This window comes from Simochromis diagramma, unplaced genomic scaffold (assembly GCF_900408965.1).
Source record: "Simochromis diagramma unplaced genomic scaffold, fSimDia1.1 OVJJ01000596.1, whole genome shotgun sequence".
Lineage (NCBI taxonomy): Eukaryota > Metazoa > Chordata > Actinopteri > Cichliformes > Cichlidae > Simochromis > Simochromis diagramma.
Genome location: NW_024387245.1, coordinates 20177141 through 20235538, shown reverse-complemented (window position 1 = coordinate 20235538; position 58398 = coordinate 20177141). Strand labels below are relative to the sequence as shown.

The window sequence follows — 58398 nt, the reverse complement described above, 5'->3', positions numbered from 1 at the left end:
GATGTTTATTCAGCTGTGTAAAAATGATAACTTTAATCTCAGCCAAACCGATTTACTCAGGAACAAAAAAAAAAAAAAAAAAAAAAAAAAAAAAAAAGCCAAACAATAACATTTTTAAGTTATCTAAGTGACTTATATATATTTAACCTGAGTAGTGAAAGACTGTGGTGAGTTTGAAAACGATTTGCCGGGAGTCCGGTGTTCTCACGGGCTCTAGTGAGCCCTGCCCCCGGCTAACTATCGAGCTGGTGGGTAACAGACGTCTCCGAAAACGTCGGAGCGCTTTTGAAAATATGTGGTGTCTTGATAAACTGAGCAGATATTTGAAGTTTACACAGCTACATTCTCGCCTGAAAATATGTTAAACGTTTATTTTGTGACCCAGAAAGAATAATAAGAGTAATATTAAAACGAACTAGCTGCCACCATTGTTGTAAACTAAGCAGGGCCGCATTATGAATTCTGGGACACAGCTTCTTCTTCTTCGGGGTTTAACGGCAGCTGGCATCCTTGTACATGCAGTGCTGCCATCTTCGGTTTCAGTCCGTTATTACACTCTTAAATCCTACTACTTATTCCTGCGTCTTTTGGGATCTTACAAAGCTTCAAACGACACATTGACTATTAAATTAGTTGTTGACGATTTTGATAGTCGACTAATCGTGGCAGCCCTAGTGCCAAGTGAAGGGTGGATTTGACAGAGAAGCAAAGGACAACTGCTGCCCAACTACAGTAGGTCATTGGATAATATCTGTGGTCAAATGCCTTTCTGAGTCAAATAGCAGCAGATATTCACAAAATGCATTTAATATTTTATTCAGCATGACTTGAAACTTGCATCAAAAACGGGGTTCGCTGAGGTCAGAGTAAAGGAAGCCGAGGGCCATTTTCCAGCAGACTTCCAGTGTTTTTGAGCGAGTTGCCACCTGCTGGCCATTAAAAAAGATGCACTTTTAAGGCACTTTCACGTTGGCATTGTTTTTCAAACTAAAGTCAGAGTACTCACTGTCAGCTTTAAAGTAGTTTACATTCACAGCAAGTTAATGCAGTGGTTTCACTCATTTTATACATACCACTCAATTATAGGTTAAAGCAGCAAACTGTATAAACATGTTAAAGTCAAAACATTTTGTATATGTCATGTTAAAACTTTTGCAGTCAATGAACAAACCACAGTTTACATTTAGCACTAGTTAAAAATAAGTCAATTGGTGTAAAAATTATTTTTTCAAAAGCAAACTATGGTATTATATAACAGAGAATATGGCATGAGGCTTAAATTAAAACTCAAATCTTGCTCCAAATCTTCCTTGTCAGGTCAGTGTTCAGAGCAAAATAAAAAAAACAAAAAAAAAAAAAAAAAAAACTGACATCATTTCTTAGCTAAATTGTGCTTTCACTGCCTCTTTTCTTATTCTGTCCATTATAAACTCTAAATAAGCAGAAGGAAAGCACTGCGGCAAGGAGCATGACAAAAAGAAAGATGAGGGATCCCCACACTCCTGGGGTCAGGGCCTTTCTCAGCTCCAGTTGCTCTGCTGGCAACAAATTGCTTAAACTCAGCATGTAGCCCAGAGCCCAACCCACCATGGTGTCAGCAACCTGCAGGGTCAGCAACATAATGATGTGAATATATTTGGATCAACTCCCATCCATTTGCAATGGAGCATTGACATGTTTTGTTTTTAACTGTAAAGAGATAATAATCACCTTCTTCTGGAAAGAAATGTGTGGGAATGTTGTGTCATTGAAGCCATATCCTCTCAACATGAGAGTATTGAGAAACACTGAGGCAGCACAGTAATAATGCAAACGGGACTTTTGCTCTGGAGCGAGAAGCATCATCTGGAAAAATACAATAAATATTTTCACATGCTGCCAGAAACAGATGTTCTGGATAAGTAAAGCATGAATAGAAAAGGTGTTTACTTGGGTGAAACTCATGCTGCACACTTTTTTGGTCACATCCTGTAGTTCCGAAGGAGAGCTAGCAGTTATGCCAGTGACTTGTTGAAGGAATGAGTGAACATAGAAGAAAGCAGAGAAAGCCTGAAAACAGAAAAGGGAAAAGAAAAAAAAAAGCATGTAAAAAGTGATACAGCACAACAATCAAATAAAAGTTAGCCATGTTGAAAGGCAACCGTGTAAAGTTAACCATATTCAGCAACATCAAGCAACTGCAGAGTTGATTGACCTCTGACACAGTAGGAAACGCATTAGAGGGTTACCCAGGCAACCGGAGCCTGGAATTAATACTAGTGGCCAACCATCAGGGTCATCCTGTGTGGATGGAACTTCAAGATATGTTTTGATTTATATGCACTTACCACTTAACATCAGTACAGTTAAATGGTAGCTCACCCTGGATAGAATATAAATGCTTTCCACTCAAGATCGCGTTGGTGCGACATGCCTTCTCTTGAATATAATAGAACTATGGGGTATCTAAAAGGCAAAAGCCAAACACAAATGATGCCTTTGAAAAACTCAGCAGCAATGTCGCTTTCCAAAGATCAAAACCCCTTCAAAATGTGTAAGATTTGTGAGGAGGTCACTACCATGATTGTTCACAAAATAATAAAAGATTGTTTAGCAGCTCTAGGTTTGAAGCAAAAAAAAAAAAAAAAAAAGGACCAACATAAATATAAATTTTTTTGTTTTGAAACAAGACTTGACGGCTCACTGGTAGAAGCTGGTCTGCTGGAGATAGTCCGCTATAGTTTCCTTGGTTTTTGCAGCGTTTCAGTCCAGGTGATAGCGATAACACCAATCTGAGATTACAGACCACCTCTATGTAGGCGGTTTCACCATTCTGATATTAGTCCTGCTATGGTGGCATGATCAGTAAATTTGACAACACACCTCTGTGATGTGCCAGTGTTCAGGATAAGAGCAATCTCCCACCCTGATATTCTGGGATCTGTTACTCACGAAACCTACAGCAGCATTCTTACACTGGAGTTTTCCAGATTTAGTTGTGGAGAGCTATGATGACTGCATCCTCTGTTGACATGTTTGCTTGATATGCAAATTGTTGTAGGTTGATCAGCGGGGAGGCCCGTCTTAATGTGAGAGAGGATGAGACTCAAAACATCTGGTGATGTTCGAGGTTAGAATGACTTGGCATGTAGGGCAGGTGGACACCTGCCCTACATGCCAAGCATGTTTCTACACCTGAGAAAAGGTGTCACTGTTCAGGAGGAAAGCAAATGTTAATATTCAACTACCCTTGATAAACAGACCTGTGCTTATGACAGCATGGACAGGAACAATCTTGAATGTATAGTGTGGTCTGCAATGATGTTACTTTCATAAACAGTATAGCAGTTTTAAAACATTAAAGTTTTGTGAAAAGAAATCTGGGATTGTGGCGGCACCTTTGACATACAGGCTGAGCTTTAAGTTTAAGAAAGCATTTGTTCTGCTTCTCTTACCATGAAACCTCCGGTGACATTTGGTTGGAAGACTTTGTCAAATGAGCACTGGGAGAAGGGACAGCTGTTGAAGGAGAAGACTTCAGACACGTTACCCAGACAGTATTCATAGTGTCCGCTGCCATGTACTGTCACAGAAGCATGAGGGTCGTAGGAGCTGGGTTTGTACTTTACTGTACATGGAGAGTCGAGTATACTGCTGAGCTTCACCGTCCTGCTGTGGTCTGCAGGATAGCAGGGGTGAGTGACAGACTGAGGGTAACCCTGAGACTGAAGAAGAGAAAACATTTTGAGTACAATGATCTTATATACATTATACTGGTGGTTTTATTGGAGAAGTTGACCTTAAAAATACATCAGTATAGTTAGATAGGTTCCTCTCTACATAGCTGCGTGTTTCTACCTTAACTTGCAGCTGACATTTACTGAATGGAGTTCCTAGTAACTCATTTTAATGTGTGCCAGTTTTAAAGCCAGATACCTACACTTACGTTATTCTATTATAGGAGTGAACATTTCTGTGTTACAAAGCTAAAGTCTAATACTACGCATCATTTTAGGCTGAAGCCAGGGAGAACCTGAAGTGGCGATTTCAGAAAAGGAGTTTCAGAAATCACTGGGCCCGTCCCCTTCTTCATCATTTCTGTGTGTATTTGGCAGTCTGTGTTCGCGTTATGACCCAAGTGTTTTTTGTTTTGTTTTGTTTTTTTTTAACTGTGGTTAGAAGAATAACTAAGTGACATTCTCTAAATCTCAGCATTTTGCTGATTGGCTCCGCTGCAGCATTCCTGGTGCTGCTTAGAAAGTCTGGTTCTGGCAGCAGCAACATCTCAGCTCTATTCTTTGCTCCCTGTAGTCATTCTGTGTTGTTGTGGCAAGATCTAAGATTTGGTTAGGCCTAGTGACTGGTTAGGTTTGGGATGAATCTTGTTTTGGATAAATTGATTAGTTCATGTATAAAAGTAATTGATGTAAAATCCTGAAAAACAGTCATTTTGTGGGCAGGATTTTTCTTTTGAGCTTTTCTTGTGATTTCAGTGTCACGTTACACTACCTTCATTATATGAGCCAGCAGTGTCATGAGGAACTGGTCCTTCCCATAGCACAGGAAGCTGTGTGTGTACAGAGTATACTCATGACCATAAAGGCGCAGCTTCATCAGATCGTCTTTGTTCTCGATTTTTTCCTGAGTAGCAAATGTTATCTGCGTGGACGCGCCACCCAGATCAAGAGCTCCCACTGTCGGTCTGCTGGGGCTGAACCAGTGCCCCTCAAAGCCATACTGCAAAGGAACAGTCACAAAAACCTGGCTTCATCCAATGTTTGCATCTCTGTTTTGGAAAAGTATTTACAAATTAAACTAATTAATTAACCTTACTGAATATATAAAGCCATTTTCAGAAAACTTGCAATACAAACGCTCTCATAATGTTATCAATTTGCTGGTGAAGTTTCACAGTGACAGCAATAAATGACTTCTAGTCTCCTCATAAATAATATTGCAGATTCCTACTGATTAAAACCATTTTAAAAGCTTCTGATTTTCACATTTACACACTTGGATACCTTAATAAAGTTCTCTGAGAGATAGTTAACTGTGACCCATCCATATGCCCCCTCTTCTTTGCCACTCAGTATGGCTGCTCCCCGGTAGTCGAAAGGGTAGGACTGGATTTTTTGTCCCACTTCCTTCAGAATCTGAGTGGACAGCTCTGGACTAGATAAACTGAACAAGGAAAACAAACAAAACAAATATAATCAAGATTTTTAGTGATAAGACTTTCACCAAATCATTAAGAAGAATGATGATCATGATGATAATTATGAACACTTCATTATATAAAAAAAAAAACAAACAAACAAAAAAACACTCCAGTAAAGTGTTGTGTGTATACCTTCTACTGTAAGCTTCAGGCATAAGTTTTAAAACTGCAAATCAGGGGTGTCAAACATAAGGCCAGGGGAGCAGTAACGCCCACCAAAGATTTACATTTACTTAATTGCTTCATAACAGAAAAGGCAAAGAAGAAATTAAATAATAAGGTTACTAGAAGTACTATAGAACGTTATGATTTTTTTATTTATTCATTTTTAATCTGTTCATTACCTCTGCATGAGACAAATATGCAGACAGGAACTAAAGGACAGATTAAAGTCAAAACTAACATTTAAATTATATGAAATCTTTTCCAGATATTTTCCAAGCTATAAGTCATCCTTATGAGTAAATTTGAATTAGATTATTATTATTATTATTATTATTATTATTATTATTATTATTATTATTATTATTATTATTAAAAATAGAGTTTAGAATAAGCTGAAGTCAAGATTGTGTGTCACATTAAAGTTTAGCGTCAGTGCTACATGAAAAACATTTCAGTAAACATTCATGCTGATACTCGTCAGTAAAACCCACAAACAAAACAGCTCAAACTATAAAATGAGGTGGTGTATTTGTGTATGGAAATGCATTTGTGACAAAACAGCTTTTAAAACACATTTGCAAGAATCAAATGATTTACGCACACATGCAAGTTAGACTGAGTGACTGTCCAGCTGTTTTCCGCTGCATATTTGATTGAGTTATGGTACACATACAAGGACAGGATGCCTTCTTCCAGACAAGATGTTTAAATCCATACTTGATAGCTGCCTAAACCCAATGAGGCAGTTTTGCTGGCTAAACTGAAAATAAAAAGATGGATTCCTGTCTGCAGGCAACGTTAAGCCACCAAACCAAATATTTGAATACATTTAAACTCTTCTCGATAATGCTTTGCATTTTCAACACTCATACCTTCAATTTTATCTACATGTCTGAATGCCCCGTCACCATCCCCACTCAATGCTCTTAACTTTATAGGCTTTGGTTTGACTCCATTGCTGCATGCCCTCCACCAGGCACAATAGAACTGGTACAAATGTAAAACATATCCTGCTCAAGATACTAGAGATCAACACATAAAACAACTTTGCACCGTCCAATCAATTCTCTGTGAACTTCAGTGTGTGGATATTGAGGGGATCTACAGGTTTTGAGAGACCCTCAGATGTGTTTGTCTTTCCAATAAGAAATGCAGAGGGAGGAGAGGCTTAAGTGCTTGCAGGTGGCTACAAACACTTTTAAGGTAATTTCCTTATTTTAAAATAACATAACACAGCCAAATTATCCTGAAACATGTGACTTCAGCCCTATGAAATTTGCAATCACTGCTTATTCCTCGTGTTTATATTTTTTCATCCTCAGACCATTCAATGCAACAAGGGTTGCCGCTAAAATGGTCTTAAATGAAGGATTACATTTAAGCAGCTCTTTTACAGAAAACACGTTATGATGGTAGGAAATTTGCAAGAGAGAAACTGAATCTAGGGGAGACCATTTTTGGTGGATACCTCTCATTTTCTGAAGCAGGACCTCTTAGTCTATTATCCAGGAGTCAAACAGGGCTATTCACTGCATGCCAACACAACTGACAACAATTACACATTGTAGGTGGCAATATCATGAAGCTGGTTAGGTTTGTCCAGTGGAGTCATTACAACAAACAGTGCAACAGCTACTCTGAGAACTCTTAAACAACATTTAGCTTTTTTCACTTTTCTCTGATTTCTTCTGCACTGTAGAAACTTGCTATATTTGGCACAGAAATAATTATATTCCCAACACATCATTCATCTCCATGAGATTCATCTTATTTAATGAATGTGTAAGCCGGTTAAAAAGGCCAGTATGGATTGCCATTTTAGCATTATTACAAGATTTACTTGGAACAGGATAAAAATTAAGGTGATGCATAACTAAAAACACATGGAAACAAAACAGACACGACTTACTGCAGAAGCCTCATGCCAGCTGTGGCTCCCAGGTACACAGGTGTGAGCTGGTGCTTGTCTTTTGGGATGCTCTTCACTGCGTGATCCAGACATGCTTCTAAGCTTTGCCCTGCTGCTCCCGGTTGACCTGCATAACTTGCAATTCCTTCACCTGAGCGAATGATGAACATGTCGAACAAACAAAATCTGTTTGATAACATAATCAACTTGGTGTAATATTCACAAAAAAATCAGTGTTAGCAATTGTGACCCATATCCTTGTGGTGTTGCAATACAAAAGAATCCAACTACTATCCCAGCTTCCCAGCCAGCTGTATGAAAATCTACTGAATTGTGTGTTGTGAAATTTTAAAATATTAACGTTATCTAAAGTCACAGAATAAGTAATATTAAAGCAAGTTATCTGCATTAACTCAGAAAAAAAATGATTTGGGAAAAACACTTTATATTTAAATAAGAACACATATTTCCTCCTCGAGATATCCATCTACAAATCCTTTCTTAGGATCATTTTATTATGAAACATGTCAGCATAAACACCGTGCTCATGAATGACAAGGGGAAAAAAGTTGTTTGTTTAACACAGGAATAAAAGCCTTTTACAGGGCAGGAGTGGCAAACCATAAAGCTCAACTCTGACTCGATCCTGACTCATGACTGTTGCTAGGCAAACATTTGCTTTGACATCAGTGCAGTGATGCAATAAAATAACTCATTCAGAAAAAACTCCATGCAGACTTTCCCACAACCAACTCATCATTAAGATTTCCACTATTTCTCAATTATCAACCAAGTATATAAATTACTATGTGGTGTAATGAGAGTACTCTTCCATTAGATGAAAGGTAAACTGCATGTATATTGTTATGAAATAATGTGATGAACTACACCTAATAGGTTTAACTTAAGAGTAGTTCATTTATAATGAATGTATAAAGTTACATTGAAAGTGGTTAGTCTTCTTTGTTAGCACAATCAAGGCTACTTCTCATTAGATCACTCAATACCATGAATGTATCTTAGGCAGACTATTTCCTGCTGTGTGGGAAAGAACAGCTGCGGACAAAAAAAACAAAACAATATCCTGACCTCCTTCTCCCAAGGTTTGTGTGTAAAAATTGCAATTAAAAAGAAAGAAAGAAAGAAAGAAAGAAGGGGAACCCCCCCCCCCCAAAATGCCTTCAATTTCATTGATGTTTTAATTACCATTCAAACTTTGAGCATCTATTGTCCATATGCTATACAACTTTTGCACATACGTACATATACATAACTTTTCCATTTGTCTAAACGAACTGCACCAGCTTCAAATGAACGTATGTGTCAAACAAGTCTGCACAATTTCCTGCAAATATTTGTTGCTGTAAGCACCCTTTGTTTTTCAAGCAAAACTCTACCAATGTTTTTGGTGTGGGAAGTGCTACTTATGATACCTACCCTCAGCATGACATTTGCTATGCTGGGTGACCACGGCTGTGCCATTTTGCTTATTTGCTGGCCACTTGTATATGTATAAAGATGTGTGTGAGGATCCAGCATCCAGGACAATCCCATACTACAGAGAAGGGAAATTCAGGAGAAAAAGCAGTGAAAATACATTTTTTTCCCACCCTTTACAAAGATTTTTGTGGCAACCGCTTTGAAACAGACCTCAACTTAATATAGCAGAGTAGCAAAAATGACTTTAAGGATCGTGGCGATGTGACCTTCACCATCTGGCTAGAAATGAGGTCAACTGGCAATCATCAAAAGAGCCTTATGGATTTTATATTGTACAAGATCACATGTTTGATTTGAAAACAGTGATTCAATTGAAGTTCTACTATAATCCAGCAGTATAAGATCTTTATAAAATAGGACTTTGATGTCCTAACATGTTTTCGTCTTCTTTTAGCTGCTTCCTTTAGGGGGTTGCCACATCTGCCTCCATCTCACCCCATCTGTAGCACCCTCCCCGGTCACACTAACTCTCTGCATGTCCTTCATCCATGAACTGCCTCTGATTTCTGCGTCTGTTTTCCTACCTGGCAGCTCCTTTAGGTATCCTCTCTCTCTCTCTCTCCCCCCTGCACATGTATAGAATATCTCAGTATGCATAATACATTTTTATTTTATTTTAAATCAGTTTGTGTTTGTCTGTGGAGTCCTCTTAATGGAGTTGTGCAATGCAAATACTACATCAATCCACACTGCTTAAATAATACAAAGTTTTGGCCCTATGAGAAAAAAAATGAACAAATTCGAGGCTAATGAAAATCATTATTTTAAATGAGTCATTTCATCCAAAAATCAACATGGACCATCTGCTTGACCCTCTCCGAACAACAAACCAAAGTTTGGACACAGAATAATTTCTGTAAAAGTTTAGCTTCAGCTCTTAAATACTTTTATATATTAACTTAAAAGGCATCCTGTTGCCCCACTTTCAGGTTGTTTTATTTCACACCGAAATTTGAGGTAATGGTTGAAAATTAATGTCACACATACTATGAAAGATAAACCTGAATTTTAACTGGTTTTTAAATGAATCAGGAGCTACAATTTGAGCTACACACTTCAACACAAAAACAAGAGTAAAAAACAAACAACAACAACAACAGGCCTGCACACAGAAAAAACGAGATGAGATAAAATGCTTACGTTTTTTTTTGTTTTTTGTTTGTTTTGTTTTTTTTTTAAATACTTTTTTCAGCCAGTTTTTATTCTGGATTTGTATTTTTAGGTAAATCAGAGATGAGCAGAAAAAGTTGTAAAAATTTGCAGATTTCAAATGGAACGACCTGAGTGTAAAATCCATAAATTGAGGAGTAAGACTTTAATAGCATAAAGCATCAACTAAAATACATTTTAATCATTTTCCTTACTTTTAGTTAAATGCACTTCATACACTCCAGTTGTGCTGCCTGCCATATAAACTGCTGTGTTACAATTGGCTTGCACAAACAAGTAGAGTAAAAACAAACAATTAGTATCTGCAGAAACAGAACTTCAGACATTATCTTATATGCCTGCATGTCACAAGACCAAGACCCATCATGGGTTACTTTAATGAAATGATCTTTGTGACGCATAAATGTTTCACAACTGCATACGTGGTATGACATTTCAATATATGGTTAGAGTGATTTGAAGACAAGCAAACAGCATCCCAGCTTTTTAGAAACGGGGTAATAAGAGGCTTAAGTATGAAATTCTGAAAAAAAAAATGCCTATAATTTGTAATTCTAAGAAGCCAAAACAATGGAGTCAAATTATATTTGGAATTTTTTTTTACAGTGTGGGTGCTACAAGTTATCCTGAACTTGTAATATTAACACAGATTCAGCTGTGCTTCATCATAATTTTATGATCATGCTTTATGCTACAGTATATGCTCACAGCTGTTTGTAAAATGCTTTGTAGTATAGACATTTAAAGGAAAAGTTTATGCAGCCAGACAGATTTCAATTCTGAGCTCAGTTGCAGGTCTGCGTTGTGCTGCTGTGGATCAATAAATATCAAATCATTACAGCTTCAATGCCGTCTGAAAATAAAGGAATCTGGAGAGTGTGTTGAAATCTGGCCACGCGGGAACCCATGTGACCGACAATGCAAAGGGAAGGGACCACACGCGTCTCATATCAGTGCTGCAGGTGAACAGCAACACTATACAGACATGTTCCTAATCACCCCTAATAATAATTCTTCATTACTGCTGTGCACTCGGCTGTGAGGAATCCCAACACTTGGCAAACAAAACACGAGACGCTCTAATTGTCTGTTCAGTCCTTTCAACACACTGTTGCATTTGTCTCCTCGGAAAAAAAGTAGAAGAAAACCTTTGTGCTTGCTTTCTCAGACTGGATTCCCACGTTATTGCTGGGTGGAAGGGGAGCTACATTATAAAAGGGAACCATGGGATATTAAGCTGGTGACACAAAAATGAGGGATCAGCAGTAACAGAATTTGGTGTTGAATGGCTCTGCAGCAAGCCACTTGCAACTGACACGGCCCTATTGGGCTAGAAAAATTAAGCATAATATAAAATGTAAATTCAAAATATGGGGCCATAATTAAACATAAAACAGAGCTTAATCCGGACAATAAACAAGACTAGTCACTGGCTGTTACATCCAGGTATCAAGGCTAATGTCCTCGAATTCCCTGGTCCCACATTTAATTTTTTTTAATTTTATTTATTTATTTATTTTTTTTATGTACCACCTGTTTCACACCCTTCACACTGACACGCACCGATCCGACCTTACCCTGAGCTCAGGTTCCTCCTGAACATTCTCGGTGGAAATAGTAAGGAGCAGGATTCCGGCAAGTCCAAACACCAGCAGCGCGATGGGGACAAGGTGAGCAGACCGCTGAGCCATGAAGCGAAAGCGTGAAGCGCAACTCCTCTCTGCGCCTGCAGGACACTCAAGCGCCTACCTACTGTAATAGCGTCCAACTGGGAGAAATGGCTGGCTGCCAGATAACCGGAGGAGTAGTTAAAAAACACTACAGAAGTGAGACATCCAGGAGAAAAGGAGTCTTTAGCTACCCATCCGTGCATGCTGGATTTGTTTCCAGATCACGCGGTGTGCCCATGTGTAAATCATTCGAATGATTTACTGATGATTAATTGAGAACACGCAACCCGGTATACGTCACACCAAGAGAGCAACAGCTACAAGTGCAAGCTTATAAGGAAGTATATTACGTAATATGTGAAAAGGTTAGTTATTGAAAAAAGTTATTTATGAGTTGTTTTTTTCCAATAAGGCATTTTATTCTTATCATAATAATAAAGCTACAGTGTCAAACCTATGAAGTTTCCAAATGTATATAAATTTGAAAAATGTTGCTTTTGTCTTAAGTTGCAGTCTGTTTTTAGTTTCGCCTCTCTGATTTATCAACATGAATTTGTAATATGAATATGTTTTGGTAAATATATCAGAAAAATAGCATGTCTGTCCAAATATATGTAGATAAAATTCACCTGTCTTAGTGTACAATCAAACATTTCTTCACTGCTGATAGAGCTCCAGATTTGCCTTTCACCAGATGTCAACCCAACTTAAAATCAGTGAGTAGTGCTTCGTACCACCACCACCAAAAGAACAAAAAAAGGAATACCGTGTGGAAGAATATTGGATCAAGAGACTGGGAGCTCGTTATCAAAGGAACGCAAAGTAAAGATATCTTAGTTTTCCCTTTGTCACCTGTATTTAGATCAGTGAATGCAAAACACCTGAGGTATCATGTCAGTCATGTGGATATTTGTCATAATGAAAAATGCAAAGTGGATGAGCCACCAATAAATCGGCAGCAACTGTGTGATACTCTAATGTCAAATGGTCCCAAATCTCTGAGGAATGTTTCCAACAACTTGATGAATCTATGCATCTATCTATCTATGCAATCTATGAATTCTATTTCTAGAATGAAGCCATTCTGAAGGCAAAAAGGAGCCAACCCAGTACAAGCCAGGTGTACCTAATAAAGTGTCCTGTGAGTGTATATCGTCACAAAGAAGAAGTGGAGTGGAAGTTGTACTGTCTATTTTTATCTGCATTTATCACACTTTTAAACCTTCTCAAACGTCACTACGTCAGCATCTATTATATCCTGTCTCAATCCAAGAATCTGTATAACTCCACGATTTTGCCTCGATAGGTCTCTTATGTCTTTACCACCAGACAGATATCTCGACCGATCATGTTGACTCAAGGTGAGTCTCGCCGCTGCAGCTCAGCCAAAGGTCCACCTTACCAAAGCCAGATGTCAACACTTGCGCCTGCTGTAGCTCATATCAAACCTGGGTCAAGACACATATTTACCAGTTCCACAACTGCCATAAATGCCAAAATGAGCCCAGATTAGATGCAAATAAGTCCACTATATTCTTCATCTGCTACATTGCCTTGTGTCCTGTATTGTATTTTACTTGAGAAAGCAAAGTCAGACCTGAATTTAAATGCCAGCCAAGTCCTTTTCAATGTGCCTCTACTGAATGGGAATGGCTCCAAGGCTACTCGAACCATGGAAGGAAAAATGTTTTGCCATGGCCAGAGCTGCAGAGAATGGAGTGGCCTGCTGTTCATTTATATTCAGCAGTTAGCTTGGGTGGAGCTACTGACTAATTGCTGCTCAGGCACTTTATTGTTAATTCAACATAGAAAGGAAAACATATGATTCATAATTATTTAATCATGAATGGAACTGGGTGGTTTAAACTGACAGGAATCCTAGTTTCTGGACTGAAGAGCTGCAGAGCTGGTTGTTTTCAACCAGTATTTGCATTTGAATAGGTGCAGCCTTAAACCCGACTTGCAAATTGTTCTCTGTTGAATGATGTCTTTTCACCAGAGGCCTATACTTTGTTTGTACAAGTGCTTTTTTAAAGTCTATTTTCGCTGAAATCCTTTTTTTTTGACAAGCTCTAAATTTAGCAGAATACATAATGAGTTATTTTGAAAGAGTTTCTGAATATCATCTCTCCACATTATCACTCATAGCACAAATTGTTATTGCTGCATCATTCACTGTCAATATTCCATATGAGTTTATCTGTCTTCAGGAAGATGTGAGATGTAAATGGCACATGGAATAAATGCAGCACTTTAATGCATATAATGTATCACAAAGCTAAATCATTCCCTCCCTTCTAGTGACTTCACATCAATAGACATGGGACATTTATTGCCATTGTGACAAATAATAAAATACCATTATCTTTCCATTCCTTGCTTTCCCAACACATTCCCAAATAGAGTGATTAAGCCGCTGGTAATAAATGTATGCCTGTCTAACGTCGATAATGAGCCAAGACCATAGAGGCCTAAATGACAGATATGAGAAAATGAACAGATATTGTTTTTCTTCCCTCAAAGGGTATGTAATCAGTTCTGTCCATTTGTCTCTCTGTCTGTTTGTTAGCAGTCTGGGACTCTGTTAAGTCTAATTGTTGAATGTTGTCATTATGTTCTTAAATTTGTACAGTCTTGGTTCAAGCAGTAGGATCAAGACATTCCTTTGATCCTGAGCACCTCTCCAGCCACTCTGTGCTGGGGGAGGTTTTATTGCAGAAACATCCTATCTGAAAGATCTGTTTCTTGTGATGTTGCTTCCTGCTTTTATGACCCTTTTGGTCAGCAGTAGGTCACAGACACACACACACACACACGTTCTTGCACATGCATATAGGTGCTTACACATACATACACACACCCCTCTTGGTCTTTGTAACCAAGAGGGGTCTTACGAGGGGAGGTGCTTTTGCTGTGATGTGTATTGTAACAGTTTGTTAATAAATAGCTACGGGGACAGCTGCTCTTTTGAAGGACTTTGGGCTGGAGTCAGGTTAGGAGCGTGAGCTCCAAGAGCTGGTTCTTGAGCAAAGACTTCCCTTGCTAGCAAATAAAAGACGTTCGTCTTATTTTTGTCGTTAACGAGAATAAGTTTCTAAACTAGCAGGGCTTGTGGAAACACAGACCCAACAGACTCACAGTTTGTGAAATATTGTTTTCAAATTTTGTGTGTTGGTAGATACCAGTAACATCTCAAACTGATTTAATTTTGGTAGAAATCACGTCAAGGTCAAGGTCACACCAAATGTGCAACTCGGGAAAATTTTTACATTATTATTATTAATATTTTTATGGAATGTCTTCACACTTCACAGCAATATACTAAACCTCGGGGGACGTGGGTACCCAGGTTGTCTAAGCGTTTGACCTGGACCTTCTTTGTAACCAGCAAAGGTTCGGAGATACTGGGAGAAGTCAGACTAGAGAAGGTAAAAAGAAAACAAAAACAGAAAAAGAGATTCACATGGTAACCTTAACCATGTATCAAGTTCCTGCTGGAGGAGGAGGTGGCAACAAAACGATATGACCAGGACATGTGACAAGTACCATCACCTTGTGTTTTACTGTTTTTTTTTCTCTATATCACATACAGAGGCTCTTTGACCCTCTGTATGTGATATTGGTCTATACAAGGTGGAAAAAGAATTAAAGTGAATAACAATAAGACTTTGTGCTTCAAGTGACAGGAAGATACAATTTTTTCTTATTCAGCATTTGGTTACACTAAATGGCACTCTAAGGAGAGGATTTTAGACTTTTCAAAATCCTTTATAGTTCCCATGATATATCTGTTGTCAAAGCTTACCTGAGTCATTTCCAAGATTTCCTTATTTCACAACTCCAGGTTGTGGCATAGGTTGTACGACAAAACTTTATTAACCTCTGGGCCTAAGCATAAATAATCCAGATGGCGTGACTTTCCAGACATCTCCTTCTGGAGCCAGTTCTTTTCACACACATGACAGCAGGCCATAGCATGTTTTGTGTGTATAAGTCATTTCTTTCCAGTTTTCTGGAAACTTAGGCTTGTTTTTGCATGCCCTGTTGTCTGTTTGCTTGAATCCTGTTGCATACCTTAAGAGTTTTTGTCTCCCATAAACTAAAAGGTTATTGCTGTTCATCTAAACCTTGTGTCACAGGCCTTTTTCACAGCAGTCAGTATAATTTGCTGCAGTCGAAAAAGCACTAGTGTCGCCAATAATGACAACAATGGGTCTGTTCTATTCAGATGTCTCAGTAAAGCAGGGCAGTGTGACAGTGAGCCAGCACGAACAGCATCTGGAAGTCAGCTATCATTATTATTATGTATAACAAAATAACTACTACTTTAACTACACTGAACAAAAATATAAATGCAACACTTTTGTTTTTGCTCCCATTTTTCATGAGCTGAACTTAAAGATCTGAAACATTTTCTACAAACACAAAGGACCCATTACTATCAAATACTGTTCACAAATCTGTCTAAATCTGTGTTAGTGAGAACTTCAGGTTTGCCGAGATAATCTGTCCCACCTCACATGTGTGGCATGTCGAGGTGCTGATTAGACAGCATGAACATTGCACACGTGTGTCTGAGACTGCCCACAATAAAAGGCCACTCTGAAATATGCAGTTTGATCACACAGCACAATGCTACAGATGTCGCAGCTTTTGAGGGAGCATGCAATTGGCATGCTGACTGCAGGAATGTCTACCAGAACAGTTGCCTGTGAAATGAATGTTCATTTCTCTGCCATAAGCCATCTTCAAAGGCGTTTAAGAGAATTTGGCTGTACATCCAACCAGCCTCACAATTGCAGACCACATGTAACCACACCAGCCCAGGACCTCCACATCCAGCATGTTCACCTCCAGGATGGTCGACCAGGTGGAGGCCAGCCACCCAGACAGCTGCAGCAACAATCGGTTTGCATAAAAGAATTTTTGCAAAAACTGTCAGAAACCGTGTCAGGGAAGCTCATCTGCATGCTCGTGGTCCTCATCGGGGTCTAGACCTGACTGCAGTTCATCACTTTAACCAACTTGAGGGGACAAATGCTCACATTCAATGGCATCTGGCACATTGGAGAGGTGTTCTGTTGACAGATGTTTTTACTGTTCAGGGCAGATGGCAGACAGCTTGTGTTGCGTCATGTGGATGAGCAGTTTGCTGACGTCAATGTTGTGGACTGAGTGGCCCATGGTGGTAGTGGGGTTATGGACAATGAACACGAGTGCATTTTATTGTTGGCATTTTGAATGCACAGAGATACCGTGTTGAGATCCTGAGGACCATGGTTGTGCCATTTATTCATGACCATAACCTCCTGTTACAGCATGGTAATGCACGGCCCCATATTGCAAGGATCTGTACACAATTCCTTGGAAGCTGAAAACATCCCAGTTCTTGCATGGCCAGCATACTCACCAGACATGGCCAGCATACTCACCCATTGAGCATGTTTGGGACGCTCGGCTCGGCGTATATGACAGCGTGTTCCACTTCCTGCCAATATTCAGCAACTTTGCACAAGTATTGAAGAGGAGTGGACCAACATTCCACTGCCCACAATCAACAACCTGATCAACTCTATGTCCATTGCACACCATTTGCCTCACAAGGTGCAACACATCTATGTGTTGCACTGTGTGAGGCAAATGGTGGCCACACCAGATACTGACTGGTTTTGCGGTATCTGTAGCATTGTGCTGTGTGATCAAACTGCATATTTCAGAGTGGCCTTTTATTGTGGGCAGTCTAAGGCACACCTGTGCAATATTCATGCTGTCTAATCAGCACCTCGACATGCCACACCTCTGAGGTAGGATGGATTATCTCGGCAAACCTGAAATTCTCACTAACACAGATTTGTGAACAGTATTTGATAGTAATGGGTCCTTTGTGTTTGTAGAAAATGTTTCAGATCTTTAAGTTCAGCTCATGAAAATGGGAGCAAAAACAAAAGTGTTGCGTTTATATTTTTGTTCAGTGTAGATATATTCATTCCTCCTTCCATCCATCCAAAGACTTAGTTTTAGGGCTATGCAGGCTCTTTTAGATGTTTTTTTTTTTTGGTAAAGTCTAATCTGCCTTCCTGTTCTTTAATGTAACTGTTGGGTTTCACCTTATTATAAATGCTTTGTATTCACACGAGGCATCTTTTGCTTGTAGCCCTTGACAAAAAAAACTCCTACCTCCTTGAGTGTGTTCTTGACTCGGTTAGATGTTTTGATGGTGTTTTTCTTAACCATCGGAAAAAATCGGTCATCATGCACTTAGGTTGTCTTCTGTGGTCATTCAGGCCCCTCAGTGTTGCTGACGTGGCCAGTGTATCCAATGTTTTTAAGAGTATATTAGATTGTTGATTTGGCAGATCTTAAAGGTTTTGGTCTGTCTTACAAGGTTATTTTGCTTTTTCAGCCTCACTTCCACTGACATTAATTTGGACCTTATATTTAAAATTACGCTGAAAAAGTATAAAATACAATTTCAACACTTTGTATGTATGTGTGAAATAATTGACTTACATACCTTTATAAAACTGCATGACTGCACTGCATATTAAAAGCAAACCTGCAAATGTCCTGAGCACAAATCCCAAAACATATTGTGTACATACAGTGGTCTCATCTCAGGACTTGAAATCTGCTTGTTGGTTGATGGCTGAGCATTATAACGACTCTGACAGACTGTCTGCTGTGATTAGGACAGAAAGTCAGTGCACCAAGACAAATATCTCACCTCCTGCTTCTGCAACATTTGCATTAATTAATAGTGACAGCTGAGATATGACCAAAGATGATGCTCATAATTAAATTTCAGATTACACTTAATGTGATTTTGATGTTAGCGCTATGCTTCATCCAAGAAAACAGTGGTATAATTACAGCTGCTGAAATGTCAAATTATTAACCCTTACATTAGGAAAGCTGCTGTGAAATACAAGTTTAAATCAGCTATTTTATATGAGTAACTCTACTGAGAGTTTTAGAGGAAAAACTAAAAGCTGGTTTCATAACCCTTGTGGATATTTAACAAATTTAACAAATTTCCCACGTGTGGGACTAATAAAGGTTATCTTATCTTATTAACCAAAATAACTAAATATGTCAACTAACAGATGCAACTAAAACAAGTTGGCTAGCAGACTCCTTCTGAACTAATCGATAATGTTACTAATCATGCTAATATACTCACAGCAATACTGCTGTCATGTTGACCTGCGAATGAGATCCATGTTACAATGCAGAAATGTACTACGGTTAATATCCACAAAGATTTTATGGCTGTTTTCTGAGATATTTCAGTTGGGACCAAACTGAGAAGCAGCTGAGGAGAACATGTAAAAAGTACTTCAGACACACCTTTGCTTTGCATTATACTTTTATAACAATGAGTAAAAGCAGCAGACAACTATACAGTCTAAATGTAGACAACAGAAACAAAGCTATGGGGATTCACAAACTTTAACCTATATCACTAGACTTGGCTAGTTGGACAGATGGCCTCAGGTTTGACTCTAGATCACTTTGGTATACAGAGGAGTTATTAGCTTCTTGCAGTCATGTGCAAGAAGCTCAGATGGGTGTGTATGAAAAAGAAGCCCAAATCATCACCCCTCCACCACCGTGCTTGGCATTTAATATGAAGTGTGTGTGCTGATATGCTGTGTTTTGTTTACTGCAAATATGGTTCTGTGCATTATGGCCAAACATTTCTACTGTAGTCTCATCTGTCTGAAGGACATAGTTCCAGGAATCTTGTGGATAGTTCAGATGGAACTGTGTGAACCTGGGTTATGCTACCATTTTCTTAAATTTGTTTAGTCTTTTTTCTACCTTTGCACTTGTGAATGTTAACATTTATCATACTAAATGAGACCTGTAGAGTCTGAGATGTAGCTCTTGGATGTTTTGCTGTTTCTCTGAGCATCGCACGGTCAGACCTTGAAGTGAATTTGTTGGGAGGCCCACTCCTGAGAAGACTGTAGTATTGTGTTTACACACCTGGATGCTTAAAACCATCAAATTGCCCAAACATCTGCGTTTATAGAACTGCCAAAATTTTCTGACAATCAGTTAATCAAGTGAATTTGATTAGCAGCATATGTCTCCTACTTTCACTCTTAATTTCTATGGCAGCAGTAATGATACACTAAGTTTTTCACAGACCTGCATAGAGTGGCTGTAGCCCTATTTGTACTGTTTTTGCTTGCCTTGATTATATGACATTGTATAGATGTCATCAATTAACTGAAAGAATTACTTGACATTGACGAGAGAAATAGTTGTTAGTTGGAGCCCTATATTTAGCATATTAAAGCAAAGGATTCATTAGACATGACAATGTAAGTGTATTTTATTTACAGGTGTATAAACAACATGATTCAATGCAAGATCGTCACTGGAAAAGGTAAGAAAAACAAGTGAATCTTCCCTTAATGTTTTTATGTGTGTGTGTGTGTGTGTGTGTGTGTGTGCGTATATGCATGTGTATATGTGTGTGTTGATGCATGCCTGTGTATCACACCTGTTTTGTGTTTGTGTAACTACAGTATAAGACATTCCCAGCTGCAGTCATTGTACGAGCTCATGAACCTCATCTACACAGAGCCAGACTCTATTTACATTTCATTCGACTTCAAGTGCTCCTCACGGCTCAGCTAACTGTACATGGCAACAGCACGCATCCAAACTAAAGCACTAATAATAACACATAAGCATGCACAGGCCTGAATGAGATCAGAAGCAACCTCTTTGCTCAAATTAAAATCATTTAATCCTATAAAGACTTTGTAGATCCTGCTCTGTTTTTTCTCAATAAAGCAAATTAAAAAGGAAACCGGTAAGATACTTTACAGTATGACTGTCGTTCTGTTTTGGGAATTGGTGTTTTGTTTAAATACAGTTTGGGGAGACTCCTCATCATAAAGTGCTATACAGTGCCATACACCAGAAAGAATGTTACAGTTTTCTTCAGAGCAGTGGTTTCTCATCTCCAGAAATTGGGAAACGGCCTGTTTTTGCATCTAACCAAACCTGCACATGTGCTTGCAAGCTGAGCGAAGCTTTCAAATTCACTCGGCTTCCTTCGTGTAAAAGTTCTCCGGCGCTACACAGGGGAGGAGGTTTTGCATGAAAGACCGAGTGCTGGTTGGGTGAAAAACCTGGCCCTTTGATGCAACCCCTTGGAGACTGGAAATGAGAAAGACTGCAGTGGCGGTGGCAGGAGAGAGGAAGAGAGAGGGCGTCCCAAAACAGCAGCATGGCTCACAGCCAGCTGTCTCAAATATGGCTGAATATGAAAGACACCACTAGTATTTAACTAATTAAGTAGGATGTGAATTCTTATATCACCTGCATATGTCGTGCTATTAAAAGTAGTAAAGCTAAATACTTCAAACTTGAATTGTTGTTAAAAATAGAAACACATGCAAATTTTGAGGTTAGTGCAAAATAAAAATGGGGAAAGGTTCAATTTGTTCATCTCCAGAAGCTGATGTATACCCTTGCCCAAGCACACCCATGCCTTCATCATCTTCTCTGGTTGACATGGTTAGCCAACTGCCTTCTGTAGTGCCATTATTAGTGTGGATAAAAACACAGGTATATCCTATTAAAAAATACTTGACCTCCATCGGAGCTTACAGACCATCTTGTATTGCAGTATATGTTGTTAAGAAATATTAAATATTGTGACTTCTAGGCCCTAAGTGGAAGTGAAATGTCCAGTACAATACTCGCAGCCAAACTGGTTCATCCATAAACTTAGCCGAACTAACCTGGCTTGCTAAAAGCTATAGAGCTGCTTGGGAAATTGGAAAACATCAAACATTAAGTAAATGTGTGCAATTAAAGGGACAAAACAACGTTAAATAAGTTAGGTAATAATATACAGAAGGAAAAGATTCTATATGTCGGATGGGTTCTTCTGTGCATGCTCAGGGACCCTACGAACATTAAAGTCATTTAGTCTTTAAAAAAAAAGATAAAAGAAAAAGAAAGGTGCAAGTTGAGTGTTTTCAGCCAGTTCCTCAGCAAGCAGTTTCCTCAAAAGCTCCGCTGGCAGGCGGTGAAATAAAAGCTTCGGTTTTGGCTTCCTCTCCTCCTCTCCTTGGGGAGTGAACCTCATTGTCGCCCTCTCCGTTTACACCACTGTGCTGACAGACGGGTCAGACAAGTTGAGTTGGCCCGTGACGTCAGTGGGTGGGTACTGCTGCAGAGGTGAAGAAAAACAGGGCGGAGGAAGAGAGACACATAACAGGGTGTCATTTCTTGACAAAATTTAGTGTCCCTTTTGTTGCCGATGTTGTTGTTGTCCTAGCATTGTCTAAATATTAATTTTAATTTAGGGAACAACTGTGTTCTGCAGAAGCTGGATGTTGCTCTAACCCCTCTCAGGCAGACTTTAATTTTGTGTCATTTTCTTTAAAGTCTGAATTTTTGTAGAACAGTTTGTGCCTGGGGTGGGCTAGTTTTGGAGCTGACGTAAGATCCCGAGAGTCTTGACAACAGCAGTCATTTATTTTTTTATTTTATTTTTTGCCTCAGCAACATGACTGGGTGATAACTTCCTGCCATGGATAAAATGGGCAGCTCATTTATCACCCCCACAGTCATCTGTGTGCATGCAGACAGGCAGCTTCTCTATATTTAGCTCAAGAGGAGAACATGAATTTTAGGCTGATTGCACAAGTGCTGCTGTGTCCGACTCTTACGTCCAATCCCTGCATCACTGTGCTTCTTTAAGAGCAGAATATGTTGAATTATAGGCTTCTACAATGCTGAGAGGGGAGGCAAGATCCCATATCCATGCATGTGCTTCGTTTGAGTGTTTTTTTTAGTGCTTTTGGCAGCAGTAAGCCATTTTTTAAAATGTTATCTTTTACATAGAAACACAGAAATCCTACATTACAGAATCCGCTTTATACATCATAAATCGAGTTTGCAGAACATGTTGTTTTTGTAGAATTGCTTCATGTTTTGAAACACAGTGAGATTGGGTGGAGTAACTGCATTATGTCCTTTATAATTCAGCTAATTTCCAACATGCCAATCAAAATTCTGACTCACAGTGCTGTGTTGCAAAGCATGCAGGAAAGCATCTTTTCTTTTTACATTAAGCACATTACTACTGCACATTAATGACGTTCAGAACCAAAACAGGGAAGGTGTACCCGTCTCATTTGTCACTTTTTTTGATTTAAGCACCTCTCGTTTTAAGCCGATAGAGCCGATACATTCAAGCATGTGAGTTTCAGAAGTTGGTATGATGCAACTAACATGCTGACAGATGTGGGGGCATCCAGACTGAATGGGAAAATTGTTGCTTTTTATTTTAAGGTAATAAATAGGAGTCAGAGTGGATGTCCCTCATCTCCTTGACCCGCAAGTTGCATCATCACATAGCTTACAGCCCCCATTTGGGTCTCCACATGTCTTGTACCTTGAGGGCCTGCTAACAGCGCACCCTACTGGGGTCAAGTGGACCAGCAAAAGAGAAACACTTCACTGACATCACAACCACAGTTAAAAGCTACTTATTCAGCACAACTATGATGATGTTTTTTTGTTGGGGTTTTTTGTCATATATGGAACAGCTACAAAGAGTATTACTACTTCTACGGTTACTACATCTATGACAGTTAAAGTAATTAGCATGCTTGTAGAGGGAGAGAGGAGCAGTGTGGCATGTGGGTGAGGGACACTGACACTCAAGTCCATTGATATCCATTAATAGAAAAGAAGAACATTTATATAAAATCAAAAATAATGGTCAAAGACTGAAGATGGTAGGTCTTTCAGTTGGAGCATCTTTTGTAATTACACTAAATCCTGTTTCATTTTACACTTTGAGACATTTTTCCCCCCCAATAGGGCTCCCAAACCAGCATCCGAAACCTCATACAGACAAAGTGGCAGTGGCGATCCCGCTCTTCTTCTCATAAAATGAAAGAAATTCTATTGGAAAAACGCCGGGGAAGAGTAAAGGTGCTTGGCTTCATTGCTGAAACATCCGTTAAAAAAACAAAACAAAACAAAAAAACAACAACAGATAGTTAACAGAAGAGAAAGAAAGGAGAAACAGAAAATCAAATCATAACTTTTTTTTAAATGTTGCAAGCTGTTATCTTTGCTGCCATAGGCTACATTTCTCCAGAGAAACACATTCAAAGCATAGTGTTAGTGCAAAAGGCTATGAAGGCTATCTCCACAAATTATTGCCATTCTTTTATAAAGTCCAGATTTGGTTAACAACCAGCTATGACTGGCAGATCAGCTGGGCACAAATGACCGTGGGTCACCGGTTTGTCAGCGCGATCCAAGCTTGTGTAGTGCAATCTCCAAACCGCAATGAGCAGGGCCTTTCAACCGAACTGTGAAGGAATGCAGAAAACCTGACACTCTCATTGTGCTGCAGCAAAGGAGTGATATAAAAAGAAGGAGGGGGGCAGTAGCTTGCATTTATTCTTGCATCACAACACAGTGAGAGTCTAAGGCTTCACAGAGTTTTTAGCACAATAAAAACAATATGTAAAACTTAAAGTCGACTGTCTTCACGACCTGAAAATATACCCTGCAAAAGGCATGCACAGTTCAGACCACAAGGACACTGGAAATAAAACAAGAATTATGACAAACAAAATATGATAACGCAAAAAAGTAAATTGATTAATACAAATCCATGAGTGGAATCCTGAAATAGACACACCGAAAAATATGAGAACACATTAGTTTTCTTCTCGGGAGGGCTGGACGTCACCTTAAATTTAAAAAAAGGGTTTTGGGAATAAAAAAATGACAGAACACCAGCGCATGCTTTTCAAACCATAAGCAAACCAACAGCGGCTGAAACCCAAACAGAGGAAGTGCAGGATTGGTGCAAAGAAACAATGGATATACGAAGGATCAGGCAGTCAAAACGACAGGACATGAACAGAAACGTATAAACAGACACGCTCGCATACGGTACACTCACGCACACACGTACCACAGTGCCACCACCACCATCACCACCACCAAATACGGACAGAATCCACGTCCAAACCAGAGGCAGGGAGGAAGAGCAGCCCAAGACAAAACACCACTGGCAGACTGCTTGCTTTTGTCGCGCCCCTTCCTCCAGAAGACACTAATCCCATTAAATCCTTCAACCCTTTTCCCCCAAATCCTGGACACTTGGGACTCTCCCTTTCCAAATTCAGAGCCCAGCTCCTGGCCTGGCCTGACCTGAGATCCTGCACTGATGCCCTCTATGCTGTAGAGGAACATTAAGAGCTAAATGGTAATGGTTGATCGATGGTGAAGGGACAGACACGTGGCAGAGGCCAGTGGAGCCGTGTGGAAATGAGTGAGTGGAACATGGGACTCTTTTGAGGTCAGATATGGGGATGGGGGCAGAGAGGACAGCGAAAGACAAAGAGATGGAAGCAGAGACAGAGGAGGAGAAGAGGAAAGAGAGGAAAGAATAAACAAGGGAAGGTGTCGCTTCTTCCGTCTCCTTACCGTGTCTTTGGAGGACCTACGTCTCTTGATGCTGGAGGCCAGGGTGGTACTGATGGACCTAAAAGAGGCTTTCTTTTTGGGGTCGGGCTCTGCTCTACCACTTTTCCTATCCTAAAATAAATATATGTAGAAACATTATTCATGTCCTATGGCTGGGGTGATAACCGTGGTTTCAGTCTCACCCGTTTTCTCTCTACCCACCACCACCAAAACCACTGCCACCCCAATAGATTACCTTATGTTTTTAATAGACTAATTACTGGGAGGGTCCTTGTGAAAAACACTACACCATTTGGAAATGTAAAAGAGGGAGAAAGAAGGGGATAAAGCTTGTTAGATGTGAGAGTGAACAAAGTCTGTTCAGTCTGATATGAGGGCATTTGTCTACATTTTATGCAACATAATCACACTTGGACTGCACAAGATGGCACAGTAGTCCTCTAGAAACACACTCAGTTGGCCCTAGAAATGCACTGGAATGAGTGATGACTAGTAAAGATGTCAGTGGGTGTGATACCTAGGTTTTAAACCATCTAAAATAGTCTACCCGTACACTCGCTATTGTGTGAGTGCACACACACTTTAAAGCTGCCACTTCTTTATCTCAGCACATGCTTAATCTTCAATCTACTCTTACTCAGTACACACAGGTAACATCTTCAAATGCGTACCTGTCAAAATAAAATAAAAACATAAAGAAAAAGAAGCACTTTTAACCATATTCTTACAACATGGTGAGCCAATTTGGTGCCCTCCCTCCCTCATACCATCAGAGTGGCCCACAGCTATTCTCAGCACAATTACTGGATGTCTGTGTGCAACAATAAAAAAAGAACTCATATTAAGAACTCATATTAAGGTATTCTTACATCCTGAGTCTCTACAGAGGAAGAGGGCTGCATAGGGGGAGAAAAGAAAAATAAAATAAATGTCCATCCACTTGGATTGTTATTACTTTAAAGAATATCCTTAAGCAAAAGCCAAGGGAACCAAAAATGGCAGATAAAAAATCCCAAAACTAGCAAAGCAAACATTCACATCCAAAGCCAGGCAGGTATAAAAAGTTAAAAAAAAAATAATAATAAAAAAGCTACAGTATTGGATGCATAGAAGGAAAACAACAGCGACATAAGTCAGTAATTAAAGCCCATTTAACGTCATTATACCTTTAAGGGGTATAATGGAAATTCACCCCACACACCAGGGAATGGGATGAGATGGAGAGCATAAAGATAAAAATAAGAAGGAATGGTTGTCTACTAGAGCAACAAAAAAGCCTGTTTTCTACTGAAATTAAAGCGCAAAAACAAAAGTCAGTGTTTAAATGATAAATTCATAATTAACTGAACAAATGAAAGCTAAAAGATGCTACTTCTAATAAAAAAAAGCACTCTAAGATGGATGTTAGTAAAGTATAAGTGGAGGATGACAGATTAGTAGCAGCAAGGGAGGCCCTTGGGGTGGGCGGGGCAGTGTGGTGTGAATTTCAACATGCCAAATCGTTTTATGGATGGAGGGAAGGAATAAAAGGGGGAACATAGATTAAGTAACACAAAACAAATAGCACGACAAATCAATCCTGGCCAGCACTGGCCCCGCAGTTCATCCTTTTTCATCAGGTCACATGACTAGGCTCTTTCAGGGCACATTTGTTCCACCATCACCCCGCCAACCAGCACTCTCTCAACCCCCTGATGACATAATATCAGGTGGCGAGCAGGTATTATCTCATGTGCAGGATAGATGAAAGCTGGCAGAGGAGTGATTGGTGCACGGCACCGTTCGATTTTAGTGCAAAAAATATCTTTTTCCTGTTGGAAGATGACATCTCGTGTTAGTAAATGGTTAAAGTCAGCGTGCGTATTGGTCTTGGTTCAGAAAAATCAATGCCCAAGTGACGTCAGGTGTTCGTTTAATCTTTACTTTCCCCTTTTCTTACACATGTTAGACTGCAGGAGTGAAGCCCGGCCATCCAGAGCCCTGATGAGGCGCTGCGTGTGCACAGTCCCGGCCATGCAGGGCATGCTGGACCATCAGATGAAGAGCGGCATGGGACTTGCACCGTGTACATCGGCTGCGTGTTTCCCGTTGGAAACAGATGTGAGCTGTCATAGTCCAGCATCATTATACAACATCACTGTTATCGTCACGCAGCAGACTTTCTGACGCTTTGTTTTCATCCCAAACTATCATCAGGTTCAATCTGGTTCAGACAGTGCACTTCTAAGTAACATCTGTTTGAAAAGACAGATGTAGAAGCCACATGTGTAGTCTCTTAGTAATGGAACACAATGTAACTTTTTTATAATATAAATGTTCACATTGTAGCTACATTGTCCACCTCTAAAAAAGAGAACAGAGAGAGTGGATCAGCAGCAGCCTTTCACTAACCCTAACCCTGCCCCAGTCCTATGTAACTGACAGCTTTTATTAAAGATGAAGATGAGTTATTACTTACACACCCTACATAAATTATAGCAATCGTTACACTCGAGTGGTCGCACCCTTAGGCGATTTATTCACAGTCAGCTACGGTAAAGTGACAGATAGATGACTGTGTAACACTTATACTTATTAATTGTGTTTGCTATTTAGGTTATTTCTTTATCAGTTTGGCTTAATTCTTTTCCCCTCCAACCAACATACTTTTAAAGGCACAACTACTTTTACTTTAAAGTCATACTGGTTCTGTTTATACTAAGATTTGCTTTCTATAAATTGGATAATGGAATAAGCGGACACTTTGGCCCATTACTATATATCATGCCTTTATTTAAAAGGGACAGTTAAGCCTTAATATCATTTAGGCACCATCGGCAACCAAATAACAAGCTCTCACACACAAAAATGCATGTGCATTAGCTAAATTAGGTAAAAGTAGGAAATGCCCCAGTAAACTAGCATTTCTCATTATAGAACTCAAAAAACTAAAAATAAATTTTACTCCAAAGACCCTTTACTCACTCATCATGTCTGTTGCTACAGCTTTTAAAATTTTACAATCCTAGGCAACCTACACACATGCACTTTTCTTTCTTAGTAAAAGTCTGCAAAACCAATGCCACGTTGGCGTGACACCTAATGAACTTCTTGTTTGAGAGCTTTTAGCTTTTAAAAATAACTGGGTGCAGAGATAATGCATAGGTGGCAACTAGTGAGGATTTTACTTTGTGAACAGATTTACTCAGAAGTGCACTTTCTCTGAAGTTAAACCTCTGTTTGAAGGTATGTGGGTGCACAGTCCTGCACATTGCTTTGCATAATACAACCTGAGGCATTTAAAAGCACATAATAACAAAAAACACACATGGAAGCAGTCGAAACGATGCCAGTAATGGGTATCGAGGTTTTAGTGATTGCTGTACTAGAGAAGGAAGAGGCCACATAAACTGTGATCTTAGATTGAGTTTGTACCCTGGAAAACCAAGCTGTCATTTTTAATTTCAGAAATTTAGATCACTGTGAGTAATCAAATCAGCGTACCTAAACAGTGTGAATAAGATCCTGAATAATTTTCATGCAAAGCAGATTTGATTAGCCTTACTTCATGGGTCCTCTCAGCGCTTCTTGCGTAAGGCGCCATTTTAATAGCTATAGTTAGAGCAATGTGTGTCTAGCAATTTTAGCTTTTGGGCCCAGAGTGATGGTGAATGAGCAAGATGAGCAAGCATGAGCCATCTTTGTTTAGTGATGCAGAGAAATTGGCATGATCATCACTGACATGGATATAAATTACATTAGTCTGCGGGCAGTTTAGTGTGTCCCTCTCCTTTCTCAGTGACGCCCCCCTGCATGCATTCATCTGCTGTATGCGCCTACATCTATATGTACATCTATATGAGGACACATACGACAGTTACATACAGCTATCAGTTTGATGGTAGACACTTTTAGAAGGACATTGATTTGCTGACAGGCACTTGTGATAATTATACTGTACCTTCCTCCAGCCCTGCTGTCTCATTTCACTTGGTTCAAGAGAGACACAGCAGAAAAACTGCCACAGCCACATCACAGACTCAGGCTGTGATTGGCCATCAAATGTGGAAACCCTGTACCTTCAAAGCAGCACTGATTGCATCAGAGTGCAGGGGAAATCATGTTCTTCACTGGCTGAGCAAAGGAACTTATCGCTTGATTATAGCTCAGATGGTCAGTTCATTCAAAAAAAACAAAAAACAAAAAACAAAAATGTTCATAGTGGTATCTGGCCATGAAAATGACTTTAAACTGCAAAGAAGTTCCATTTATTGTTTTTTAATTACGTGAATGTTTCTGAAAACCCCTGAAAAAGAATCTAAGTTAGCTGCATAGTCAGATACCACTAGAGCAAGTATAAAAATAAGGACTTATAAAATTATATTTGAGTGAACTGAGCCTTTAGATTGATGCCTGTTCAGGCAATGTTGCACGAAGCCTTTGCCATGCGAGATTTTAAGTTCTTGCTTGGTGTCTGCATCATGAACACTGCGGTGGATAAGGAGACACACTGTGCGCTGCAGCATTGCACATTTCACTTATGCTGACAATTGTGGAACGGTCACTGCCGTATGATTGTGCCAGGGCATTGATTTTACTCTTTATGCTCTATTTGTCTTATCAGCTTTTGGCTGCTGTTAGTTTTGCTGCCAGAGAGAAGGAAATCAATGGGGTCGCGAGCAAAGTGCATCAACCTTAGAGTATTCATTGTCAATAATGTTTTTTCAATGTTTCTGGCAGGGAATTTGTTTTTTCTGCTGGCTTTCCATGTACAAATCATATGACCTTATGAAGAATATAGCGCCACAGCAGCAGCTTAGAACTACTGGTTCATGCCATGGATGTGGGTAGTGGAGAGTTTTCATTTGGAGATTTATTGTGTGAGAGAATCTCTAATTATCTTATTGTTACGCCAAGAGCGAGAGGTGACATGACGGTGGAAATGGCTCTACTACATACTAAAGAGGGAGTTCCAGCCACCGCTTGACTTCCAGAAGTCTCCTTACTATCCTGCAGGCACACACACAAGAGACACGGGTGCATTTGGCCTCAGGGAACTGTGTAAACCCACAGGGTGGCCACTCAGCATGCCTTACATTATATGTAGGCATCAGAGATCACTGTTTCTTGCATGGTGATCTGCCGGTTTGATCACTACTTAAAAAAAAACCCAAAGTTCTCAGATGGGTTGAGAAACAGAAATCAACCCTGATTCGAGGGAGGTTTTTCTGTCTCTCTTCCACCCCAGTTTTGACCCTTCCACCTTCAGTGGATGCAGGGTATCAATCCTACCTGCAAGTTCTTCCTCCAGACATTGACGGCCGCAAAGGCCAGCTGCATCTGCTTCCTGCGGGCGTCTTTATGGCGCTTATAGGCAATTTCAATGAAGATGAGGAAGATCCCTGCTGCTATTCCTCCAGCCACCAGCATGAATACCCCTGTGAAGGAGGGACACATGAACAGAAACAGAGCAGACACAGGGATACGTGAGTTTCCTGTCTACATCTCCCCCGCTCCCACTAAGCATGAACGCATGGTCTGACTGTCATGCTCAGTGGTCGCCCTCCTTTCTCAACCAGCTCCTACTGACGACGACTGCTGCAAACTACACAATATTAATAGAGAACCACAACCGCACGAAATCACAGGACAAGATACTGTACGGCACACTACCCACAGAGCACCACGCTGACACTAAAACAACGATTTTGTAAAGGTATTGGACAAAAAAGGGCTACAGTACCTTACCACTGCAGTTTTTGTCCAATCACTTTTAACGCTTTCTCTACGCCATAAGGACCATACCTGCCATGTTTTCAAAGGTGAGTGTGGCTGGGGCATTGCTCCTTGAGTCACACTCCTGGTATCTCACCCAGGTTTTATCTAGGTCTTCCATGAAGCCGTTCTCATGAGAACTGCAGGGGGTTGGGGGTAGTGGGGAGAGAGGTAACAGAGTTAATGAATGCCGCAAATGACCGAATGTTTGAGCCGCTTACTCCCAGCTAGCAACACAGATGAAGCACAGACAGCTGTACAGACACGTGTACTGACAAACAGTGATACACTTGACAAGAGACAACCAGACAAACAGGGCAGGAAAGGGGAGATACAAAGATGTGACATAAGGCAATGTATTGGATGGCTATAAATGGTCAATATGTGACCATGAAATCATATTGATAAGAAAAAACAAACAAAAAAAAAAAGGTCATACGAGTAATGCAGCTTCGGCTGGGACAGACCTGAGAATGGCCAGGGACACATTCTGTTTCCAGGGGCTGTCCTTGCGCATGCCTATGCCAAAGCCCGAACGGAAAAACAGCTCTCCCGTGGTCACCAGGTCGCACTTCTGCGAGGCTTCAAACTCCAGCACCGCAGAGTCCCAGATGAAAGCATGCAGCTTGCTGTGGGGGCAGGGGGAGGGAGGAGGAGGAGGAGGAGGAAGTGGGGAGGAAGGGGAAGGAGGGGAAGGAGGGGGTTACGGTGCAACAGTACAATGATTTACATACACATTTACGGCTCCCACCCTTCTCTCTCTCTTTCACACCACATCGTGTGTGTCAGTCAGCGTTTACCAGCAATCTCTACCGCTGCTTATGTCCCAAATGAAATCCAATGCCAGATGGGTGAGGGCGCGTCCCCCATTGGATTCCCCCAATCTCAAAGATGTTCGTCTGGGTACAACCTGAAAAAGGGGGCTCTTCGACTCAATGTTAGCTCAACCTCACACTGTTGTCAGTGCTGTTGACACGTCCACTCCTGCTGCTGTCCCTGGAAACCTGCCTTGGCTGGGCGATGGGCCTGAATCAGGGCGAATGTCGCAGTAAAGCCTACCACTTCCACCTGATCCGGAGGTCCATGTCCCTCCCCTAGAGTTAACTGGAATAGCCCTGGTCTACGTGCTTGATAGGTCGAACAGCCGGCCGACACGTACTCTGGTCGGCCCGGCCTGGCCGAGACTCACTTGTCACGCACGGCCTGGATAGCCTCGGCGGCACTCTCATAGTTGTGCTTCTCCATGTGGCGGTACATGGTGCTAAGCTCCACCTGCCGCCGGAAGTAGATATCCACTGAGCTTTGTTTCACTGTGGCGTAGATGAACTTGTCTGATGGGTTTCTCAGCTGCATAAAGAGACAAGGAAAAGCACAATCTGATGAACAATAAGTAAGAATAAAATCAATCAGTGTATATATTTGTTAATATGATTGAAAAAAGGTAATGTGTAGTAATAAGCTCCTTGTTTCACATACCCGTGGGTCATTGATACCGGTGATGCGCTCCTCAGGCCGGTCCAACACCAGGAAGGCAGCCAGATTGGCAGTATAGGAAGCCACAATGATCATGGCAAAACCAGCCCACACCATGCCCAGGATTCTCGCTGAGAAGCTACGTGGTGCACCTGTGTGGTGAGTCCAAGTTTTGAGTTTTCATCTCAGTAACTGTCAATTTCAGCTTATTTTTTCTGTCATATATACTAGCTACTCATATAGAATATGAAAAAAAAAATTAAATAACGTTTTTACACTATTAGTTCCAGATAGATTTTGTCTGATTTTGGATCTGTGTTATGGCAGTGAAGTGGATATTCCTAATATCAGCCAGAGCACTCCGCATTTTCCCATAATGATCTCACCAGGCGGGTGTGTCTTTGCTACTGTTTTCTGCTACATTTTTGTACACGATATAAACATATTTTAATAATATCCACACTCACCAATAAATCAGGAATTAAAAAAAGGATATGTGTCAATTAAATATTTTGCAGTAGTTTTACAATTTTAGCCCACAATCATCTCAAAAACTCTGGCTGTCATTCTTCTGGAGTGAGTGCTGTCAAATGCTGTAAGAAGCGCTCATGTTGACGTGGATGTAAAACTTTGTGAAAGGATTCTCATAGAAGTCGATGAGTCTGTGAACATAATTTCTGACTCATGGCAGCGATACTGTGTCGAGTGGTTGAAGATATCCTGAACTTTTCAGTCAGTAAGTGCTTCTGATGTTGCTGCTGTTAGCCACTATTAGCCTCTGTTAGCTTTTGTTAGCTAGTGTAACTAAAACTTTCTTTGGAGGGGCTCTAACATTGCTGGACTCAAACACTTAGCGGATAAACTTAAATAACATGTGAGAATTTAATCAAACTGTTTCTTAGAGGGGAAGTGTGATTTTTAAAACACTTGAACCAAACATAAGCTGGCATAATATTAGCCAATAAGCAACAACTATTGTTTAGCTAGCTAAACAATAGTCGGGAGACAACAGGGTTGTGTGTCTAACCTGCTGACAATAAGCAATTAGAACAACATCGGGGACAGTATTTATTTCCACTGTATTCAAGATGGCGCGGCGACATGGTTTCTACAAACTGGCACCCAGTCCTATAGATTTTTAATGGTTTCATTTTAAGTTTATGAGGATAGATCAGTTTGTTTGCATATTTATGAGTACAAAATCTTAAAGAGAGGGCTCTCCTAAAGGGAGCCTTGCAAAAGTAGCTTTTTTATATACATATATAAAACTCATAAAATATCATGAAAAGGAAACACTTGACAGAAAATCAAATAAGATAACAAAACTGTTACAAGCTGTACCAGCTTTTCTTTTTTTTTTTGTCGTTTTCAAAGAAAAATGTGACAGTAGCAGCTGGAAATCTGGAGCCACACAGACACTTGATATCAATCCTTTTACAAATGCAAAACTGTTCAAAGACTAGAAGACATCATCCAGGAGCTCTGTGGGAAAGAGAAAATTCAACAACTGGGTATGACTCACCTTCTCCTATACCAGAGTTCAACAATACTCCCCAGGAGAACCACATGGCAGATGATAAGGTGAGGGCATCTTCTTCTTCTTCTTCACTATTTACTTTAAATCTCCCAAACGGGCTATGGGAAGAAATTGGGAGGGTTGCAGAAGATATAAAATGAGAAATGTCCAACAACTTGCTGAATGTGAAAAACCCAGTGATTCCCCAAAAAAGGGAGGAAAACTGAACATGAGTGGGCGAAGCAAGACAAAGTCCTCAGAAAGAAAACAGGGTGAAGACGGTGGCACAGGCACAGAGCTGTGGGATGACTGGAACCAATCTTCACCTCTGTCTGCCTTGCTGTCCACATCAAGGGAAGATCTGCAGTGCTCAGGAGTCCATGTACACACACACACAAGCATGTACTTCACACACACAGTCGTTCATACACATATGGATACATGAATACACATACAGGCCCCCCTTGTACCTGAACCGGTCTAGTAGGTAAAGCATCACCGCCACCACATGCACCGAAAGACCCACCAGCAGCCACAGCGTGCTTTGGAACGGCTGCATAAACGAGTCCAGTGTACTGCGAGGAATTTCCTGAAAACAGATACAGGCAGTTGATTATCGATTGATAATGAATTCTTTTAGAATTTTATGGAACCATTGGTCTGGCTCATTGTCAGGTTTTACAGTCTTTTTACTGACAAAGACCCATGACCTTCCATATTGCACTGAAGTAGGATTCTAGCAAGAAACAACTTATATGCTCATATGTTCTGTAAATGTGTGGTCTGTTAAATGTAATTTTTTTCAAAATGTACTATGGGTACAAAAAATTTAGGTCTTTTTATGAGTAATGTGCAAAAGTCTTGAGCCATCCCTCATTTCTTTATATTCAGCTAGGAAAATCGGAAATGTATGCAGTGAAACATGTACAGATAAAAACAGAAGCAAAATCAGAAACTGTACAAATATTATAAACTTCAAGTCAATATTTGCATGACTGCTTTGATAACTTTCTTGTACTTTCTTTAAGTAGTCTTCAGGAATAGTTCTTCAGGGTTATTGAAGGACATTCAAAGCTTTTCTTTGGATGTTGGCTGCCTTTTGTTCTATTCTCTGTCAAAATGATCCTACACTGCTTCAGTGGATATGCTTTTGATGCATTGGCAGTGTGTTTGGGAAAATGAAGACACACTTTCGACATGCTAATGCATGATGAGTCAAAACCTGATGGTATTTTTCTGCATTCATAATTCGATTCCATCTTTGGCAAAATCCCCAACACGTCTGACTAAAATGCAGAGTGCAAAATGCAAGATCAAAAATAAAGGGTGTCTTTTGCACAACAGTGCAGGTTATTATGCACTCACATACATCAAATAGGTTTAAACCTGGCAAATGAGATAAAATAAGTTTGACTGTTTCCATGCCTTTAACATTTTAACCAGTGTTATTTATATCTGAACACAGTTGTGTCTTTTTTACTGTTTCAGGCTCATTTCTGTGTCTGCGAAAATCTGCAAGGACAGAAAATGAGAACGCATTATCTTAACACTTGTTTGAGATGTGTAATCCATGGCTAATCCTTCCCAGATGGCATTCATTTCTTTCAAAGAAAGATGGTAGAGGCAATGGCTAACTGATACTGCATCACCTCATATTCCCTCTAGGTCTTTGTCCACTTAGAGATTTTAATAACCTATGGAAATTAAAGTTAACGGATCTAATCAATATTTTTCCAAACTGTCAGGGGTGATTTGATCCCCATCCACCACTTTAAATTACAGCTACGTAGTTCTTTGTCGTGTTGTCATTAACCTGGTATACAAATAATATAGATGGTATCTTGAAACCACCTCTACTACCTTTTTCTGCCACAGCTGAGCAAATTGTATTAAAATGTATCTCTCTTGAAGCCATACAATCTCTGTCTCTGCTTCATTATATTTTTACATAAATGAACAGATGCACAAGTAAGCAATAGATGCATCTCCCCTAGTCATAGGTCTAAGTACCAAATATCCTGCTTACCTTTTTAACGAGGATAGTGAGGCCTTGATATTTAAAGGGTTTGGAGAACTCGATGTACTGGGCTCGCTCATTGTTTATAGTCAGCGGGGCTACAATCATGTCAGCCAGGCCTCCCAGGAGCTCACCCATCATGCCGTTCCACTCCTTCTTGTTACTGTTGTTGACCTGGAGTCCCAAAATGGAAGGAGTTGAGAAAGTTGAGAATCTGAATCAGCTTTAGCCCTGCTGTCGTCTAGACCGCAGATTTGCTTCAGGATTTAAGGATTTGGGTTAAACCAAGTAAACGTGAAAAATATAGAACAGCGTGTTCTTGCTTTGCCTACAGAACAGAGTTTCAGGTTTCAGAAGGTTGCAGGTTTTCAGTTCAGCGTATCTAGTTTCTTCTCTTTTTGCTTTCTTGCAGTTCTTACAGCTTCTGCGACATGTTACAGCCTCACGCTCCCGTTTTGGGAAGAACTCAATTTCAAGAGATCATCCTTGTTTAATATGTGACAAATAAGAAATAATGCTCTAAAAATAAACATGCAATGGTACATGAAATCAGCACTGAACATACTATAATGGTAATAGGAGGTGATTAAATCTGTTTATGTCCTTTCTAATTCAGGTCACCTATATACAGCGGATTGTGCTCTTGAGATTTTGGGGCTAAAGACCCATTAGAAGGGTGAATATTTTCACAGGGACCCCTGAAAATCTTTGCACCAATTTCTTTTGTCACAAAAATAATATGGACAGGCATGAAGGACATAATATGACTTTTGTGTTGGTATAAAATGTGTTGGCCATTTTTAGACTTCTTAATATTAGAACATAATTTTACAATTCATAGCAATGCATTTCACTACAGTTATTAAAAGCTTAGGAATATATTGTATGCTTGACTATTACCTTTAAAAACAATGTGCATTACAGTACATACTTAATGAACAAACATATGCTCAGAGAGATGCCTGAGAAAGGCAAGAAACTACTGTTTTACCAAGTGCTATGCACTGTAGTATACATTTATAATTGTTGTGATTCTCAAATGGTTTATTATTGTATATTTTGAGGCTCTGTTCTTCCAAATGATGCATGATTTGACTCAAAATGGTGTGATTCCATTCAAAATGTCCTCAGGCTATAAAGTGTTATTAGCACACTAATTTATTTCCTTGTTGAACTGAAAAAAAAAAATTCCTAGATGGAAGTAAAATTGAGAGTCATTTACAAGCATTTAACAGGAACAAAAGAAGATGCCCTTGGGTTATAAAAATTTAATGATTACATTTTCTATTGCACATCAGAATTAATAGACACATAAGTCGCACCTCATGTAGGCCTGTAGTAGCTTCATCTTAAATAAACCAGTGCAGTTTAATAGTAACATTGCCACTATTATTAAATAAGATAGCTTACATTTTTTTATATTATACAATAATATTTGCTGATAGCTCATTGTTAACATATTTCTATAGTATTGTAGTTGATGATTAGCAGATTCCCGGAAAAGTAATGCAATCTGTTGAGAATGTAAACAGAGAAACCAAAGACTGGACTGGTTACAAAGATAAGTCACAGTCTAGTTTCTGTGCACTCATGAAGGTGTGCTGCTTGAGCAATACAAGGTTAGGTTATATATAGCTGATCCTAGCAGGGCATGTGTCCTATTTTATCTGCACAAAACCCAACTCTTTCCCAGGAGGGGTTCATAAAAAATGAACAAACCTTGCCAAAACAACAACCACAAAAAAAAATCTTCAGCTCACAAGTGGTGGTATGTACAGTTTGTATGTGTTCCATTTTCATGGATCACAGAACAGATTTGGCAGCGGTGCAGTAAAAACACAATCTGGCAACAAGACAGCTACGGCTCATATATAAGTGATCTGATGCAAAGATGGCAATCAATAAGAAAAAAAAGCAGCTGGAAAGCTGAAGGATGTGCAGCAGAAGGCTGGATCGCAGTAAAACAGCTGGACTCGAGTCAAAAATAAACATGATTAAATTTAAATGGCACTCTACTCCCTTTGTCTTCTGAATTATTTAGAAGACAGGACAGACAATGTGAGTCAAGTTCTCTGAGCCTGTGAAGTAAGTGTGACTCATAAAAAACGATTAACAAAAGCATTAAACGCCATCCAAAAAGACAAATACTCAAAACCATATTGAACCTGGTGACCTTGGAAGTGCTTGGTGGCTTGCAGGCCACTCTGCAACTGGTAGGCAACTACTCATCGGTAGTTGACAACTGGAAATTTGTATAATTTTGCTGCCTTGAGCTAATGATCTCCTTTTTAGATCTGAGTGATTTTTAAACACATTCATGTGGAACTACAGGAAAGTCCCAAAATAAAGGCATGCCACCAGATTTAAATGACTGCAGATGGAAAATATATTCTTCTTGTGTGCCAAAATACACCAACCATGGATCTTAATGTGAAACTCACCCGCTCCTGAGTTCCAAATTTTCCATCAGCCACCAGATGCACCTCATAGGTGAAGTTCATGGTCATAGCCAGCTTTATCAGGAGGTCAATACAAAATCCATAACAACACTGGGGTACGATTGGGCGTCCTGTAACGAAAACAGCAACATTTGGAAGTTATGCACACCCTGGTGGAAACTGGTTCATTTGTTGTTGGTTTCTTTTTGGTTTTGCTTTTTTGAATCCAAAGGCGGCGCATGTAGACTGCACAGAATGCATGACACACTGATACACTGCAGACAACCTCACACAGCCTCATTGCACACAGACCAGGTGTGTGCCAGCATCCCAACAATCACTCAGTCTGAATGGCTACATGCATACATATATAGATACCTGCTGCATATATATGTATGCATCTCCGGTGGATGTTTGGCGGGTGCGCTAGAAGCACAGTGATAATGTAAACGTCCCTGATGTGTTACCTGGGATGGTCTCATTGGGCCCAGTGCAGATAACCTTTTTAATTAAGACTCCATTTAATGTCATTTCCTCCTTGCAAGTACCGTCAGGCAGAGTGGGTTTCACATACACAAATGGCTCCTGGTGTATTGTCACTATCTACAACAGACGGGACAGAAAGCTGTTTATCACGGAGTTGGAGATGCATCTGCTTTAGGAGAAAAAACATACATTACACATCACCAAAACATATAGATGTGCAAGGATGGACAGGTGAAAGTAAAAATAACAAACAAGGATACAGATGAGCTTCTCTCGAGGCCTAAGACAGAAGTGAGGAGATAAAAGTCACAGCAAATATGTCAGTTCTGCTTTAAGAACACAGATTAGCTTCCCTGCAAGAGAGAGATGTTAGCACACTGTCCAACACGAGTATTTCGGCTCAGGTCCGCAGTCTATCCGTGTAGACATGAGTGCCACATTGCAGCAGCAAAGTGAAGGTGTCTTACTTTTAGTCGAGTGGACATCTGGAAGCCCTGTGGTTTCTCAGTCTCTCCTCCGGGCCAGATAATCTTCCGCTGATTGTTCATTACCACCTGTAGCGATGCCACACACACATATACAGTATTATAGGTGAGTGCTGACAGAAGGCCTGCTGCTGATGAGGCTTCAGCACTGTGGGTGAGCATCACTAATGAGTCAGCTTTACATAACCACAGCTCAGCAGTTTATTTATTGCATCAACCTCTGACTTTTGTATGATACAGGGTTTCATGAAATTATTACTTTTCCACCTGTCACCAAATAACTGAAGAGCTTAGAAGAGCTGATCCTTGCAGCCTTTATCGGCTGCCTGGCTGAGTTGAATATCCACCATTAGCTAAAATAGAGTGGGATGGAAACAAGGCTTATAAAAGAGCTTCCATTTTACAGAAGGGTTGGATTAGCGGTAATGGGAAGTAAGTCACATGCTACACCTTAGTCTACTTGCTACAAACTGCAGGGATTTTCAAAGAACAAGCAGTAAAATTAGAATCAGAAACTGAATTTGTTACATTTAGTACACTCCGATTGGGCTTGGATTTGATTAAAACTGCACAACAGCTCTATTCTGGTGATATTAGTGAGGCTGGCACTCTCACAGATGGATACACCGTTAGGTGGTGGTTTGGTGGTTAGCACCATTGACTCACAGCAAGAAGGTCCTGAGCTTGAATCTGCCGCCTAGTGCCTTTCTAAATGGAGATTGTTCTCTATGGGTACTTGGCTTCTTCCTATAGTCCAGAGACATCCGTGTTAGGTTAATTGACAACTCTAATTTTGCCAAAAATGTGAATGGTTGCCTGTCTCTCTGTGTTAGCCCTGCAATAGACTGGTAACCTGCCTGTTGCCCTGTGACAGCTGGGGTAGGCTCCTGCTCACCCATGAACCTGAACTGGATCAGTGGAAGATTGATGAGGCCATTTAGTCCATTTAGAGCCAAAACAAGGGCTGTGTTTGTTTAGTTTCCTCACTAAAGTTTAATAAAATGTACTAAAACCTTTATTTTCATGGTGCGTAAATGAGCAGCCAGCGCTAAAAAATGTACTTGGAAGTTTATTGTGTGCTTTGCAAAATGGTAAATGAGTGAAATATTTCCTCTTTATCGGTTTCTGTTGCATACTTGGGGTTCATGATTGGTTGTATTTCCCATTTCATGCAATGCAAGCAGGATTGAAAAAAAGAAAGACTGATTTTATAATCTTGCCCACATTGCATCCAGGAGTTTTGAATGACATCCCTCTAATAGAAAAGGGCATTTGTTGAACTGCCTTTTTTATGCAAAGGCTCACAGATATGCGGAGTAGATGTACAATACCTGGTATGTGGTATAGATAGAAAACTGACTCCCACCCACCCACAATAAATAAAAAACAGATGATTCTGAATGTGGGCTAGACAAAATCCACACATGGTTTGTGAGTATAAAACAGGGAATGGACATCTGTAGGTGCCTTTGTGTACCTGCGTCCCATTGTATATGCCAACTTGGATGAGTCTGGACTTCTGATAGTTCAGTATACTGTAGTGGGCGTATTTCCTATCTCCGTCGTCATTGAACTCCACACGCCCTGTGAGACCCTCGGGATATTTAGATGACATCAGCACCCTGTGGCAAGCACATGAAAACTGTTATCTATGTGAATCAGTGCAACTGTGCCCATGTAAGGCCATTGTGCGTCATCTCATGGTAGTGTAACAGTGTATTTTATTTTAAATTGCTCAGTGTAGGGCTCTTAATTCAGTGCATGAAGCAAAAAAAAATAAAAATTGATTCACCACATCTCTTGTTAACGAAAGGCAGAGCTGTGGTTGCTGAGTGCTGACAATACTTGCTGTTGCATTTGTTTGGAAGCAGCGCTTTATATTTTGTTATGCTGCCTCGAAGCTGCTCTAAGTGGGTCAGCTGAAACTCACTGGCTTCATTTGGAAATAACAAATACAAGGTTTATGGTACATTCAGGAAAACCTGATAAATCTGATGAATCTGTTAAAACTGTCAACAATGGGGGGGAAATGACTGCAATGCAGCATACAACTTATTTATATTGCAGGCCTGTTTCAGTAATTAAACCTGAGCATGTCTAATATGTTTTTGCCCTTTATCACAATAATGGAAATTCTAACATATCTTAATTTTCCAATTATTTTTAATTGAGACATTTTTTATATGACATTTTCTGTCATATGTCTACACTGTTGTAATAATAGCTGCTCATATTAAAGATTTCTAATGAAGAAGCCACAGTATTTATGATTAAAACCTCTGAGAGAAAAGCTCAGGCTTCAGACTACTCTACATAATCAACATCAGACAGTTTTTTTTAAACTAAATAGGTTTGTATGGTATCCTAAAAGCCCCACCACCTGCTGTTCAAACCTTTTGTTTACAAAGGGAAAGCCAATCAGTTGTAATTTGCTTTAGATGGAAGTGGTAGAGGAGCCGAAACATTTGGGCCATATATTGTATAAGATAAAAAAAAAGGATTATTTTAAAACCATGAAACATGCAAAGCTTCTGTGCCAAGCTTACCGTTTAAAAAGGGGTCCTGTTTTCCAAATGTTAGTGTTGCCCACACATCCCCTTGGAGGCTCTGTGATATTCTCCTTCTCAAATAGCTCCTGTATGGACTGAGCTACCACAGCCACTGCGTCATTGATGTGGGCAGACTCATTCTTCCCGTTGATGAGCTGGAGGCCGATTAGACCTGAGAGCATTCCAACAACATAAAGATAATCACCTTCCTGAGCAAGGCACACTCTCTCAGGAGCCTTTTGCAATGCGCAAAGTGGAAAAAAACTTATAGGGCCTCCAGTTTAAACATCCTGAAAAAAGGTCAGACATCAGCTGCTTGATCCAGCTCTGATCCACTGGGAGGGGTAAGTTCAATAAGAGTGTCTCATAAAAGACAGCAGAAATAAGTGGATCATTTTTCTGATGTTGTCACCGATGACCTTTTCGCAGCATGTGCAAGGAGTCCCTTGAAGTTGGATTTATGTTTTTCAGCCCTTCTGGCAAAAGTTTGAGGACTCAGCACAGGCACACATATTATTTGTGTTCTCGCTAAACAAAAATACCACCAGGCCTACTTTTAAACCAAGCAACAATCCAACTTCAGCTAAGTTTTCTGATTGCAACCAGGTCCATCAGTCTTGCAGGCTCCTAAAAGAAGCTGCAGTGCAGGTGGAAGAGACTGGACATGGACAGGACAACAAACGCTCTGCGGGGATTGCTTGTGTTTGAGTGCCTGGGGGAGAAACGGTCGACATTTGTGACCAGAAAGTGATAAAATACCGTGACCTGTGAGACATGTGCAAAAATATCCACGAATACATACAAAAAGACTGTTGTGGCTTACCATTCTATCAGTTATCTGTTGCAAAACTCTCCCTTTATAATTCATTAGAGACCAGGATGTTAATATGGCAGATTAGCACAGTGAATTTAGCCTTGGATGAGCCAGGATACACACACATTTAAAGTAAAAACTGAGTGTACACACCACATTTAAACCTTTAAACAAAGAATGCTTAAACGTTTAAATGCTCAACACGAAACAAGCAGTAATACAAATAATCATGTAATAAACCCATCGATAAATGGTTAATCTTTCTAATCCTGTGTGTGTTATGCTCGGCCTCTTAGTAAAGCCGAGGTAAACTGGTGCATTCCCAGTGATCTAAGCTGGATGAACGTACCGTCTGGCGCCTCACTCAGGGCTTTACCCGACATCTCACGCTCGCCCACCAGCCACACGTAGCCGGAGCCCGTCATGTTGAGGAAACGGGCAGCCCTGTACACTGCGGCAGCGTCCTCCTCACTGGAATTTGTTAAAATTAAATCAATAAAAGACAATCGATTGTTTTAACCAGCAGATGATGCTGATCTGATATTCGAGTCTGTCGAGGCTTTCAAGTAACCAAAACAGGAGCAGTGACATGAATCACAAAAAATACTAAACAAAATCCAACCTGACGGCTTTTCCGAGCATTAGAAACAAAGTCAGCCATGATGATATAAAAGATTAATAATTTAAAGTTTTGACACTCATGGATTTTTAATTAAAAACTTTTCATTAAAAATAGATCATCATGAGTCATTATAGGACAAAACCGAAGAAAATGTAATTGTTGCTTTTAAATTTTAAGGGTTTAGACAAAGTTTGTAATTCTGGTTTGTAATAAATATCTTTAGGCCATTTCCCCCTTAATCTAGCCAATAACTTTCTTCCAATCGTGTACATGTCGCATAGTAAATTGTTACGATACATTTAGCTGTAGCCCTGCGACAGACTGGCAACCTGTGAAGGGTGAACCCCACTTCATGCTCCATGACAGCTGCAATAGGCTCCAGTTCCCTCACAACCCTGAATTGAATAAGTGGAAGAAAATGGATGGATGGACATTTATGCAAGTTCATTTTCCTTGAAAACAGCATGAAGCTCTCTAGTCTGCACAGCATTTTATGATTTAGTCTGAAGAAATGGCTTTCTATTGATGAAGGTTTATCATTTCAGTTTTTTGTCATTTTCGGGGGGATATTTACGTCTTTATTTGATAGAATAGTGAAGAGTTAGAGAGGAAAATGGTGAAAGACAATCAGCAAAAGACCTGGAGTCACACTTGAAACCATGGTCACCTGTTCAACCACGTGAGCTAAACTGGCATCCCAGATTTTTTTCAGAAGTCTATCCCATATCATCCCGGGCAGCCAATTATGAAAGCTAAAAAAGGCCCCAAAACACACAACTCTGTACTGCAGAGAATCCTCTGCTTTATATTCTTAAAATCCCCAAAACATAATTTCATATAAGGGAGACACGTTTATCATAAAGTTGCTAAACACACAAGATCTTTACATATTTGTAACTTGATGACAAAAAACCCTAAGGCTGACTTTACCCACATTTTAATTTAAAAGAAAAAAACCACTCATATTTTATATGTTGCATCCACTTTTAAAATATTTACTTCAAGCTATATTATTCTTATACTGAGTGAAATGACAGAAAATAATGTCAGGCTTTGGACACATTGATGCCCTGTGTCAGAATCCATCACTATCAATCGTGTATGATTACTTACATCAAAAAGAAATCTAAGTGTATATTCTATTCATAGACACATTTCTATGAAAATACAATACATTTGAATTCTTTTCCTCTGAAATGCAGAAATGTAAGTACAAGTAAATACAAAGCTCAATATAGAGCTGCAGGACTTCTACAACTTTCCATATTAGTGCAGCTGAAACCTTTGAAGCACTCTCCAGAAGGTCTATAAATATATGTATGTTATTTATTTAAAAACTAAATAAATAAAAAACCTCACCTGGCGGACAGGATGATGACTCGGGCCTCCAGCTCTTTCGCCTCCAGCAGCAGAGCAGTTAAGTTAGTCTCCTGGCTGAACTGGAGGACTTTCTCTGCCTGTGATTGGGGCATAAGGAAGGTCAAGCCAGCTACTTTCCCCTACCTCAGACACCATGCTGCCTCTTTACCTTGTTGGTTTGAGCTTGGCCGATTTTGTTTGAAAACGAGAGACAGAGATATAAAAAGGAAAGCGATCCAGGGGAACCGGCTGAACTAAAAAAATAAAAAAAGCTTGAAGGGAAAAAAAACTTTTGCATTTGTTCGCATGCAAACTGAGGGTTATCAAGGCTCCAAAGAAGGACGTGCATGTGTTAGGTAGGGGGAAAGAAGAAGGTCAATGCAACCAGTAACTAAAAACAGGTGAAGGGGGGTGAGAGGGACGTTTTCCCCCAACAAAAAAACTGCTGAAAACTAGGGAAGTGCTACAGAACAGGAGGAAGTAGCATCTGGGAAACGGTTTTGTCCCACACTACCGGTTCTCCACAAAGGAATGGAGTTGCAAACTTTTTTTGTGTGTGTGAGTGTGTGTGTTCTGAGTACATGCATTCCTTTACTGAAGGAAAAAATGAAAAATGATAAAAGCGGGGCGCTGGCCACTGATTTTTTTTTATGTTAAAAAATTATAGATTTTTTTTCACAACAAAATCATTCTTCATTTAAATCATAGGGAAATGTCTCAAAGTAAAAATTAAAGAAAACACGTGCTACCAAGAGAGGGACATTTCTGGGTCGGCTGGTGACTGGTTTGGTCTGGTTTCTAGTTGCTACGTTTGGAAAGTTGGTGGGCGGCGTGCATTGACCATGCAAATATACCTTAGGTCCTCGCTTGTTGTCATAGGACAGTTGGTCGAGGTTTTCATAGTTCCTTTTTTTATTCTGATGAGTAATGTGCACAGAGAAAATATGCAGACACAGAAAAATATTATAAACAGTTGAAAATGGAGGGCAGTAAAGCATTCCAACAAATCTCCACTTTTCTGCTTCAAATTGGGATCTTTAACAGTGGGGCTTGCAAAAACATCAGAGATGACCACTTGAAATCATGCTGAGATTATGTCCTCTTATTAAAAACAGATATTAAGTATATACAGCATTTACATGTACTGTGCATGTGATGCATTAATTATTAGTGATAATCCAGCCGCATAGGCAAACATAAGTGTCAAGGAGAGTGATCAGATTTCCAGCACGCCTTAAAATCAGCTCTATGTGATCACTTTTTTGGCCTCTTAACAAAAACACAAAGAGCTCATTAAATTTTTCGCAGTATGGCGCACTTGCAAAAGAAACTGCTACTCCACAAAACCATCTGCTCATTCAACATCATCTTCAGAAGCTCGTTCTATACTTAGCATCCTCAGACACAATCATTAAAAGCTTGGCTGCAGTTTGCAAGCAGTAACAGCAGTAATTCAACATCAACTGCTAACACACAGTCATTTTTTACCCCGTAAAAATCCAGCAAATCCGGAAAACTTCTGTCCCACCTTGGCACTATACAGACTAATTCTCGGCAGTCTTTGAGGGTGACTGTCTAAACTGGGAATGTTAGAAAAATAAAAATATAGCACTCAATAAAAGTGTCTGACTTTGTAGCAAGCTCTTGTTTTCAAAATTTATTGCACAAAGGAAACAAAGGTTTCCCACAGAGCTGGATCAGAGTTAATAAAGTGTGAGTGGTAGTGCTGTAGGGCAGGTCCAGAAAGCTCTTGGTCTACAAATTAAGTAATAAATCTTCACAAAAAACATTCACATTCCCTCTGCAGCATTTTGTTTTTGTGGCATTTTCAGCTTGATTGACACCTAAAGCATGTAGCACAGTACTAACAAAAATAATGTGTTGTGAAAGCGAGACAGAGCAATCCGATAGGGGATTCCTATGCACGTTTAATTACATTCAGGCTATCTAACACTTGAGGTGTCACCATTTCAGACTCTGGTCCTGTTCTGTATCCTGCGAGAGGAGCCACTTGGGAGTCCAGGCTGAGTTTAGAAGCCATTTTGCAGTAAAATAGCAAACTGCGTGTTTCTGCATCACAGGGTTTCTTTCACAGCTGCCTGGATTCAGAGCTCACACCTCAGTGCACTCTGGTCCGCACTCCCCCGTTTGCAAAGTTCAGGCTGACTGTGCATCAATGCACTATTCAGCAAACTGACAACAGATGCTGCCTAGTAAATCTTTTATTCACATAAAGAAACAAACAAACAAATGTTAAACACCTCTGTGTGGATGCTGTTGTGTTCCAAAAGAATAAAAAGCCCATAAAAAAATGATCATATATGATATAGATATAAGAACTGTTGGATGCTAATGGGAGAATAAGAACAAAAAACAAAGGAAAAGAATGTTTCTATTTTATAAAAAAAAAACACATAGATGTTTCTCCAGCCACTTCATTGCATAGACCTGTTCAACAGCAAATATTTACCCAGCCAGTCATCAAGTAACTCCATTTAGGCATCTAAACATGGTCAAGATGACCCACTGAAGTTCAAACTGAGCATCAGAACGAGGAAGAAATGAGTGTTTCAGAAACTGCTGACCTACTGAGATTTTACCACCCAACCATTTCTAACAAAGAGCAAATATCCAGTGAGCAGCAGTTTTCTGGGGGCTTATGCCTTTTTAATGCCTGAGGTCAGAGAGGAATGGCCAGACTGCTTCAAGCTAATAAGAAGGAAACAGTAACTCAAACAATCGCTTATTACAACCAAGCTATACAGACGAGCATCAAGAAAGCGAATCAAATGTGTTGCCTGGTCTGGAGTCTCGATTTCTGCTGCTACATTCAGGTGGTAGGGTCTGAATTTGGCATAAAGAACATGGAAGCATGGATCCATCCTGCCTTGTGTTGAATCTATGTCATGAAGAATTTAGGCAGTTCTGAAGAACAAAAGGGGTTCAAACCATTACTAGTAAGTTGTACCTTATAAAAAACTCAAAGGAGCTGCCTGCAACAATCAGCATCAAGGTGAATTGTGGTATTCACTGGCCACTTTGTTAGGTTCTATGTGATAAAGTGGCCAGTGAGTGTATATAAATTGTATTTTTGCAAAAGGATCTTCTACATAATATTTGGAATATCTGGAATTATCATCAGTGGTGACAGATCACTAAATTTATTTCAAAGTAATGTTACAAAAGTGTCCCAGAAACCTTACGGTAATGGTGTTTGATCTTCAGCTCCTGGCAGTGGCATTTCTCTCTGTATCCTATCAACTATAAAGGCAAAAATCGAGCTGGAAATTTATCATAAACTGAGAATTTTTTGCATCTAATTCAAGTAGAAACCCTCTCTGAAGCCTTCCAGAAAAAAAGGACTTTGTCTTTATCCCCTGAGTTTTTCTGAGCACTCTATTTTTGTATCTGCAGCCAGGCATTAATATTTCACTTTGTGTTGGCCACATTTGCTCTCTGGCTAAGTCCACTGTGTCCAACGCCTTTTCACTGGTGGTGACAGCCCCCCTGTGACTGTGTGACCTCGCTAAAGACTTACCACGGAGCTAAAAATACTCCATCTTGCCTGTCACTGAGTTTATGCAGCACAACAAGGTGATTAGCAAGAGCAACATTTCTCAGTTTTAATTAGAGTGTGGTCTACCTGAGACAAAATGAAATCCTTCAGCATCACCTAAAGCATTTGGAGATATGGCATCCAGACAAATCTATAAAGAAAAAGCTGGTTTGGTAATGAAAAAGATTTTTTTATCATGATTATTTTGTTAAGTGACACACGGGATGTCAGAGCCGAGGGGAAAGTGAGCTGAGCAGCTGCTCTCTGACATTTCTTTTCTCATCATTTAAGAGTATGAAGGTTACACTCCCGGATTTTGTCACACTGCCAAGCGTAAAACCCCAACTGTCCTGTCAGCTGGGGACCAAGTTTTGATTCTTCTTTTGTGACATTTTATGAAAATCATGTTGCATTTTAAGATATTAAGGCTTCTGTTGTTTAATATTTTCTCAGCATAGCCAGAACTACATCAGTGTGCCTTTTAAAGCTTTCCAACTTCTCCACATGCGTGTGGCTCTAAGCCTCTTGCATATTTCTTCCTATTTAATGCTTCATTTAAGAAAGAAAAGCTGCAGTAATTTAGTGGAAGAGCTGGAATCTGTAGTGTTGAGAAAATGTTAGTCCAGATTAACCATTTGTTCACGGCTATTTTCAGCTACGGATTAACAGGCATTACCCAGTAGTGTATAGATGAGTGTATGTTGGACTGACTCAAAACAAACTATAGAGGATTCGCTCGTGGTAATGAAGGATGATGCCAGTGTGACAGCAGGATTCGTTAATTTTTTATGGTTTATCGACAGCAGCTGAGCGCTACGGCACAGCTGAAAGACATACATCAGCCTTTGGATATGGCAAAAACAGTCATTAGCAGTATACAGGACTTATCTTATGCTGCTCTGCACTGGTTTCAGTGTAATTATCTCTGCATGTTTTTGGAAAGATTCTCTAACAAATCCTTCTCAGGGCCCAGAAACTCTCAAACTGGCACTGCAGTGAGGACTAAATATATTCATAATTACCGGTAGAGGCTCTCATCAGCAGAGAGAGTCGCTGCCACTTCGCTCAGCTTTATGGGACTGAATGAGCTGAATGCACAGATGGGTTCATTCTGAGATCCAAACGAAGACTTTGCACTTGCACAGGCTTTTAATATACAAATTTATCTTTTCCAGTGCAGGATGTGAGTCACATCTCCACCATCTGACTGTCACTGGTTATGGTTCAAAGTGTGCAGCTGCAGTTTCACAATCGAGAGTGGGTTTTTTTCCGATTGGTGTCTGACGCCGATCCCGGTCGCTTCATTTAAGCAGCTTTGCTTTAACTGTAGCTGCCTTCTGCAAAATTGCCCCGGGTGTGTGTCATACCCAGTGTCTCTTCAGCTTCTGATTTAATTAAGTCTCCGAATCAGGACTCATTTCACTCTGCCACACAATTACAGCAAAAGAGCCCCAGAGAGGGACAAGCAACGCAGAGTACAAAGAGAAAATGCATCGCAACGTGATTTCATCTTATTAAATGGATGAAATGGATGCAGTTGTTTTGTTTTTTTCTTCATCTTTCTAGCCATCTAACTCTCTTTGCCCCAAAGGGCACACATCATCACAGTCTCAAGTCTGTTTTGGCTCAAAGATCAGCATTTCACTGACCCATATACACAGCCCAGAGCAATACTTAAAATGGAAGCATCAGCGCTAAAAAGAAAAAAATAAATCCTCTTATCTTCCAAACATGAAGTAGCAGGTTGCAATAAAGGAAAGCCCTCTGTGTGCAGTAACAAAGCCTGCAAAGGAACACCTGACTCCAGTGAAACAGTTAAATCTGTGATGGTTTGCAAAGCCCCATGTTAAATTCCACTATTTGGCTCCCAATGTGGAAAGACACTGGATAATTTGGACTATGGAGAAAAGCAAAGTGAAGATGAGCAAATAAACATACAAACTTTTGTAAGATTAGACCACATTAAACGCTGGTAATGTCTCTAGGAATGTTAGCCAATGTTTACACAATGGTGAGAAAGAGATGTGGCCACACAACAGAAAGGAAAACAGTCACATACATAGAAGACCTTTGAGGTTTAAAAGCCTTAAACACTCGCACGCTCATGCTCATACACTCGAGGGGACGGGGGAGGAGGCTAGGAGGCCGGGAGCCAGAGCATCTCACCTTTGTTTCTCTTTCCTCCAAGAGGGTCTCGAGCCTCTTTTGAGCAGCCCGGCCCTCGTGGTCGTCGCTCACTATCAGGATGATGTGGTTCCAGTTGAACTCGCGCATTAGGTCGAACCACACGTGTGCCTGGTGAGAGTAGGGAGGGACTGTCCGCAGAAAGGACAGGTGGATACTCTGAGGAGCATTGAGCAGAAAAAAAGGTGATCAGCAAAGATGCATGATTAATTTTTTAAAATCTGTTTGTTATCAAGTGGATATAATATTAAATCATATTCTGACAACATGATAATTATCCCGTGTGCACAAGATAAAAAAAATGTATCATGTAGAACTACATAACAGCTAAATTTCCAATGGTCTCATTGATTGCAACATAAGACTGTAAGTATACACAGTGTACCCAAAAGCAATCCAGTATGCAGTGGACATGCGCTGCATCCCCAAAATTCTCCTCTTTTGAAGAATATCAATAAAGGAAGTAATTAGCCACTTGGGAAAAAGAGGATCTCTGAGACTGAGTGGAGTCTGAAGTTACTACTATGTTCTGGCTGAGAGTCCAGAGTCTGCACCAGGAGTTTTAAACAAAGAAATACTTTTTTTTTTTTAAGTAGGGGCACAAATAAAAGTGAAGAGCCTTAGCCATCAAAATAAAGACTTGAATGCAAAAACAGGATTATTTGAAGATGCTGCAAGTCTCTACATCTGGATAGATTTAATTGAGTGTCCACATACTTTTGGTGATCTGGGATATGGTTTTGTATGCTGTTCATTTTAGCTCCTCAATCTGTTCTAGACAAATCATGCACCACATATTTAAGATGTTTTGTGGCAGTGAACAAAAGCAAACACAATGGATAAATATCATGTACAACAATATGGAATCCCTTTCCTTGATCTTCCTTCCTCACATCTCCCCCAGGCCTATCTAAATCTCTGAATTGAATGCCTCTCATTTCCCTTATTTTGGGAGATTATGGACTGTGTCACTTTAAACACTCAATTCATGTCTTTGGCATTTATGTGATTGCTTTAGTTTCATTTTGGTTGCTTGTGCTTCTTAAAAACACAAGTCAGGTCGGAGGCATTATTAATGATGCTCTTTCAAATTTCAGCTGGAAACCCATTTAATCACAGCTCCCCTAATGGACACTGATGGGACGTTTAATCTAGGAAGCCTCTGAAGATGCCCCAGGGGAGCTTCTTATTCCTCCACTCTGTGTTCACGCTCTTCCTGTTTTTCCTGTTTCCCTCTTTCTCTCTGTCTCCTTTTACATCTCTCACATCCATCACTTACCTTGTCTGAGTAGATGGACATGCGGGTGGTGAGCCCCACCACAGGGATGCGGTAGAAGCCTGCCGTGTAAGAGACAGGCGTCGGGGTTAGGTGGTCATTGGACTGGGGAGGGTGACTCACCAGGATAGCATAGACCTGCAGAGATACAGAAGAAGGACCCTTTGTCATTTTGACACTGCCATTAAGATAAAATGTTAAGACCACTCATCCTACTCCGATAGATGTTGGGGGCAGCAGTTTCTATCTTTCTTTCTTTCTTTAGAAGCTGTATATTAAAGATGGAAGTAGCTTTCAGGTCCGAAAAGTGAAGACACACCAGGTGTCTTAAATTTCCAATCTTTTAATGGCCAAGAGGGAGTGATGCTTCCTGTTGTACAAAGAAGCCAAGCTAAATATATCTCTATGAAAAGATTATTTAAAACATGGTTCCAGGTAACCCTTTATGGCTGGTCAGAGTGGACAGCCTCCGTTTTGCGCAGCTATTTTTAAAGCCTGGTAGAATTGCAACCTCATAAGCCATAAGCTAGCACAATATTTTTTTTGCATATAAAACCTTAGGAGTTGTACTCTACACCCTCACTTATCTTAACTGCACTACTGTATAGCTCTGTGTAAATAATCATTCTGTACATTCGATAATCTTTAATCCTACAACTGTTTACAACTTGCATAGTTCCCATTTCTGTATAGCTGTATATCTCAGATTCTGTAAAGTTATTTATTTCATATTCTGTATAGTTTTTCATGTTTATATCCTGTTCATATCCGTACATAGCTTGTACTCACTACAGCCTGTACATACTTATAGTTATAGAATATTCACAACATACTTCATACCGTGTACATTATAACATACCATAATAGACCCATTTCTGTATACTCACATATCTATATTATTGCTAATATATATTGTAATATATCTATATCACTAAAGCACTTCTGGATGGATGCAAACTGCATTTCGTTGCCCTGTACCTGTGCATGTGCAATGACAATAAAGTTGAATTCTATTCTATTCTATTCTATTATATCTTATACACTCATCTCGTCCTCGGTCACGGTTTCCTTCCACATATGGCTTTACAAAAATTGCATAAAAAGCACTTGCAGCAATAAAAACATTATATTCCAGTAACACGCTTTGCCGATCCGATCAGCTGTTTATAGCACTTCCTACATTGGAATAGAGGTCAGAGCTGTCACAGAACTATCGCATGTCTGCCCGAAACCGGAAGTGACATAATTTTTGTGGAAAATGTAGTTTTTATCTTATATGGCATTTACAAAGATATGCTGGTGTTTTTAAAATTCATGTTTGAGTTTATGCCTTTTTTATAGTTTCTGGGATGCTTAGAAATCAAATTACACTGTTGGAAATAGTATATTTTGATGCAAATGATGTTTTTTTTTGCAAATTTGCATTATAATATTTATTTTCGTTTTTCCTGCAGTATATAAAAATGGGTGTATCTCAAAAATAAAACTATGAAGACACTCAAAATAAATTTCCTGTGGTTGAAAACTATTTTGTGCAACTTTTTTGCATTTACAGTTTTGAGGGATATCCCTCTGAAATGTCTCTAACTAGAAATATGTGTTAAAAAAACATTTTCAATTTTTCTTTTGTAGTTTATTGCATTTTTTTGCTTTTTTGTGTCGTTGCTATGGACTTAATGCATAAATATTATTAACATTTGGAATATAATGGTTGTATTGATGTATAGCAACTTGAAATACTCCCAAAAATGGCACTAAAGCATGTAAAAATATAAAGATAAGCTCTGTCAGACTTGGTTCCATGTTAGGTCTTAAAGGGTTTAAAAAACAAGGATAACGTATGATACGTTTTATCATGTGATTGGTAAGTGTCTTTCCTTTTTGCGTGCACCATCCGTCAGCTTCATGATGAATTTCATCTTTTCACTAACAAATGCCAGAAGTCACAATGGTTTTATTCACCTTTTTATACAGTAAAAGTGAGTCAGTGCATCTGGGAGAAAAGACTATTTTACAGTTTGTTATAAAAAATATTTTGGTCTTTGCCTTTAGAGATACCAAAATCTTTTGGATAGGGGGTTGAGTCGCAATATTTAATAAGAGACCTGTTCAAATTACATTAAGGCTTAAAGTTACATACTTGTGGCACAAAATACCAATACTTAGGCTTGAAAAAAAATCAATAGTTGATGTCCAGGTGGCATCATCCATCTTTGATATACAGTCTATTTTTACAGACCCTTAAAGACACAGTGTCCTCCAAAATCAAACACACATATCTTCTCCCAGGTCTTGTTTAGATGTGAGTTGCCCAGCCTCTGGGTCTGGGTCTGCCTTCTCTTGAGCATAATGGCACCGACCACCTAAAGAAAGCAGGTGGAAGCCACTGATGACATCAAAAGTGTGAGCCTTTCAGCATGAAGAGATGCAGTCCTTCTTTTGCATAGTAATGCAGTTGACAGTGTAGTTCAGTGGAAAGAAAAAAGCTCCAACATTCAAACTTTTTTTGAGCAACTGGGTCATAGTTTTTAGAAAGAGGCCAGTTTTCAAATTTAGTTTTTGTCACTTTAAGCAGCTCCACACAAGTGTTTTCAGTTTGTGGCTTTGTGTGTGTGTGTGTGTGTGTGTGTGTGTGTGTGTGTGTGTGTGTGTTACTAAATAGGAAAAAGTGTATGTCTCCAACTTTGCGCAATTTGATGTGCAGTTTCCCTTTAAGACTAGATTAAAATGCAGGAATTGTGTTAAAGTCTTTTCATTTCAGTTTTTATTTGGAATTAATCACTGATCACAAACTGATTGCTTCACAGAATCTAGGACATTGGAGGCCAGTGAGCATATATAGCCCTGGGGAAGCTGTCCACTAGACAGAGCCAGTAATTAAGCCTTGGCGGCAACATCAGGGTTTTTTTTTTATTTATTTATTTTTTAGCTTGAATGAAACTTCTGTGTGCCTAACATACAATATACTCATTATTCATTCAGTGAACCTTGAATCTAGACATAAATTGTAGCCAGGGGCAACCACATCTATAACAAAAAAAATAGAGAAGCAAAAAAACAAAAAAGAAACTTCTCCTTGAGATGATGCTCACTGTGTGGGCTGGCAGACTAATATTAATTTGTGCTGTCTTATTCCTGCATAAAGTGAGCCCAAGCTGACCAACTACTCAAGTAAAAGGATGAATTTATGTGAGAATCGATTTGAGAAATGCCCCGGAGATGTGGATGAAGGGGAATAAAGTTGGCATGGCTGTGCGGGAATGGATTATTGGATATGAGGAGTCCGTATGGTTGGGTCAAAAATGAGGTCTATCTTCCAAGGACTGCTCCCAGGCATCTACTCTTCCATCTGCCACAGTCTTCCCTCCTCTGTGACTGCTAGCACCTACTAGCTGATCTCATCAGATTACACCTTCGATAGACTATCTGTCCAATTCAAGTGTGATTTAGTCTCATTCACAAGAGGTGTGTGTGTGTGTGTGTGTGTGTGTGTGTGTGTGTGTGTGTGTGTGTGTGTGTGTGTGTGTGTGTGTGTGTGTGTGTGTGTGTGTGTGAGACTATTGCTCTTCATACACAATCACAGTGAGGATGTGTATGGTGAACAAGTGTGAACCTGAAATTTTTAACATAATGCGGTCTTTTAAGGTCAGGTCAGGGTTAGGCAGGTAGTTAAGGTAAACAATATCCCCAATAAATCACTGTAAATCAGTTTAATGTCCCCTAAATTCACGGGGGACACAGAGAACATTGTTGGTGTTGTCTTTAGAATCTCATGTGGGTGGATTGTACACTCTTACTTTGTATGACAGAGACAGAATATGATGGTTTTATTCCTACAAGCCTGTGTCTCTTAGACTCATTATATTAAGCAGAGGACCAGGGACATGAAAGCAACACTGAAGCTGTGGGTGTTTTTTTTTCTTTCTTTTTTTTATAAAGCTTAATTATGTGTGTGGGAGAAAGAAGAGTGAGAGCAAGAGGGACTTCACGCCTCAACATGCTGTGACATAATGTTGGCGCTTTTTAAAAGCTGTGTTGAGCATCACCACGAGAGGATGGTCGGTGCATTTGTCAGCATGCTTCAACTCTCAAAGGCACACGCTCTCTAATCATGTATTACTTATGACATATGTTTTGCTGGCTACATCTGCAGCACAAATGGCGTCAATCTCCGAGATAGTTCACATTTCAGGTCATTTTTAACATGCGCCTCCTCCTAGTATACCTTACAAAGACAGTTTCTCATGCCACCCATGCTTCGGATCACTATCAGAGGAACTGAGGTCATTATCCACCAAACGTACTAAACTGTTACCTCAAACCATTCCAGCCTCCTTTTGCCAAAATGTTCACTCATCATGCAACACGCACGGTCAGAGCCAAGCCATTAATCACAAATTACATATTGCACATTTTCACTCCTGACTGGTTCCTTTGCAGTTGAGTTGTTCTGCAGCTGGGTGTCCTATAAAGTACAATTGCCCTCTCATCCGAGTTATTGCCCCAAACCACAGCCTATTTTTGGATTTCTGGAAAACAGATGGAGCTGTAGAGGGATCAGTGTATTATACAAAGTGAACTAAAATGTGAGTTAAAGTGTGGAATAGTGCCAAATGGAACAACAGAAGGCCAGCATAATATGTAGTCTAACTTCCCACCCCTACATTAACATGTTCCTGCTTGATAGATATTCTGCAGCTGAAGATCTAATAAAATAGTCTGTCTAGGTTTAATTCATAATTTGAGACTAATAAGCTAGTTATGACAACCAATCCCTTCAACGGTGCAAAGGTGAAAAAACAAAATGCTTCTGAAATGTAAGAAATTTCACTGAAAGCACAAACTTTCTCTGTTAAGAAGCAGTCCCTCAAAGACACCCGGATGCAACTATCTTTAGGTAGGTGGACTTGGCATTTAGCTCGTGGCAAATATACTAAAAAATATGAATAAGGCAACTAGAGCCCATTGGCAGTAAACTGTACCTGACTGGAGATGAGGTCCTCGCAGACGGAGAGAGCCATCTGGATCGCGTTGGATTTATGCGTTACGGAGATGGCGGTCAGCTTGAATTTGTCCCTGCCGTAGACTTGGTTGGCCTGGGTCACGGCATCTTTGAAAACCTGCTCGTATCTCTTCTGGCTCAGGACGGCCCCGATGTTCACGATCTTCGGCTCGCAGCCGGCCCGCGCGCAGGAGCACGAGAAGAGCACCGCCAGCAGAAACAGACGCATCGTGTGGACCACCAAACAGCACAGCGCAGCCCGGTCGCTTTTCTCCCCGGTGGCGGGTCGGCTCGACCAGCTTCTGGACAGCTCAGCCAGTTGAATGCGCGACTGCAGGCACAATCCAGGTGGGCGGTGATAGCGAGGGAGGGAGGCCAAAAAAGGAAGAGGAAGACTTTGTCCAAAAAAAAAGGTGGTTTGGTTATATGCAATGCGGAGGAATGTGCATGATCATGTTAGAGACAAGCTGTCAACCGGGGACATCTAACCCGCATTGTCCACCTTCTTTGCTCTCCTTTGAGGAGCTGCAAAACCTTCTAGTGGCAGCCACAAAGACTTAAACCATAGCCCACGCTTCTACGGCTTCCTCTCCGGGGCGAGTATCGCTCTCTCCAGCCTCTGTTCCCGTGCGCTTTCTCCGAACTCAGCACTGATGCGTGGCGCGCTGGTTGCTCCGGGCTGAGCGGCTGCTGCTGCTGCTGCTGTCCTTGGTCCTGACAGCTGTGCATGCGCGCCTGTGGTGCGCGCTCCCGCTGTATCGGTTCCCTGCTCCGGAGTTTTGCGCGTTGGCGTGCTGTGCTGCTGCTGCTGCTGCTTCAGCTACTAATGATGTCGGCGAAGAAGCTAATCCTATGAAAAATACATGTAATCACTTGTTAAAAACACACTCGATCATCATGTTTGTCATAACAGGACACGAAAGGCAGGAGCAGTATGAATGGGCTGCAAAAAAAATTATATCAGCGTTGTGGGCTTTGCTGGTGCATAAAATTTGAAATGGTCAGAAGGGAGGAGGGAAGGCGTTTGTCTTTTTAGTATAACAGTAGCCATGCCCCCCCGGAACTGGAACTGGAAAGAGAGCCTGATTTCTCATACTGCTCTCTCTCGTAAACTGGACCGACCTCCGTGAGCAGCTCATTAATCACACAGGATGTCAGCATCATCAGTCATAGCCCGTCACTCTTCTGCAGAAGATGACTCGCCTGTCTTGTTTGTCTAATTTTTGTACGTGTGTGTGTGTGTGTGAGAGAGAGAAGTGTGTTTGTAAAGGATAGAGTGTGTATGTGTGTGTGTGTGTGCAGAGACGAAGTAAAAGAAACACACTGTAGATATTGTGGATGTTGCATTATATCTGACCCCTCTGTTGATGAAACTGTTTGCTTCCCTGCAGCTGAAGACACGAGCAGAATCAACCTCCTGGTTACCTAGGAAACTGGCTTTTACAACACACACGCACACGCGCTTGCACACAGCGGAGAGCTTCACACGGAGGAAATGTTCTCTCATTTTTTTTTTTAATGGAAAGCAGTGAGACAATGAGTTTATTCATCACTGCAGGAAACGTCAAAATATCTTTCTGTAACAAAACGGTCATTAACACCAAAATGAAAAGAAAAAGATTAAAAAGAAGATATTTAATCGGAAGGATTCAAATGGTCAAACATCAGTTTATCGTTTTATTTTTAATATCATAATAAGCTGGATACTATTTCAATATTTCCCCTGAGAGTACATGCGTTTATTCCCGGTATTAACAATTCCTACGTA

At 40.1% G+C, this 58398-nt stretch overlaps 2 protein-coding genes across 17 annotated transcripts; both read right to left on the bottom strand.

The window, feature by feature from the left end:
• Positions 1-703: 703 nt before the first annotated feature.
• Positions 704-11876, bottom strand: LOC120714500 (ectonucleoside triphosphate diphosphohydrolase 2). Its single transcript, XM_040000754.1, has 9 exons — positions 11519-11876; positions 8709-8826; positions 7272-7422; positions 5001-5160; positions 4489-4716; positions 3435-3704; positions 1930-2049; positions 1711-1845; positions 704-1602 (listed from the first exon to the last, which is right to left on the bottom strand). The coding sequence occupies exons 1-9, from the start codon at positions 11630-11632 to the stop codon at positions 1384-1386; spliced, it is 1515 nt and encodes a 504-aa protein (XP_039856688.1). The 5' UTR covers positions 11633-11876; the 3' UTR covers positions 704-1383.
• Positions 11877-19519: 7643 nt separating this feature from the next.
• grin1a (glutamate receptor, ionotropic, N-methyl D-aspartate 1a) lies at positions 19520-57905 on the bottom strand. 16 transcript variants are annotated; one of them, XM_040000065.1, is made up of 23 exons: positions 56611-57905; positions 51632-51766; positions 50335-50511; positions 45467-45529; positions 44613-44710; positions 42981-43102; positions 41815-41989; positions 40746-40890; positions 39251-39337; positions 38753-38900; positions 38301-38428; positions 35869-36033; positions 34313-34431; positions 33849-33961; positions 32330-32478; positions 32043-32200; positions 31321-31482; positions 30884-30993; positions 30371-30516; positions 30038-30088; positions 25969-25995; positions 25100-25210; positions 19520-21809 (listed from the first exon to the last, which is right to left on the bottom strand). In XM_040000065.1, exons 1-23 carry the CDS (start codon positions 56857-56859, stop codon positions 21741-21743), a joined length of 2907 nt encoding a protein of 968 aa, XP_039855999.1. In that variant the 5' UTR covers positions 56860-57905; the 3' UTR covers positions 19520-21740. The 16 variants fall into 16 exon arrangements, with proteins under 16 accessions (XP_039855999.1, XP_039856005.1, XP_039856001.1 ...); XM_040000066.1 differs by having other exon boundaries at positions 21741-21809; positions 38765-38900; positions 56611-56859; XM_040000073.1 differs by lacking the exon at positions 19520-21809 and adding an exon at positions 25335-25382 and having other exon boundaries at positions 56611-57903.
• Between the last annotated feature and the right edge of the window lie 493 nt (positions 57906-58398).

Bases quoted from the DNA above. Each gene is read 5' to 3' on its own strand.
- LOC120714500 (XM_040000754.1), bottom strand. From the start codon at position 11,632: ATGGCTCAGCGGTCTGCTCACCTTGTCCCCATCGCGCTGCTGGTGTTT. The intron at 2,050-3,434 runs GTAAGAGAAGCA...TTCTGTTTTCAG, and splicing joins ATGTCACCGGAGGTTTCATG to GCTTTCTCTGCTTTCTTCTA. The intron at 1,846-1,929 runs GTAAACACCTTT...GTATTTTTCCAG, and splicing joins GCAGCATGAGTTTCACCCAA to ATGATGCTTCTCGCTCCAGA.
- grin1a (XM_040000065.1), bottom strand. From the start codon at position 56,859: ATGCGTCTGTTTCTGCTGGCGGTGCTCTTCTCGTGCTCCTGCGCGCGG. The intron at 50,512-51,631 runs GTAAGTGATGGA...AATGCTCCTCAG, and splicing joins TGTCCATCTACTCAGACAAG to AGTATCCACCTGTCCTTTCT. The intron at 36,034-38,300 runs GTGAGTTTCACA...TTGGGACTCCAG, and splicing joins AATTTGGAACTCAGGAGCGG to GTCAACAACAGTAACAAGAA.